The following is a 70,486-nucleotide window of genomic DNA, read 5'->3' on the forward strand; positions in this document are numbered from 1 at the left end:
CACCAAGCACCCCCATGGTCTGGTTGCAGCAGTGCAGCCTCATCTCCTTTTGGTCTCTGGCTTGTAACTGGGTGAGCAGAGCTTCAGGGAAGCAGAAGGGGCAGGGAGGAACCTCCTTGCTGCCCTCACTCCCTTTGCACCGCCCAAACTGCTCTAGCCGAGGCAGCAGGGAGGAGCAGCCTGGCTCAGACCTGCTCACCCGGAGGGACACTGCTCTGCAAGAGCCTCCCTGCCATTTACCCGTCCCTCCAACAGTCCCAATGGGATGTTCCCCAGCTTAGCCTGGCATTGTGACACTGCAAAAATCTCCTGCCAAAGTGGAGATGCAGGGTTAAAAATAACCCTGGATCCGCAGGACCCAGCCTGGGAGCTGCTCATGGGCGAAACATGGCTGTGCTCCCCATGCCCCCCCCTGCACCAGGGGCACAGCGAGGCTTTGGAAGGGGTTTTTGAGTTTGTCATCATTGGTCCTGGGGTTGAGATTTCATCCCATGGCCTGGGGCTGTTCGACTCTGTTCCTGCCACGGGACCTGGGTGCTGGTCTGGCAGATGGAGCAGGCAGCCCCTTCCCGGCTTCCCGGGCAGCACGTTGGAACAGACCCAGCATGAGAGTCGAGGGGAAGCCACCGCTTCTGTTCCTCCTAGTGCAGCGTCTGTTTTAATTTAGGTTAGTTTTAGTTTTTAACTAACTATCCCAACCTATTTTAATTGGCAGCCAGCCTAGGTCATCCCACCACGGCCGGTTCCCAGTGAGAGCTGCCGTGCCTGGGGAACATCTGGTCCCCACGAGCTGCCGGGGGGATGCAGGTGTACTGCCGGACAAGGCAATGGGACCAACGGAGGAAAGGGCAGCTGTTAGCAGAGCTCAGTGTCGGCAGGGCAAAAGACGCTGCACTTCCACCCTGTTGCTGGAAATTTAAATATTTCATTATGCATTTATTATAATTTAGTCTCAAGCCAGCCAAGTGCGTAATGAGTTGTATCAGCACCAGCATAGGGAAATGCAGGTCCTGCCTGTCACTGGCTGCGCACCCAGCCCACGTGTCCTCGAGTGATGAGGCTGCCCTTGACGGGGACACCTTGCTGCCCCGTGACCTCTTTTAGGATAGGGCCTTCGGCTATCAGGCCTGGGACTAGCAGGATTACCACTGGGATGTATGAGAACCACTGACCGTCCCCATGGGAAAATGAGAAAAGGCAGAGACAGGACCTCTCAGGGGGATATAGGATTTAGACAACAACCCTTTCAGGCAGGAGGCAAGTGGTGGGACCAGCAGAGCCATGGAGAAGCCGCCAGGATGCCTGAGAGCCATGCTGCAGTGCTCGAGGGATGTGCCCTGGGTGGTTCACTGCCCTCCTCTTCAAACTCCAAACCACCAACAGAGCCCTCAGGGTGGTGAGATGGCCCTTTGGGGCTGTCCTGTGCCCTCTCAAATGCTGGAGGTTGCTGAAAGCCTCCAGACAGGGTCTTGTGGGCATCCCGAGGGCAGGGTCAGCCTTTCGGAGCAGGCTGCCACTGTTCCAAGGCAATGGCATGCTCCAGAAGTGTCTTCACAGCCCAGTCCTGGGAAGCAGGCAAACACACTGGGAGAGGGAGGTGAGAGCCTTGGCGCTTTGCTGCGAGGCCAGCGCTCTCCCTGTGTCCGTGCATCGCTCCCTGTGGCCGGTGCCACTCCGAATGTTATCCGGGAGATATCAACTTCTCCGCCTTCCTTGCTGCAGGAGAAAAGCATTGGAAGCCGGGGTGGTATCTCATGCAGGGAGGCTGCTCTTCAGCTTGGGCTGCTCCAGAGCATGGCTTCTGCGCTTGCCCCTCTGCTGTGGGGGCTGGCAGGTCTCTCCTACCATCGTTTCATGGAGCAGCAAACCCAGAGCTGCTGCCTGGCAAGTGCTGGCATGCAGGAGGGGTGAGACCCTCCCCACAACACTACGCTGCCCCTTGGATTTGGAGCATCCCCCGCAAATACGGTTTGGGGGGCCACCCTGCTCTCTTGCTTGGCCCAGAGGCTTGGATTTTTTTAATCCAGGCTTGATAATGTGATTAATTCTCATCGCCGATGCATGATGTCTGCTTTCTGAACCATAAGTGCTTTAATATTTCATTTTATGTCGCTTTCAGGGTTACATAGTTTATTCCACAAACAAGGGGTTGGGACAGTCATTAGCGTGTGAAATCAGAAACGCATGCATCAGTAACTATGGCAACTCCAGGGAGAACACCAGCTTCTAGTAAAAACAAGAATTAAGCTTACATGAAAATGCTGAAGCAGGAGAGATCCTATCCGCTGAGGGCTTAGTGTACATTTAAAAAAGAAAATAAAGGTCTGAAATATTCAAGTAAACAGCCCACCCAAACCCCAGAGTGCAGGTGGTCCTGCAAGCCGGCCAGGCTGGTGCATCCCCACATGAGGGCAAGCCTGCTCGCATCTGAAAAATAAATTCATGGAACGGCCGAGCCCAGCAGCCTCATCCAAAGAGCTCTCGGGCTGCCCCGGCACCCCTCTGCCTGCTCACGGGGGCTTGTGTTTCCCAGGCACAAGATGCTGTAGCGCAGCTCGCGGAGCAGTGAGGCTCCGAGCAGAGGGTACCTGCCAGGGGATGCTCGGACCAGCATCCATAATTGATGCTGTAAAAACAATGCTGCCGGTTTGGGCCCTCCCGCGATGTTCGGTGTCAGATGTCTGCGCAGCTGCTTTCCATACAGCTTGTAGATAACGGCGGTTTGCTGCACTCTGTGAAGGCATCACAGATTTCCCCCTAAATAATTCAGGCTGTCTTTCTGACAACGTTAGCACATAAGGACTTTTCCTCACTGCGATGAAGGAAGTCCTCGCTTTGTGCTCCTTGAAAGCTTATCGCCTCCTCAGTATTTCCCTTATGCATCATATAATTGAGAAAACATAAACGAAATAACAGCACTGGGGGAGAAGTTCTTAAGACGCTGTCCTCTCCGTGGAGCGATTACATCTCCATGGCTGGGGAGATTAGACGTGTGACGGGTTGGTATTAATCTGCGAGCAATCAGGCGCCAAGCCCGGGTGCTGCTTCACAGGCAGCATCTGCTTCCACCGAGCTGGGATTTTAATGCTGCGCTGAAGAAGACACTATAAATACCTCAGCAGTCCAGAAAAATGCCATAATTAATAGAAATGAAGTTTTTTAGAAGAGTGCTGCTTTTCCAGAGCCGGATTTAGTGATGCTAAAACTGCTCCCTGTGCTTGTGTTTGCCCTATTCCCAGTTGCTTTTCCAGTGTGATCAGCCTCGAAGCGTTCAGAGGGAAATCTTTCCCGCTGCTTTCCGCTTCACACTGATTTGGGAGGGGGAAGAGGGAAGGAAACAGCCGCTGGCTGGTGCCGGCCATTGGGAAATCAGGGATGGTTTCAGGGATGGAAACTCATGGGAGCTGAGCGGTGGAGGACACAAGGCAAGCAGCATGTGTCCATGGCAGGACTCCCTCCTTGCCTGAGCTCGCCCTGGGTACTGGATTTACACAGCAGTTCTGGTGTCAGGACATTGTATGAACTCCTGCTTATGTTCTCCTTAAACCCACCTGCAAATGAAACAGAGAGCAGCTAAGAATCACAGAATGGTTTGGGCTGGAAGGGACCTTAAAGATCACCCAGTTCCACCCCCCTGCCCTGGGCAGGGACACCTCCCACCAGACCAGGCTGCTCAAAGCCCCATCCAGCCTGGCCTTGAACACCTCCAGGGATGGGGCAGCCACAGCTTCTCTGGGCAACCTGTTCCAGTGCCTCACCACCCTTGCAGGAAAGAATTTCTTCCTGATATCCAATCTAAATCTCCCCTCTTTCAGTTTAAAACCATTACCCCTCGTCCTATCACTACACTCCCTGATCCAGAGTCCCTCCCCATCCTTCCTGTAGGCCCCTTTAGATACTTTAGGAAAGGGCTCTAAGGTCTCCCCGGAGCCTTCTCTTCTCCAGGCTGAACAACCCCAACTCTCTCAGAAGTGACCCTGCATGTTGTAAGTGCATTACAGCAGACATAACGCGGGTTGTTTGTGGCTGCAGTGGTGGACATGTCCATCGGCTCGTCTCTCTCATCCAGAAGACACCAGCTCTGCAGCCAAGGGACAGCAAGAGCTTTTTGAGGAGCGCAGGTTTCACACACAGGGCAATTAGGCTGGGACTGCCCAGGCTGGCCCAGCAAGCTCCTAGCACACAGACCAGCTTCCAGCAGTTTTTCCACCAAGATGGACATGATCAGACTGCACGTTCTCCATCTTTTAAGCTTGTGAGCTGCCTTCTCGGTAAAGCCACCACCAATTATCATCCTCAGCTGTGTTTTCAGGTGTGGGCCCATGGATGCACAGGCGTAATTTGCATGGTGAGCATTCAGAAAGAATACGCAGGGCTTATCAGTATGGCCTTGCGCTCCAAGAGATCAAGCTTTTACAAGGAATCCGTGCATTTCAGCTGAAAAATCATCAGGAAATTTTTTTAATGTTGGAAGCTATAAATGCCTTTGAACCCTCGAGATACAGACGTTCACGGCCCATTCATTGTGCTCATCAGAAAGACGGTACCGTGTGCATGGAGTGCAATTTGCAAAGGCACTTAGCATGAGCTTGAAACCCTGACCCAAATCCAAATTAAATACTTTTCTGGCAAAAGAGGTTTATTTTAGATGAGTTTCTGCCCATGCCGAGAGTACCTTGTCCTCCGCAAATTATCTGCAGGCTGGAAGTCTGTACATCTATTACACAGATAATAAAAGGAGCTTTTCCAAATGGCAGGGAAATTCCTTCCCTATTTTCTGCTCTTAGGCAGACTTGATGCATTTCCTTTCTACCAACATTTTGTGAGCGTAAGCTGATATTCTTAAACATCCACAAATAAAAAGCATCATAAATACTGAAAGGCAAAGCAGACAGGTTCATTTGCAATAATATTGCTGATACATTCATTTTATTCACCCCATTTGATGAGGGTGAAGGCTCCTTGGGGCAGGTCGGTTCAAAAGCATCTTGACTGCTGTCTTGGGTGTCTTCGGTCTCACATCTGAGTTTTGACCTGAGAGGGTTTTTTGAAGGAATTAAATATCTATGGCAGAGGGAGACGACGTCTTAGAAGCAGCCCATAAAGTCCAAGCACTGGATGGGTGCAGACCGCAGGCGCTGGAGCCAGGGAGGCAGGACTGGGAGCAGAAGCAGGACGTTAGCAGCAAAAGCAATGAACCTGGCTGTCGGGGATAAACCCCAGGGGAAAACTCCACGGTCTGAAACCCCTCCTGATGGGATGGGTGGAAATCCGCCTCCACTTCAGAAGGGCAGGGTGATGCACTGGGCATCTGCTGCAGGGAGCATCCCACCGTGGGCAGGAGCCCTTGTCCTGGGTACAGCTAAAATGGGCAGGAGCAGCCCGGCTGCCTAACGCCTGTGCTCTCCGGCATGGGGGAAGCTCAGAGGTCCCTTATTTTAATGGGTTTGAACCCCTCCTCAGTGTCCTTGGCCCTGGGAGACATCTCTTGCTCTCCTGCTTTGCTTGCTCTGGTCATGGCAGAGGTTGCCCTGACTTGCTTTGTGCCTTGGGCAGGGAGAGCCCAGTGCGGTAGGCAGGATTTTCTCCCTTTCAGGAGAAAATGATAAAAGATAAATTCTCCTTGGCCCCGTGCTCAGCTGCCTTCGAAGGCTCCTTTCTCCTCCGCCATTGTCTCCTTTAACGCGGTTGCTTTGATTTGCATTGCAGGGGCTGTATCAGAGCCCTAAGGCTGGAGGGACACGGGGTTTAGGGTAAGAGCAGTGTCCCGTGGCACAGCCCAACCTGCTCCCCGTCCTGCTGCGGCGTCCTGTGAAGCTGTGGATGCTGCTGGCAGCGGCTCACCCGGAATGAGCCTGGAGTTTCTTAGAGCAGCTCCCAGCCCTGGGGATGAACATGGATGGGGCAGTTTTGCCTCCTGCCTTCAGTGGGATTGCCCTGCTGCCCATTTATTATTTAAAATTGTGTTCCTGCTCATTTCAAACCATCGCAATAAGAAAATAATACAACAGAAGACTGGTACCTGTGGGGTGCCACCAGAATTACCACTGTCAGGTGATGCCTTTCCATTTCCAGGTACTTTGAGATCTATCTGTGAGCCAATTTTCAGCCTCTGAACTGCACACATCTGTACCTCGCGTGTGTATTAATCAGGCTGATGGGTGATACCGTGGCAGGTGCCTACGTGTAATGCCAACACATTTACTTTTATCAATCAAGCTTGTAACTACATGGGGGAAAAAACCCCCAACGCGCAGGGTTTGACAGGATTCATTTTCCATTAAAGTGTACAGACTGGAATTAATTTGCCATTGAAGTGTAGAGACCACCAGCCAGGGCAGTCTCATGTGCCTTGCAAGCTGCTCTGCTCATCGCTGGCATTCGTCCTGCCACGGCTACTTGCTCCTTGCCAGCCTCTCGTCCCCAGCTCCTGGGGACATTGCTCTGAAAGCTGCTTTTACAGAGAAATGATCTGATTCTTCAGGCCTGTCAGGTGGAGAGGCTGTCACACAGCAGCTCTGCGTGACGGCAGCAGAAGGCACCTTTATCCCAGACGTCTCCCTTCATCATCCCCAGCTAGGGAAAATAATTTGAAAAGTGACTGACACCTCTTAGGCAACGCTGGAAAGAAAACCCATTTGGAGCTAATTCGGCTTCTGCTTCAGGAGTTTGCTTAATTTTCCCTCATCCTGGCAGGGTGTGTTAACACGGAGACCGAGTCTTAGCTCTAAACAACTCGTCACCTCCCATTATTGACCGCGCTCCTCATGTCAGTGCCCGATGGGAGGAGGCGGCAGTGGAGAACAGCATCCTACCTGCTAATTGCAGCCTGTCCGAGGTGTGACTCACGGAGGGTTCAGCCAGCCCCGTGGAGACAGCTTTCTTTGGAGGAGATGGGGCTCCGCTCAGGTTTTTGCTTCCTGATGCTAAAAGCCCAGGAAGGGGGGTGTTTTATCGAGGGAATAAATGGCTGAATTTGGTAGCTGTGAGATGAAGTCTGGCTATGGCTTCAATGGAAAATGGCCCTGGAGCTCAATATATACGTGGATTAGATGGAATGTTAAATTAAAAAATTTAACGCAACGTAGAGGCTATGCGTTTACGGGGAGAAGCGCCAGCCCAGGTAGGGGGGAAGGTTCCCACGCCAGCACCCCTGTGCCGAGGGATGTGCTGCCAGCTGGTCCCCGAGTTCCCTGGCGGAGGACAAGCCAGGGGCTGCTGGTAACATCTTTCTGACAGGGAGACACACATCAGGCCGTAAATTTCAGGTGGATGTAAAGCATGCGAGATTAAGACCTAGCACCCAAAAAAATGGGTGCTGGGGAGATAGTTTTTGTGAAGCCTGGAGGCTGAGCACCGTGGGCTTGCAGCCCAGGACCCTGCATCCGTCTGGGAGGTGCTGGCACTCGTGCGAGAGGTGAGAGCCGGTGGTGACCGCATCTAATGTGGTGTGAGAACAGACAACTTGGCAACCTCCCTGAAAACAGCAGCGTGCTGGAGGCTGCCTGCAGAATAAAGCTGCTGAAATTTCACAGCTCTATTATCACGCTCTGAAAGGCAAGCAGGTCTCCGCTCAGCAAATGAGGACTGCTGGCCAGCCCTGCGTGCTTTGATGGCCCAGAAAATCTCACCTGTATGTGTAGGTGCAGCAGGAGCAGCCGGGTGACGATGCCATGAGATGCTGGGAATCAACCTGAAGGAAAGCAGGATGGTGCGCTTCATAATTCACCAGAAATCAGAGAAAAACCCTTCCCCAGGAGGCAGCCTGGAGGTGGCGGAGGAAGGGCTTGCGCGCAGTCTGCGGTGGCCGTGATCTGCATGGGTCCCCTGACCATTAGATGAGGGCTTTTGCTGTCTCCCCCTGCTGTGAACACCCCTCTCCTGTGCACCCCTGAGCCCCAGCCCTGCGAAAGCTGCCCCTCTCCCCACGCTCCACGCTCTGCATCCTGCGCAGCTCTCTCCTTGGAGAGTGCTCCAGTTAACAAGTCTTTAAGGAAAGCAACAGCTCGTATCCCCTCGATCTTGAAGAGCTGTGATTAGTGCTGCTAGGGCCTTCGCAAACCCTGCGGGGCAGGTCGGGAAAGCAGCCTGTGCTGGAAATGCTGGCGGCTGTAGCAGGGCCTGGGTGATTTTCTGGTCGGCTGGCAGGTGGGAGCAGGGAGAGGAGCTCCTCCCTGGTGCTGCAGCATCAGGAGATCCCCGGGGGTGAAGTGCTGCTGCAGCAGCTCCGGGATCCTTCCAGGCTGGTCGTACTTTTGGTGCCTTTGCTCAGGGACAGAGGACACATCTTTCAAAAGCACTTGAATAGCTCTGGAGCCTGCACGCCCTTGGCAGTCCTCGTGATGCCCACGGTTGTACAAACATCCCAGAGTGCTGGTGATGAGCCCGGGGACCCAAGCAGGCTCCAGAGCCATTTCTTCTTCCCCTCGCGAGGAAGACGAGGCAGCAGCCGCAGCAGCTGCTGCGGCTCCATGGGGCCATGAGATGCCAGGGACCTGCCTGTCTGCATTTTCTTCATCAGCATGACCTCCAAACGCTTTCCAGCACCTCTCTGACTCTGGCAATTAGTTGCCTGTGAAAGAAGCAACTCCCCTGCCCAGGATGACTTTCTTCGTGGGGAAGACGGATTGCTCCAGGCCGGCAAAGCTTTGCAGAGCCCTGCTGTGAAATGCCAGAGACCATCATCTGCCCAGGTGGAGCTCCTTGCCAGCTCCAGCAGGACACAAGAGGAGACCCACGGCGGCCTGGGGGAATGGGAGGCTATTTACCAGCCCACGGGCTGGTGTACCCACCGGTATCTGAGTCCATTGGCCTGCACCTGCATGGCTCAGGGAGCAAATGCAGCATCCAGATGGCTCCAGCGGCTGAGAGCAGCCTCGGGAACGCAGCCGCCCAGGCAGAAAATAGGATCTGGTCAGCTCTCACCCCTTTGTGCGCAAAACTGCTCCCTTTCCTCTCCTGATTCGGGGGAATTCTGACATTTTGGCTGTAAGCGAAAACACATCGTTTTGTTTTCCACAAAAATCGAGAGTTTGCCAAGAAGATGTTTATCTCTGAGGAACCCCTGCCCTCTCCTGTACCTCCAGCCCGAACCCTTTTAACCAGTGCTCTCAAGCCATCTCGGCACCATCCCCGCTTCCCTCTGCTTTCCTCCTTGCAATGAGGAAGAGGAGGAGGATTTGGGCTGGATTCTGCGTTTCCGCTGCCGGCTTTCCCCTGGCTTTGCAGAAACATGATCCCTTGAAACACCCAGGAGACAGAACCATGTAATTAAGGGAAAAGCGGAGCTCCAGATGACACTGACTCTGGGGAGCGGTGCTTTCCCCGCCGTCTCGGTCCTTTCGCATCGCATCGGTCTCTCGCTGGGGGCATGAGTCACATTGGTTCTGGTGATGGATGAAATTAGCTCCAATGGGAAATGGGAAATAAAAAGTCATTCACCGACAAGACAGCTGCGCAGGCACGGGGCTCAGGGCAACGAGCTGCCCTGCCTTTTTCTGCTCTTGCGCTTTTCACAAGCAGCTCCCTTTTAATTAGATGGGACGCGGTTCTAAGTCAACTATAAATGATATTATCAAACTAATAGAGTGTGATCATATCCTGGCTTTTATTGGTCTGGGAGCTGCTGCTGGCTGCCATGGGAACTGCATATTTCACATCGCTCCTCAGCATCAGAAGAAGGGAAGGGAAGAGGTGATGACCCCCCAAAATTTCCATGCTCTGCAAGGATCTGATGACTTGTCATCCCCAGAGACTCATCCATTGGGACTTTTTCACCCCCTGATTCTTGTCCGAGGCTGCTCTTCAGCATTACACTTCATCTCTTGTCAGGCTGCTGCCCCCCAGCTTGCTGACTCCCTTGCTGCGGCTGGGCCGGGTGAAACAAAGAGGGATGGAGAAGGGAAGCAGAGAGAAAAGGGAGTGTGTGTGAGCACTGACTGGAGCGGTGTTTGCCCCGTGCTGAGGCTATCCCCAGGAACAAACCCGCTCTGTCCCCAGCCGCACCCCCCACAGGGACCACCCCACTGCAGCACACCTCTGTGGGATGTGAAAAGGGGAGGCTTCCTGAAAGTCTTCTGAGGGGAGGGAGAGAAGTAGGACAGGAGAGGCCATTCCCCGGGTCCCACAAGGTTCCTGAAACGCTGAGTGGTGAGGTGGGATGGGAGAGGAGAGGGAGCCTGCCTGTGTGCAGCAGAGAGGGTGCAGAGCAGGGTGTATTCACAAATAGCATCAAATGCAAAGGGAGGAGAGATGGGAAGAGAGAAAGACAACTTGGTCCTGGCTGCCAGTGGCACTTCCCTGGGCTGGAGCACATCTCAGCTAGATCCAGCCAGCCAGCTGGCTCCAGCTGGGAAAGCTGGCCATTAAACTGGGCCCAGGTGAGCTGACCCTCTGTGCCACAGGGAGCAGCAATTAGCCTCCTCTGTGCCATAATTAGCCTCCCCTGTGCCTCATTGTCCACTCCCCAGCTCATCAGCACTTATAAAGGTCAGAAACTGGCATGGTGGCTATGCATCTGCTTGGTGGCTGCAGGGACCTGGATTCCTGGAGGGATCAGATGGGGTGAAAGGAAAGTTTCTCTGCCGGGTGAGTTACTGTCTTTCTGCAGCAAGAGACCTGGCCCAGCCTCAGAATGGGGGTTGTGACGGTGCATGGTTGTGGGGGACAAGGGGCAGTGTTGCCTGCATCCTGCTGGCTGCTTGGCTGGTCCTGCCTGCATCCCTGCTCCTGCTGCTCCATAAAACCCTGCAGCTCTGGCTGCTGGCATGGCTTCGCCTTGCCTGGCTAGCTGCTCTCTTCTTCTTCTACGATTTGGGTTCCTCTGAAGAAAAAAAAAAATACCCTAAGAAGGAGAGGTTCATTGTAACTATTAGGCTGAAAAGCTTCTTCCCTGCCTGACCCTGCTCTGTGGTGTCCCTTTGAAATGATCTATCTATGCTCCATGAGCAAAGGCATCGAGCATGAAATCCCATGCCCCGGTTGAGACCACCTCAAGCCGCCCCCTGCTGTGCTGATTTTTATTTTCTTTTTTTGCATGGGACTAATTGTCTTTTAATCAGAGTGATGTAGGACATGATCAGAAGCAATTAAAGGCTGGCAGACTAATTAATGTCAATCAGCATGGTTCATGGGCATTGGCCTTGTCAATCAAACTTGATATTGTGTGTTGGCAAAATTGCTTTTGGTTCTCAACGCTAATGCTCTACAGAGAGCTCTTCTTTCCTGAGATGCTCATTAAAAGAGTACAAGTCCTTCAGCAACCAGTTAAAGGACGTATTTAAAAGTTCTTTAGGCACTGTCAATTACAGATAGATCCTTTGCTAAATCCCACCTGCTGCTGCGGCAGATTAAATGCGACGCTTGCTACCGTGCTCCTGAGAACCGTGCTAGGTGCATCTCACCCCTCCTGGGGCTGGCATGCCACTGGGAACGTGCCCTGGAAGGGTCTGGGTTGGAGGAGATGGGTATGGCGAGCTGCTTGGACCAGTAAAGGAGTGCTAGAATGGGCATCGTGGCTTAAACAGGCTGGGGGCAGGATTTCTTCCAGGGACAGACTGGAAATCTGAAATGGGTCATTGGATGGTTTTGCAGAGGGTTGTTTGGGGAAAAAGAGAATGAAGGCGAAACCTGTTGTAAGCTTGATCCCGACAGAAGCAAATGCCCAGGTTGCTTTGGAAAGGTTGGGTTTGTAGGCAAGGAGACCTGCTGCAGCCAAGGTATTCCCAGCACCACTACTGTGGGCATTGGTAACCTTTCCAGCATCCCACAGGAACCTGGGGAAGCAGAACAGAGATGGCTGTTAAAGGACATCACTTCCCTTGCAAGTCCATGTGCCCTGAACATGACACTGCTCTTGCTAAAATGAAAATCAAAGAGCATTTACGGTGCCTGTGTTAGGATGGTACACGCACAGTTGCTATGAGCGCTTGCCGCCTTTTAAATCCTGAAGCCCGCAGCACTCATCTTCTTTGCACATAATAGTATGGATGTAATTTCCTACTTTTAAGGAAAATGATTAAAGGAAGAACTCCATCAGGCAGAGCCCCGGAAAAGTGCCTGGTAGAGGTGTGGGGAGGCAGAGAGAGGATCTCACAGGGCACAGCCAGCAACGGGAAGCGATGCTCAGAAGTCCCAACAGCCCAAAGCGTGGGTGGCAGGGATTGCAGGGTACCACTGAGCTGGTGGCATCGTGTTCCCAGCAGAAAATGCCTGGCCTGTTGACAGCGTTGCGTGTGTGGTGTAAGATGTCATCCATGTTTCATGGGCAGTATAGAATCATAGAATGGTTTGGATTGGAAGGGACCTTAAAGATCATCTAGTTCCAACCCCCCTGCCCTAGACCTCCAACCCCACCTCCCACCAGACCAGGCTGCTCAAAGCCCCATCCAGCCTGGCCTTGAACACCTCCAGGGATGGGGCAGCCACAGCTTCTCTGGGCAACCTGTTCCAGTGCCTCACCACCCTCACAGGAAAGAATTTCATCCTAATATCTAATCTAAATCTCCCCTCTTTCAGTTTTTGGGTTTTTTCTTTTTTTTTTTTTTTTTAGCATAGTGCCATCTCCTTCCTACTCAGAGCTGGAGAGGGCTGAAACGCCGGTCTCCATCCTGATGGTTTTACAGGCCTCCCTGGGTGTGAGAAAGACTGGCACATTATTCAGCAGCCTCATCAAATATTACAGTTCAACCAGCAGGTCTCTAAGTGGCCACAGTTAAATTTATCTGTGTGATTGCTGGGGCTCGTATTACTAAAATTCGGAGCTATATAATTTTATCCTTTCTGAATGACTTACAGTCCTTTGCCACAGCCTGTCAGCCCGAGATGTCTGAAGGACCACGGCAGGCAGAGCTTGGCTCTGGTTACCAGCGAGCTGGGAAGTGGAGCCACGCAATGTTTCGTAGCCCTGGCACACAGCGAGCTGCTGCCGACGTGGTGGAACAGGGAGACGGCAGCCTTTATGCTGGAGCAGAGCGGTTTTTATTTCCATGGTACAAAACCCTATATTGACATATGGTGGAAGATCTTTTACCCAGTTATGGCTTGAAGACATACATTTTATCTAAGCAAATGCTTAATTGCTCCTCGTTGGACACTGGTCATGGGACATTAGGCATCAATAAAAGACCATTCTTAAAATATGGGCCGAGTACTTTTTCCAGTGCAGTGTGGTGGTTATGGTCGCAGAAGAGATCTGCTTCACTGCCTTTTTATTTTTTCATTTGTTTCTATTTTGAGCAAAGTGGCCAATACCTCTGCCATCACCATGTCCCTGCTTCTCAGCCCCGGCCTCTGCCCTCCAGCTTTCCTGATGCAAGATGCCCCATCCCCGAGGGAGCCACTGCCAACAGAGCCTGACATTTTAATTCCTAGCTGACGTGGGAAGAGTACAGCACTGAGACAGGAGATGAGGCTTCATGATGCTCGGCGAGAGCATGGAGATGCCAATTGCTCTGAGGACACGGATGCAGGAGGGAAGCATTAATATTCTGGGCCACCATGTCTCACAGCCATCTGTTGCACCAAAGCAAAGGACACCGAAATAAACTTCAAAATCCCCTGCGAGGGAGAAAACTCTGGATGCTACTTCTATGGCGAGCTGTTCAAGGCTTGCTGGAGTCATCTTTCTCCTTTCCAAACGTAGCGTTTTTCAGAGGTGTCCTGCCTCGGGGAGGTGGGTTTGGTAGCTGTGAGGCTTGTAGGAGTGTGATTGTACGCGACGGAGGTGCACGGTGTGCTCCAGCGCAGCCAGCCCAGCTTATTGTGCAGAAACCACACGGTCTCCAAAACAGATGGTCTTTGAGCTGGCAGTACTCGTGGAGCAGTTTGTTCCTGAGCAAGCAGCACCATTTGGACAACTTTTGGACATGTCCTGAAATGTCTGATGGAAAGGAGGTGGAGGTTTCCCCCAGAACGCCTGCAGATTGCTGGAGGCTCTTGTGCTACCCTATCCCACTGGAAGTCCTTCCACCAAGGATCCATCTCCTCCAGGTGCTGATGTCTTCTTCCCAGGAGGAAAATTTTATGAGGATTTATGCTTTATTTGGTGTCTGGGACTCTCCCAGTATAACACGCTTACTGCCTATGGCCCATTCCCCTGTCTCCTAGTATCTGCAGGTAAAGATTTATGCTATTCCAGGTGCCAGCCTCACCAGAGAGATTAATGAGAGATAATTTCTTACAAAGAGGTTTATTGAGTTCTCTGAGTTCATTCACCAGCTGTGAAGTGAAACATCTCAAAACAGTTTTTGAATACTAAGTTCTCCCTGGCAGTAGCGCAAAAAAAAAAGGGGGAAACAGTGCCTTTTTCTGCTGGAGGTATTTATTCTGCTGGGCAGAGCAGGCTTTGTGCGCAAAGCCCTGGGAGCTGGGATGCCGGGTTGTTAGAAGCCTGCTGGCATGGGCCACCCGGGGTGTGGGAGGATGTGCCTGGCATGCTCAAGGCCCCATGTTCTGCTTCTCGGCATCCTCAGCCCCGTCAGCCACAGGTTATTATTTCACGGCAGATCTGGAGAAGCGAGGGAGCCCTGGAGACCAAGGCAAGGGTGATCACTCAGCTAAGGCAATGTAACGGCACTAGGAAATGGGTTTGTGGCTACAGTGCCCTGCAGACCTCATGTCTGCTGACTCATGGCCCGAAACGTCGGTCTGGTTTCACGGTAACATCTCTTTTGCCATGTTATGCTTTAAGGGTGAAGGATGGAGGTTCAGCTCAGCCAGTCCCCTCATTGCATATGTCTTGTTGCCCAGCTTTTTGGGACAACCCCCTACCCAAAACCCAGGCAGGAGCCCATGACTGACTCCTGCACACTCAGGCTGGGAAGAGCCCGCGCCAGCGCAGCCTGACAAAATAAAGCATGGCTGTACCATTAGAGAGGATGCTGTTTTGCTGCAGACCATTTTCTTCCTTGGTGCATGGCTCCTCTGAACAGAAGTCACCATTGATGGTGACTGGGTTGGAGGAAAATTAGTTGGAGGTGGCAATTAGTAAATTGTCTTTTCAAAAAATCCTTCCATTAGCAATTGGGCAGCTGGCTGCAGAGGGGTCTCTGTATGCAAATACTGGCCATGAGGTGCTAATTATGCTCCTCTCCCATCTCAAGCACCCATGCCCATGGACCATTCTACTAATTTTTCTCTCTGTTGCACTCTGTACTGTGCCCATAATGGCTTTGGCATTTAACACAGATGTTGAAGGTACATTAGCTGGGAAGAGTGGATGGGGAAGCCTGCAGCTGTAAGGACAGATTTCAGAAGACTTACCATTTCCCTCGGCATGGTACAGGGAGTCCCCCATAAGCCATGGGCAGCCTGAGGCCTTTTCCACTGGGATACACCAGTGAGAAGGATCTGGGCATCTTCTTCACTTATTTATTCCTTGGAGGTGACTTTTCTGCTACCTGCAGTGTTGCTCCTTCAAAATCCCCCTCTTTACAGCATCCCAGCAAAAGGATCGCCGCTTCTTCACATCCTGACGAAGAACTTGCAGAGGTATGTTTGCAAATGTCTTTAGCACACGTGAAATGCTGTAACATCAGGGAAGCTCACATAAAAATGAACTGCAGGACTCACTCTTCCCTTTGACTGGTCTTTGTCTTCAAGCAACTGTAAAAGAGGGCAATCAATACACCTTGCCAGGGTCTTTTTAATGCTTTCCTGAGCCATTATGGTCATAATGTTTCTTCAGGCTGTCGTGTCAATACATTTGAGACACTGAACATGTCAAAACCACATAAAATCTTTATTAGGGTGAAATTAAACGAGGAAGCCTGATATTATCCCTCAAACAGATATTATCCCTCAAGGATGCCAGACCTAAAAGACAGACACAGCTGAAAAATCCAGGGCACTCAAAGTTAGGATTAAATTAATAAGAAACTCGGACTTTTGCCACAGAGCCTGGGCAGGAGGAATTTAGGTGGAGGGGAATTGCTGTTACGGTGCTCTGGACATCTCTCCATCGTTGTAATTATCGCAGCGTTGGCCTGAGCTAAAGAAATGCTGTGAATCTGGGGCAGGCGAGAGGAAAATAGTTATTGGCATGACGATCCAGTCTCCTTCTGCTCAACGAATCAACCCAGGTTGAACAAAAGAAAACAAACAAACAAAAAAATTTATGTGTTTGCATACGGCATTGTGATGGCACGGGGCTGTGCTGGGTGGCACCGGGATGCACGGCACCCCGTGGGGAGGGTGTACAGGTTTTGCAAAGGAGGGAACAGAGAGTCATTTTACCCTGCTTGGTTAAATAGGACCTGACAGCCTCGATCCCTCACCGCCATACGGGGAGGACACTGTCTGCGGGACAGCATCTCCCTGCAGCCCACCGTGGCATCTGCCCCCGGCGCCTTCCTGGAGTTACTTTAGGATGTGATGCTCTTGGGTACCCAGGAAAAAGAGGCAGATGCTGGGTTGGGAGAGCAACCCGTCCCCTGCTCTTGGTTTGCAAAGTCTCCCACCACAGGGACACCCAGGTGGGTGTCTGTCTTCTCCCAAACTCGCCCAAACACTTTCGGACCCTGAAAGGCATCATCGTGCGGAGAATCTGGCTGCAGGACTGCAAGATGCTTTCGGGTCGATGCCTGATACCAGCTGCCCTCCTCCCAGCCGTGCACAGCCGCTGCAGCATCAGACATTTTCACCTGCCAAAAGGAGACCATTAGAGGACAAGCAGGACACGTAAGAGCTGCCAGGACTCTGGGGGGGAAAAAAAAAAAGCTACAGCTCGCACCCCACTCGCCTTCCTGACGCCCTTGGTGGCAGAGCATGCCGGAGCCCGGGTTACCATGCTGCTGCTCGCTGGATGCGAGCTCCTAGGAGGGTAAAATTCAGCTTGAGGTGGCGAGAAGGGTGGAGGTACCTCAGGTACCATGAGGCTGTTGGGATGCAAGAGCTGGGGCCCAGGCTCTTCTTGCAGTGTCAGGTGGGCAGCAGCTCCAGCCCATCGCTGCCTCTCCATCCAAATGTTTGGCAGGGGGACAGGACCCAGATGGATTTGTCTGGGCTTGATGCTTCGCCACAGCCTGGCATGGCTTGCTTTGCTTCGCTTACTTGTGAGCTCTTGTTTTGCTGGTCCGCAACGCTTGGGAAGTAGATAGGTTCGGTCAGCCCACCCCCGCTGCCCTGGGGGGTGATCACAGATCGTCTGTGGATGTCCAGAGCTGGGACAACTTGCTGCCCTTCAGGACCAGCCTGAGAGGAAGGCTCAAGAGAGGTTTGGGTTTTGCATCTCCAGAAGGTGCCATTGCTCTGGTGTCCCCTGCAAGCTACAGGGTGGACCTGGCTCCTCCAGAGGCTGTCGCTTGGTTTGGGAGGAGGTGTTCACCTCAGTGCTGCCCAGCGAGTCGGTAACTGGTAGGACAGCACCAGTTGGGCTCACAAAGCACCACCAGCCTCTCCCTGCCGAAGGCTCCCTTGTGCCCGTGGCCCTCTTTCGAATGGCAGCGAGTGGGTTTTCCACTGGAGGGCTGGGAATTTGCATCCCTTCTTCTGCATTATTTTCGTGCTGCTGTCGCTTCAGCAGGTAGGAGTCTATAGCTTGCCAGGACAACTTCATGTTGCACAGAGCAGCCTTTTGCCCACACACCTTCTCAGCGGAGAGCTGAAAAATGGCTCTGTTCCAGCCTATTTAGTTTTAATTGTTTCCTTTAGTTCTCATTGCCCGCAGCTAAATATCACCTTCCCCTAACAAACAGCCGGGCTGGGAGCTGGTCACCCTGCCCAGCCACTGCCACCACGACCACTGTGCTGTCCCTCCTGCTGGTCCCATGGCTTCCAGGGGTCTTGTCTCTGCTGGGCAGGGCTGGGTTTTGGGGAGGATGCGGCAGCTTGCGCTGCCCTCAGCGAGCACGGGGTGAGGAACAGTTGCAGTGCTCCCATTGCTGTGCTGTCTCTCCCCTCTGCTCAGACACTTGCTGAGCCGCCTTTCCCGGCTATTCCTCCTCTCCCCCTGCTTCCCAGCCTTCCTCCGGCAGCTGCGGTGGAGGGGCCAGCTCCTAACACTTGCTTTCAAGGTGGCTTTGAAAAGAAAGGGTTGTGTTGCCGAGCGAGAAACATGATGCAGACAGAGCCCCTGGGGAATGTTGAGCAGCAGAGGACGAGAAAAGCCTCTCCTCCCTCCCTTTGCCACAAAACAGGCTTTGAGCAGCAGCGAGCTCAGGTGCCGTGCAGGAGCGACGCAGTGCACCGCATGCCAGGTGAGCATCACCTCCGGGACCTCCCCTCCATCCAGGGAGCACAGCCAGACCTCCGGGACCTCCCCTCCATCCAGGGAGCACAGCCATCCCCCCAGGCGACCTTAGCAGCAGATAAGGCTCAAGAGAATATTAACTCATTCCAATATAAGGCATGGCTGGAGAGCTGGGCAGCAGGCTGAGAGAGAACAAAAAGTACACAAAACAACCCATCAGAGTAAGACCTGGGGAATTTATTTTATCCCCAGGATAAAATACCCCTGTGGAGATGGAGCCTGATGCTGGGGTCTGGCGCATCCCAGCCCCGCACCGCGCTTCCCGCACCTGCAGGTTTCCCTCGGCTCCCTTCTGGGGAAGAGCTGTAAAACAAAGGCTCATAAATTAATTACCTGAAAGAGCGGCAGAACATTATTAGATACTTGGGAGTTAATCGTACTGATGTTAATCGCATGTATTTTAATGGGACCAGTAGAGATGTAATATGTAATTCCATAGGTATTCCAGAACAATTTAGCAATTTAATTATAATTTCTGCTAATACCTTCTAAATCACCTGCCCTCTTCCTCTCCCGTTCTCTGAGGGGAAAGGAGGAAGAAACTTTTCCAGTTGGCAAAATCTAGTGCAAACTCACTTTTGTTGGCAAAGATACTGTGTTTCTCAGCGGATTTATTCCTGGTAGAGAACCATCCCCCTACCCGGCCCCCCCTCCCACCCCCACCCAAAGTCATCCCTGGGTGACAGCGGGGGCAAGGAGAGTTTGGCAGGGCTGTGACAATGGGCCGCTCCTAAATTTGGAAGGCTGGCTCGGCACTGAGTGGAATGCTTTGGACAGATCATGATGGGCTGAAAAGATGGGAGACTAAAATGATTTGCGGATTTAGGTCAAATTTGGTAAGCGGAGCCAGGAGGAAAAGGTGGAAGAGAAATGTAAGCGGCATCAGGCATTTTATTCTATCTCCTCAAAATGAAATGTTTGGTTTAGAAAATGCAAAAGATGCCCTATTTCAGGATGTTTGAGATGCAGCTTTTCTGCTTTTCTCCCTTGTGCCTCCTGCCAGGTGAAGGCAGCTGAGAGGTGCCCAACCCCTGGGGCAGCATTTCAGCTGGAAAAATGATGTATTTGCTTTCTGCGCCCACCGCTCGATGAGTAAAGGGCACAGCGCCTCGGGACGGACTTCTAGGGAGGTGGACATAGGAGGAGACAAATGATTCGGACCATACAGGAGCTGCTCCCCAAGCTGCCCCCCTCCAGAAAACAGACCACCAGAAGCCATTGCTCTCATGGGGCTTTTATTGTCCAGCTGGCCCTCGTCTCCCACCCTGCTGCCCACGGCCAGCCAAGCCCCTCGCCACCACCTACATTGGCGGAGGAGACCCATGCCCAGCCCTGAGCCCGCCCCCCCTGCCCGGGGCAGCACATCCTTCCTGGCTCTTTATTTTTTGGGTTGGGATTTTTTATATATATTTATTTTTTTCCGAAATCTTTTATTTTAAAAATATAGTAGCTGTGGAAAGCAGCCCTCTTTATAAACGCTCGATGCCGGAGTGAAATGCATCGTCGCCATCCTTATTACTTAAGCCCTCCTGGGGGCCTGTGCCTGCCTGCAGCAGTGCCGGGGGGGCCGCTGCAGGCAGGGAGGCTTGCAACGGTGGGGAGACAGACAGGGAGAGACCCTCCTAAAAATAGAAATATTGTGCTGAGTTGTTTGGAGCGAATGAAATGCGTAAAACACCGGCATCGGGTTAGTTTTAGCTCATCAAATATTGCTCCCAGCAGAGTTGGCATAGTGCGCTGGTCGAGGCACAGTCCTCCTCCTCCTGGGGTGGGGGGACCATGCCGGCCCCGCTCCCCGCCACAGGGCTTGCTGCTCTCACCCACCGCTGACCGCAAGGACACCGGCCTCCGGTGCAGCCCGGGAGCCGTTATAAATAGGAAACTGTAAACACAACCACTGGAGATAAGAGACATCTACGATCACAGGGTTTACTGCTTCAAACATCCCACCCTCCCCCCGCCCCCCCCCAACCCCTACACCTATGCCCCTGTCCCCACTCCATAAAAAGGTCTCCGGTAACAAAATCTTCGTTCCAGGCTTGGAGTAAAGGTGCGGTGCTCGAGGAGTTAAAAGGGACATTGCAACCTCAGTGGTCTTTGCTGGGGAGGGGAGTAGTTGGCGGCGGGGGGGGGTGTTAGCTGGTTCAGGTCCTTCGCAAGTTCATTTGGTTTGTCTGGAGGACTCCTAGGGTTATACCTGAGATGAAGATATCTAGGGGACACTCCATAGCTCAATTAAAACATGGTTGGTGTTTTGTGCCTAGAAGAGCCCTCGCTGCTGGGATTTGTCCGTTGCGCTCGCCCCACGCAGCAAGAGCGCAGCATCCCTCCTCTGCTCGGCACGGGACTGTCTGAACCAACGCTCGGCTGGGGGTGAACCCTCATGTGTCGAGGATCTCGCTGGTGGGCGATGGCTCGTGGGGGATGCCCTGTACGCTGTGGATGGTCTGATTGTGGGAGAGGGAGTTCTGCTGGAGCTCCAGGGCAATGGCGTTCTGGGGGAACTCCTTCACCTGCCGCTTGTACTCAAGGAAGGTGCACGCCTTGGTAGCTATCGCGATGATGTTCTTGCCAATAAAGATGGTGGAGACCCTGCTGTCCTGGAACAAGACCATGTTGATGGCCCGGATGAAGATGGTGACGATGTTAATGGTGACCAGGCTGAGGACAGGGTAGAGCATCATTTTCTGTGGGGCAATGTGCTCCCCTTGCATGCTGATCTCACTGAGGGACACGCAAGGCAGGATCAGGAGGAGTATGTAGCAGTAGAAGAACATGAGCCCCTCTGCCCAGATGGGCAGGCCAGTCCTGTGTGGCTCCCACAGGTTGGCCTGGATGTCCAAGATATCCAGCAGGTCGAGGGCCACCCAGAAGAGGCGTCCCCGCAAGTCCTCTTTCTTACGAAAGGTCCGTATGTACTCCATGCTGTCCAAGGCCACCAGCACCAGGTAGAGCCCCGGCACGCAGATGGAGAGGAGCAGGGTCAGGGCTTTCCTGGCCACTGTCTCCAGGTTCTTTTTGTCCGCTTTGTAATTCTGAAAGATGAAATACAGCTTGATTTCCAGCACAAAGATGTAGAGGAACCACAGGATCATGGCGTAGCCCCTCTTGGCTGTCTTCACCTCCGCACCCACCCACACCGCCACGTAGCGCAGCACAATGAGGAAGCAGATGTCCCCCACCAGGACGATGATGCAGACACCGATCTTGCGGGGCCCCTGGTTCTGCTCCACCAGGTAGGCATCCATGAAGGCCATGCTGGTCATGATGACGATGGTGGTCAGACAGACATGGCGCTTGTCAGGCGGCGGCAGCACCATGGTGAGATGAGCAGTCCTCCTTCTGCGCTGGCGCTAGGGCAGCCGTCCCACCGGTGGGGCACAGGGTGGCATCCGCAGTGAGCCCAGGGACCAAGGGCTGCTCTGTCCCCCAGCCCCAGGAAGAGGTCCCTGGAGGAGCAGCGGCTCAGCTGGCAGCCCCACTCTCCCGGGGCTCCAGGCTGTCCCTGCAGACCCTGTCCCCAGGTCTTCGCCGTTCAGTGGCCGTGCCCTGCAAGGACTGCAGCTCTGTCCCCAGCCCCAGCCACCCTCCGCCACCAGCAGCCAGGGCTCACAGAGGTGCAGGGCCTCCTGGAGGGACGTCCCTCCTCCGTGGTGGGTTCCCCATCATTGACAGGCTTTTCCAGCGATCCTACAGCACTAATGCACCTCCGGGTTCCAAGCCCCAAATCCTGGTACAGATCTCTGGAAACGCAGAGGCAGGCCTGGCCGGCAGGGTAGGAAGGGGAGCTCTGCTCTTCCTAGTGAGACCCCACGCTCCTCCGGGGTCTGGAGGGGTCCCGCTGTGTCCTCACAAGGAACCACCTTCACACCTATCCCTGTGGGGCTGTGCCATGCTCCTGCCGCTCCCAGCTGTACCCGCATCCCTCCATCCCTGTAAAGAAAGCAGAGGATGAGCGTTAGGGTCCCTCCACACGCCAGCCATGGGATGGCAAGAACGACAGCCCCCCTCAGCTCCCACCACACTGCAGCAAGAGCTGGGCTCCCGCCAGGTACTGTCCCACTGCCAGGGCACCCACCACCCTGCTGCGGTGGAAAAGACCACCCTGTAGATATTATCTGTATGTTATCCACAAAATCACAGAACAGTGGGGGTTGGAAGGGACCTCTGGAGATCATCTCATCCAAGCCCCTGCCAGAGCAGGGTCACCCAGAGCAGGTGGCACAGGAACGCGTCCAGGCGGGTTTGGAATGTCTCCAGAGGCGGAGACTCCACCACCTCTCTGGGCAGCCTGTGCCAGGGCTCTGCCACCCTCAAAGGAAAGAAGTTCCTCCTCATGTTGAGATGGAACTTCCTATGGTCAAGTTTGTGCCCGTTACCCCTTGTCCTGTCCCTGGGCACCACTGAGAAGAGCCTGGCCCCATCCTCCTGACACCCACCCTTTCAGTATTGATAAGCGTTGATAAGATCCCCCCTCAGTCGTCTTTTCTCCAGACTGAAGAGACCCAAATCCCTCAGCCTTTCTTCATAAGAGAGATGTTCCAGTTCCCTCGTCATCTTGGTAGCCCTTTGCTGTCCCCTCTCCAGCAGTTCCCTGTCCTTCTTGAACCGGGGAGCCCAGAACTGGACACAGTACTCCAGATGCGGCCTCACCAGAGCAGAGTAGAGCAGAAGAATGACCTCCAACATCCACCCTGGATGCTATCTCCAGGGTGATGCAGCCAGGCTGCTGGGGTCGGGGAACACTCCTTCCCCATCCCGCCGGGCTTAGGCTGAGCCTAGACCTGGATGTGGAGGGCTGAGCTGAACCCCTGCAGTGCATGCAGCCTGGCTGCCCGTCCCTTGGGGCTGGGGCACACCCCTGCTTGCAGAAGGGGGACCAGGACCCGATGAGAGCCCTGGGAGCTGTCAGAGGGACTCAGCGCCAGGACTTGCTGGCACCGCTTCTGTTCCCCATCAGCTGGCTCAACAAGGACGCGCGCAAACCTGGGCTCCCTCATCTTTCAGGGAGTGAGGCGGGGGTGGAGGCTGAAGGGAAGAAGCCAAGCCTAAGGAATTAGGAAAGGAAACCATTAAACACCTGCCCTACTTCGCACGGGGAAGAACACTGCAGCTGCTTATGTTTATGGGGCCTCATTTAAATAAAAGCTGGATTTTCTCCTGCTTCAGGGAGAGAAGAACAAAGAAAAAGTGGGAAGCCAGATGAGTCAGAGCCAGCCCTGCCGTGTGCCCGAGTAGACAGACACCAGGGACGCGTGTACCTGTGCCCTGCTTCCCAAAGGACATGGCAGGCGAGGACGTGACACTCAGCAAATGTTAGCAGGGGACTTAAAACCTGCTGCTCCCGCCGGGACCCGCACGTGCAAAGTTGAGAAAACTGGCACATTAAAATCATTTCTCAGGCGGGAATTGCTCAGAAAGAAGCCAAAGAGCCCGGGGGGATTCGTGAGTGTCCCTAAATGGTGCTCCCCAGGCAAGGCACTCACCGCAGCCCCGCTCTCAGCTCTCCGTGACGCCTTGTAGCTGCCGTTTAGCGCTTCAATTTGTTCTTTCTTGAGGTTTCGGATGAAAATATACAGTCATTGCTGTAACTGCTTTTAAAATCGTGCCAAGTTTTACAGGGGATTTACAGCCGAGGATGGATAATTCCAGATAAATTAGGTCTTTCAGGAGAGAATGGTGGGCTTTCTTCTTTCCCCCTTGAGTATTTACGCCTTCAAAAGACAGCGGTTATTTAAAGGGCGGTGGGTGCATCCCAGCACGTTAAGGTTAGGAAGCAGCTCGCTGGTAAATCATGTCCCTTTGTGGTCTGGGAAGCTGGGGGAAGGCTCCCAGCCCAAGCTACCCTCATCCCTACACGAAAACACCCAGAAAAACCCTCCCCTGCCTCCTGGCGAATACCCAGGGCACCGGGCAATATTAATTCACGGCATTTACAACAGCAGCAAACAAGCCTTTCGCCACCGGTGCCCAGCAGGTTGTTTTCAGAAAAAAAAAATAAATATGCTCGAACAGTGGATTCTTCCCTCCCATCTGCCCCTGAACAATTTGCAGCAGCTCGGGATGGGATTGATAAACATGTTCATTCGTTACGGTGACCTTTCAGAGCGGAGAAAGGGGATTGCGGGGCCGAGCTGAATCACGGGGTTCGAGCGCTGCTTTCTTTCGAGTTAAATCTGATATTACCCAGGGTGAGCCCTTCTCTTGCCTTTTGCAAATAGTTTCCAAGCGTTTGCTGCAGTGGAAGCTCTTCTTCTTATTTTCCAGCTGTGCAATAGCTGGTATTTTCCCCACCTCTTGCAGCCCCGGTGTTACATGGAAACCGGGAGGTCTCTGCCGATGCGTGGAGCAGAGCCTGGCAGCTGGAGTGATGTGTGACCATCCTACCAAGGAGGGGGGGGATGTAAAACTCTCCTCAGAGGACTATTAAAAAAAAAGCAGGTAGTTTTTAAACACCCATTACTCTGGGAAATCCTGATTCATAATTTTTAAATGACTGCATTTGACAGTGCTTTCAGCAATCGCTTGAGAAATGCGCTGGATAAACAAGAAAATGAGCGCATCAGATAGCCACGAGAGCATATCTGAGGCAAATATTTGTTTTGGCGAGTATTCACAAAATTCCTCGTCCTGCAGGGATTCTTGTAAATAAAAGGCAGCTCACCTGAACATAATGAGCTCACGGTGTTAGGGATGCCAGCGAGCTGGGCTGGCGGCTTCCTACGGGAAGGGATCTAGCAGCCTTCGCATCCCGCTCAGTGCCAGGGCTCCCACAGCAGAAATTGCAGCGATGCCTCGGTCTTGGCAACTACGGGGCTCCTTACTGGGATAAAATTCAATCCATAATCGCATATTCTCTTCCACCCCCTATCCTACGCAAACAGCTCCCTGGCTTGCACCGGGGCGGGCGAGCGCGCTCGACGACACCCACAGCAGCAGCTGGTGGTCACCTGGCGAGACACCAGTGAAGGCTGGCAGCACGGCCCGGGGACACGCAGCAGCACCCTGTCCCCTCTCCATCACCGGGGCTTCCCTGGGGACACCCCGTTTCCCAGTTGCCTTTCCCAGTGTTCCTGCAGGGTGGGAGAGGCCGCAGTGGGAATGGGGGGGGCGGGGGGCTGTGATTTCCTGGAGAGGCTCAGTGGTCCTGCAGGTGGGTCCAGACCCAACTGAAGTGCAGGGTTCGCACTCTCATCTCTGTCCTAATTCCCCCGGCACCAAGGGAAAACAAGCGGCAGAGATGCAGCCAGCCCCTGCCCTTATTGCCCTGGTGCCTCTGTGCTGGCTGTGGAGTTATTTCGCGGTCTTGTACCTGTTTTTCCCAGCTCTGCCGGCTGCTATAAAGCACCTGTGGTTACCCGAGGACGTGCGGTCACAGCCTTGCTACACCAGGCAGTTTGGAAGAAAATTAAACTGTGCTTTCCACCGTGACGCTGGCGGCTCATTGCAGTGTGATTAATTACCGCCTGCTCTGCCATTACCAGCATCTGCAACCCGCGGCCACCCATCAGCAGTGCCCTCCTGCATCCTCTCCCGCCTCCGCTTGCTGCTTGAGCCCAGCATCACCTGGGATAGCACCAGGCACCGCATCCAAGCGCCATGTGGGTGCAGGGAGCTGCCAGCACCCTGCGCACCCACGCAAACCCCATCTCCCAGGTGGACAACAGGATGCCCATGAGCCAGCAATGTGCCCTTGTGGCCAAGAAGGGCAATGGTCTCCTGGGGTGCATCAAGAAGAATATGGCCAGCAGGTGGAGGGAGGTCATCCTCCCCCTCTACTCTGCCCTGTGAGGCCACATCTGGAGTGCTGGGTCCAGTTCTGGGCTCCCCAGTTCAAGAAGGACAGGGAACTGATGGAGAGGGGACAGCAAAGGGCTACCAAGATGATGAGGGGACTGGAACAACTCTCTCATGAAGAAAGACTGAGGGATTTGGGTCTTTTCAGTCTGGAAAAAAGACGACTGAGGGGGGATCTTATCAATGCTTATCAATACTGAAAGGGTGGGTGTCAGGAGGATGGGGCCAGGCTCTTCTCAGTGGTGCCCAGCGACAGGACAAGGGGTAACGGGCACAAACTTGACCACAGGGAGCTCCATCTCAATGTGAGGAGGAACTTCTTTCCTCTGAGGGTGGCAGAGCCCTGGCACAGGCTGCCCAGAGAGGTGCTGGAGTCTCCGTCTCTGGAGGCATTCCAAACCCGCCTGGACGCGTTCCTGTGCCACCTGCTCTGGGTGACCCTGCTCTGGCAGGGGGTTGGACTGGGTGATCTCCAGAGGTCCCTTCCAACCCCCGCCATTCTGTGAGTCTGTGAGAGAGCAAGCGGGCACAGGCAAGCCTAGAGGGCTTGTGGAGCCACTGTCAAAACACAGCCTCATTAATGCCAGCGGGTGTTTCCCAAACCCCGGCTCTACCTGGCAAATTAGTTTAAATTATTTAAGCGATTTGAACTCTGTCTATAAATAAAAGAGGGAGCGAGCGAGGCGAAAGCATACACAACGTGCTTCCCAGGTAGTTAGGATGCCGCATTGCTTAAAGCTTCATTTGCACTTTAATTGCTTTGATTTATTCCAGCTTTTCCGGGTGCAAATCCAAAGCTCCCCTTCACTTAGTCCTTCAGCCCTCCGAAGAGCTGCTGCCCCACAAAGCCCTCTCCCCGGCTGGCAGTGACAATGCCCCGTGTCACCGCACTGAAAATCGGTGCTGGTGGGGGTCTCATTCAGCCTCACCGAGCTGCAGGCTGGGATTTCACCTGCCCCCCTGCCCTCGCCAGGGCAATCCCTGGGGATTGACAGAGGTGGGGATACTCGTACCCCGGGGAATGGGGAAAATCGCTCCCGGGCAGCGCTGCGCCCTGCCTCCTCCCAGGCAGTACTGGCATCTCAAGTGCATCCTGTGAAGGAAATGAGACTGAGGAAGATTTTTTCCGGACCCTGCCCACTAATTGTGTCTGAAGGAGGAAACAGCCCACTTGCTAATGATTACAGATAATTTACCACGTAGGCACATCGAGAAATAGGGAAAGAGCTGCAAACTGTTCCCAGAACCTGCCCAAAATAAACAGTGCAGCAGGGCTGGCAGAGCAAACCAGCTCCTGCTTACACCAGTGAGGGCAGCCACTGCGCTCCCCCGCTGCAAACCCCTCGATTCAGAGAGTCATCGAGTGTCTTGGGTTGGAAGGGACATCTAAAGGCCATCTAGTCCAACCCCCCTGCAGTAAGGAGGGACATCTTTAACTAGATCCGATTGCTCAGAGCCTCATCAAGCCTGGCCTTGAACACTTCTAGGGACAGAGCATCTACAACTTCTCTTGGCAACCTGGGCGAGTGTCTCACCACCCTCAGTGTAAAGAACTTCTTCCTAACGTCTCATCTAAACCTGCCCTGCTCTAGTTTCAAACCATTGCCCCTCATCCCATCGCTACCTGCCCTTGCAAACAGCCCCTCCCCATCCTTCCTGTAGCCCCCTTTAGGGACTGGAAGGGGCTCTAAGGTCTCCCCGGAGCCTTCTCTTCTCCCGGCTGAACAACCCCAACTCTCCCAGCCTGTCCTCACAGCAGAGGGGCTCCAGCCCTCGGATCATCTTCGTGGCCTCCTCTGGACCCACTCCAACAGGTCCATGTCCTTCTTGTGCTGAGGACTGCAGAGCTGCACGCAGTACTGCAGGTGGGGGTCTCACCAGATCAGAGTAGAGGGGCAGAACCACCTTCCTCGACCTGCTGGCCACACTGCTTTTGATTCCCTCAGGGGGGGTTTCATTTCTCCCCCCTTTCCCAAAAAGACACCCAAGGGGAAAGCATCAGACCTGCTGCCTGAGTAGGAAAAAAATAAAACCACCCTCTTGGATCCCATCATCTTTGCGATGGGGTGGGGAACAGAGCCCTGTGCGGGACGGATGGCCTTTTGTGTCGGCAGCCCTGTCCCCCTGTGGCCGTCCTGGCCGGGGCTCTCCCGTCGATGTGGGTGGCCGGAGCTGCTGGGAACACCTCCCCATTCACAAACATGCTGGGTTTGATGAGATTTGACAGTCGTGTCAAAAAAAAAAAAAAAAAAGAAGAAAAGGCTTTTCAGATATTTTTGGGTGTTTAAACATAGTGTTTAGAGAAGGTAAGTGATTCATTTTGACTTGTACATAAAACGTTAAATTATAATGCTATGTTTTGACACTACCAAAACAATTTACCGTTTTCCCAGAAAAACATGCCGTTTCTGTAGAGGAATTGCTTGGTGTTTCCAAGGCGGGTGGATCATCAAGGTTTCATTCCGATCTGGACCAAACCCCAGACTTGAGTGTCAAAACCCCCCATGGTTTGTTGCTTTGGGCACGCAAACCAGGGCGGGCGTCAGGCAAACCTCTGGCTGCGCGTGCGTTTGCCGCTGTGGGAGATGCACGTGGGGCTCGGTGCCCGCGGCGTGCCGGTCCTGCTCATGGAGGTGTCCCCATCCTCTTCTCCCTCCTGCAGGCTCCCTGCATCCTCTGCTCGCTCCTTAGCAGAGCTTTCCCCACTGCTCCTGGGGCTTTTCCTCTCTCCGCTACCGCAGGGGTCCCTCGGAGCCTGCCTCACCCTCACTCTGCTCCCATCAGCATCTTCCCTGTCCCCCTGTCCTGCCAGCTTCCCTCCTGCCCTGGAGATGCTGCAAACACCGCGCCCGGCATTGGCTCTCCCAGCCGGGACACAACCTGCCCCTGCCGGGGGAATATGACCCAACTATACCCCTGCCTCTCTTTTTTTTTGTTTGTTTTCCAGGCTGTTTCTCCACTTTTTCGAGATGCTGTTGGCTTTTAAGCGTTTTTCTCCAGCACAATCCCAGCCCATCCCACAGTGTGCCGCCAGTTAGATGTAACCACCACCTTTGCTGGTCCCCTCAGCCAGGTCACGGGTGACAGCACCAGTTCCCCAAGCAGGACCCCTCCCCTGCCTGGGAAAATCTTTTGCTTTCGGCTGAAGGAGCCATGCCATCTTTGTGCTGGTGATCTCAAAACCTCTATAAGTGTAACTCATTTGGGTAAACGATTCTTGACAAGACGATGGGATAGAAGGAACAACCGGACCTAAAACCAGGTAGCGGAAACTTTAGTGGGCTGATTGCCCAAGAAACTGGGCTATACCTGCAGGAAATGTGCCCTTCAGGTGAACATGACTAATTATAATATGAAAACCCCTCCTCTAGAAGTTAGGATGCGCATCTCCACTTGAAGACCCTCACCCGCTGAGCCTGCACAGTAAAATTGAGAGACGCTGTACCTTTAATTGGAGACGAGGACATTTTACAGCACTCACCTTCAAGATAAGGAATTATGAGCACCAGTAAAATGCTGATAAACAATGAATATGTTAATTACGTTAAGTTACGATGTACAAATGAACGGCTGTTTCAATGCTGTGTGTGCTAGCTTTGCAGAGATACCCCCTAGCACCCATTTCTGTGCACAACCGCTAATAAATAGCTAACACCTCGACTGCGTGGTATTGGCTTGCATGCTTGGGTAAACAATCCCACGAGTTTTGGTGCAACACTGGGGGATGAAGCACGTCACACAGGTGCCACAGGGTCAACAGTGCCCCAGCAACTTGCATTTGCACAAGTCACCTAACTAAAATACAGCGATACGCCACCAATTTTGGCCTCTGCTGGTACTTTCCTGGATAGATGGACCTACCCCAACTGGTCACCACGTTCCACCTGCAAGCAAAGCCCGGAGCTTTGATTTTCTCTGTGCTACAACTAGGCATAAATGCAAACACCGGGGACCAAGCTAGCCCAGGAGCGTAAAACTTGGATCCGATTTCAGTAGCTTGAGGCTGTACTTTGCTGTGTGAATCACTGCCAAGTCCTCAAATAACCTCACATTGTCAGTATTAGGGGAAAGGAAAATACAGAGCCAGCACGCAGCCCTCACACAGAGGCTTTCCTCACTACCTGCTATAAACCTCCATTGATGGAGGATGGTAAAGCTCCCTGCTCTTAGCTCAGCCTTGTCCTCACTCTCCTGGGCGCTGGCAGGGAGGCACAGATTTTCCTGGGATGCTCCCAGCATGCTCACCCAACACACCAGGATGCTCCCAGCACTGCTCTCGGCAGCGTCAGGTACCCGAAAGCCAAGCGGCCCTGGCCGCCCCTCATCTCATCTAGGCATGATTGAGAGGGAGTGAGCTAATTAACAGCAAATGGAAGGTGGTGTGTGAAGCTATAAATAGGAGCGCGCGGGGAGTTTCCGGCTGCTGGAAGTGTGCTTGTGGGGGGGGGCGGCTGCTGGGAGCTCTGGGCTTGGGGGCAGAACTCCAGAAAGCTCCCAGGGAAGATGAATCTGAGCTCAACAGGCATCTCCTGCCTACACGAGACAGCGTTTAGGTGAGGATGGTTTTGCAGAAGATGGCTGAAGGTGTGAGGGGCTGGCTTGCAGTCTCTCCCCTTCTAGAGACACAGGCAGGGAGGCACCCGACGGTTTCTCTGACCTGAAGCCAGATGAAGCAGGGGGTTATCCTCTTACCTTGTCCCTTGCCCACACAACGCAAGGGAAGGTTGCGGGCAGCGAGTGCCTGATGCATTTAAGCCAGGGCAAGCTCAAAAGGGACGAGCTAGGAGAGCAGAAGGGTCTGAGTCTCAAACTGCAGTCCTGGAGACCCCTGCTATTTCATGCTGAAGGTACTGAGCACCTTCTGGACTGCCAGCTCCCATAGAAAGCTCTGTGCTAGAGTGCAAGGACAGCAAGAATGACAGTGTGTGTCGTGCTGCCAGGAGAAAGCTTCCCCCTTGTCTCCCCAAGTGAGCAGAGGGCCTGGGTGCTCAAGGAGAGGAGTTCGCTTCAGTGTCGTGTAGGTGGGGAGGCACCTCTGGAGGCCAACCAGCCCACCCACTAGCCTCCTGGACAAAGCAAGGGGGCATCTCTGCCCTCCCTGGGACCTGCCTTGGGATCATCCCTGCTGTGGTGGCACGTTGCAGCCGGGCAGCAATCGGAGAGAAAGAATTATGCCGCTGTTATTCCCTCTCTGCCCGGAGCACGGGGTTAGTGGAGGTGGGATGAGCAGTATGCAGAGCATGAGCCGGGCAGTCTGCTGCTGCCGCCATCAGTCTGGCCTTTGATTAAGAGTGATTGTGCTCCTGTTAATTAACACGAGGCAGCTGCTGGCCACTCTGGTGGGATGGAGAAGCGGAGCCCAGTGATGGGGATAAAAGGCGAGCGTGTCTGCTGGCTCCTGCTGAGCCTGGCAAAGCTGCCCTCTCCTCTGCCGCACATGCGGGCTGCGTGCGATGCCCTCTCTGAACCTCGCCAGGGACCTCTCCCTCTCCTGCGATGCTGGGATTCAGCCGCTGTGTGAACTGCTGGCAGAGATGGGGGCTTCAGTTAATCCTCGGGGTGATTTTGCCACTGTCTGCTCTCCCAAACCCCCCTGAGATGGTGTTGCTGACAATGCCTGGCTGGCTTCCACAGGGTTTATTCTCCATCTGCTCCTCAGAGGAGGCCCTCCCGAGACAGAGCCTCTCCTGTGACAACAGGTCTTGTCCTCCGGTGACACCTGGCATGCTGCTGCTCACCCAGGTCTATGGCAGCCACCTGCCCTGCGCAGGGGGACAGGCTCTCCTGAGGAACAGGCGTGAAGCTGCTCAGCCTCTTGCATTTGCAGCTGAGCCTGTTAACCACAAGACAAGAAGGCACCTCAGCTACTTTCGCTCACCAGTGACTTGGGAGCAAGGAGCGTGGCATGGGTGCACCCCAGTAAAAAGCTTCACCAAGAACATCATGTCTTTGCTGAGTTCAAGTACAGCAAAGCTCACCTCAGGCCTCAGCGACGCAGGGACCGCAAGCAAGAGACAACGGGTGGGTGGCTTACAAAATCAAGGGACCTTTGCCTTGCCACACACTTGGTGGATTTATTTTGGCAAGGCTGGTCCAACATTAATTATTGATGGCAATAGCTCACCACTGGTTGTCGTGAAATCTTAGCAGGACGAGAATTCCCAGTGGCACATCCTCTGGCAGACAGCTATTAACTTGTCTGCTCTTAAATCACGGTTGAGTCATGGTAGGGGGCTGGTGGTGCCACAGAGCTGGAGATGGGCCTCAGTGGATTCTGCTCTATGCTTGTACTCCATCATTTAGCTCCGTGCCACTGCCAGATCACCCTGGAACAGGCGCTCTGCAGGACAGCGTGCTGGTGGGTTGTGATGCTTGTCAGGCTCGGGAGGACAGCAAGGCAGATACTGTTGGCCCCCCACATAGACACCAAGCCTCAGGGTCACCCTCCCTGTGCTTGCATGCCCCAGCCTCTGGGGTTGGGGCAATGCTGGCGTCTGCTGCTCTGACATCACCTGGGAGATAAACATTGCACCCATCTCCGGGCACTGCAAGAAAAATAATGCCAGCCCAGAGGTCGCCAGGGAGACATTTCTCTTCCTCTGGTTTCCAGCCTTCCTTCTACCAGCCATCTAATAAAATCCGTCTTGCTGGTGTCTAATTCAATTCCAGCATCCAGAGACCAGACTTCTTATATCACTCACAGACATAACCGGCTACATCCTTGGCATATGAGCCAGGCCAAGGGGCTGCTACAGGCTTCTCCAGAAGAGAGCAATTACCTGGGATCAGAGCTCGCTCTCCCAATCAATAACATGTTTATAGGTTTTCCTTGGGTCACACCTAATTGAATTATTTAGATGCTTGAACACAATGGCCAGAAGCAGCTGGAGACTTCTAGACTGAAGCCTGGGCACTAAGTGAGGAGCCTTGCCTTTCACCTCGAGGACAACTCTCCACAGCACCTCCTGTTGATACCCTCACGCAGCACTCGGCAATCTGCAGTGTGTTCAGCCTAATGCCACCTCCAGCGAGCAGCTGGGCTTTGACTCCTGCTCTAAAGGCAAAGGGCTTCCAAGGTCACATGGAGAGCCACGAACAAGCCTAGTTCCCCAGACTTGCTCCAGCATCTGGAAGCATGGGGGCAGGAAGGTGGCTCTGCTCCATGGAGCATCTTCTGGTCCATGGCCCCGGTGGCCACAGGCTCACATTCCAGGAGAACTTGGGAGGTTCACAGAGCCAGAGCTGCAAATGCCCTGACCTGATCTTTGGAGGCTTTGCCTCCTCTGAGAGAGGCACTTTCTGCTCCTGGGACAATGAGCACAGAGGCAGCCAATGCTCAGACAGACCCATCTGCACTCTCCTGAGCTCCCAGGAACGTGACCCACAAAGGCTTTTCGTCTCATCATCTTCACAAGGAGGATCACCTGTGCTGGGTCACATACTGCTAATGACCTACTGCACAGCTCCCAGTGGGAAGGATTTGTGTTTCCGCAGTGCTGCCCCGCCAAAGGTCCTCCACCTGCCTCACAGGCAGCAACACAGCGATGCTCCATCGCTCCAAGCCACCCGGGAGCCAGACCCGCGATGTGCTGGGAACTGCTGCAGCCCCGTGCACGGACATCAGCCGGGAAGGGGTCGGGGTGGCCAGGACAGACAGGTACCGGGGGAACTGAAGTAATAACCTGTATCTCTTGGTCAGGGTCTCCGGTACCCTCGCCTTTGCATCCCTCCTGCGACCTCAGCCATCTGGGGACACTTCCATATGCCTTGTCCACCTCAGACCACCAGTGTCCCAGCCAAAACACCCGCGTGGTGCCCCTGCGGGGGTCCAAGCTGCAGGTCAGGCAGCACCCCATCATGCAGGAGGTCCATGCTGCTTGTTTGGCCGGGGGCCTGTTTGGATTGAGCAGTTCGTTTGCACAAGCCATTGGTTTTTCAGGCTTTCTTCACTAATGAAATTCTTCCACCCCTGAAAAAAAAAAATTCATGAAAAAAAAAGAAAGAAGAAAAAATAGCCGAGTCGTTGATCCTTGTTGAGGATCCATGCTCGGAAAGACACGTGTGTCACACTGGCCCATGGAGCAGTGTGAGCGGGGAAGGGGCAGGAGCCCCATCCCTGGCGGTGGGAAGCTCCCGGCTGCCGGGTTCCAGGTGAGGAGGGTGCACGGCGCGGAGGCTGCAGGGAAATCAGGAGAGGCTGTGGCTTCCCCGTCTGGGGGAGCGAGCGAGCAGGCGCCCTCTCCCCCAGGAGGATGTGGCAATTTGCTGTGCTGGAGCTCATTGCCAAGGAGATAAAATATTTATGGCTGCTCTCTCTTGCTTCCCGTTTCAAGCCACGGTGACTTCTTTGTTACAAATTCACATGCATGTTTAAAGACATCTTTACATTCCTTCTAACTACAAAAGGTTTATTTCTCCATGTAACGTTTTGCCAGTCGGAATCAGCCACCCCATCTACTGTGTGCCTGCATTTGTCCCCAGCTTCAGCGCTCATTTTCCTCTTGGTAATGATTATCATTATACTAAGAAAAATGGGTCATTTAGAGCAGTTTGTCCCCAAATGAAAGGCTGTGGGATACAGGATATCATTAAAATTCTAAACCTGACTTCCAACCTCAAAAGCAGCCTCTTGGTATTCGGGCATCTCCGCGGAGGGAGGGAAGGAGGGGAGAGGGTACACGATGAATGTGCTTTGGCCACAGAAATGACTTGCTGGGTCCGCGTGGCCTGTGTGGCCGACATCTGCGCTGGCATTAAAGGCCCCCAGGCTGAGGCCGTGGCTTGCCCAGCGGTGGAGGGTGCCATCCATGGGGCTGGCATTCCCAGCCACGCCACGCATGGGACAGGGCAACCAGAGGAGGCGACTGGAGTTAATCGCTATCGTAAAACGAGCAATTTAGCTCCTGCCAGGAGGAACACGGCCGGGTTGGGTCCCCTGCAGAAGTGGGGTCGGGGGGGGGGCTGGTAGGCTTAAAAGCCTGTGCTTGGACATGGGAAGAAAGCAGGCTGAAGCACTCGGACGCAGCATCCCTGGAAGCAGCCCCTGCATTGCCCTTACACCTTGCTAGGGCTTAAGTAACCCCCACCTGAGAGTGTCAGTGCTGTCCCACGGGCCAGCTGGCCGTGGGCTAGGGCTTGCCAGCAGTCGTTTCTTTCTAACTGTGCTCAGACCCGACTAATTTTTCATTCTCTTTTCTCACACTTTAAATCACAATGCGTACGGAGGGCTCTCTGGCTGCTGGTCGCGGCCAAGCGAACATGCGGCGGCTAACGCCACATCTCGTCCGTGGGCCACAGGGACAACCACATCCGCCCATGGCAGGGACTCCGTCGAGCAGCTCCACGTCACAACATTGACCTCAGAGGGTCACAGCCGTGAGTTACCATCACGCAATCACTGCCAGGCTTGCCGTGCTCGGGAGCGTGGCTCTCCCCATCCCACGCAGTCCCAAAGCACCCAAAAACTGTGGCAGCTGCAGATGGTGGTGTCCCACCGGGGAAGATGGAGGCAGGGGAGCGTGGGTGGGATGCGGGGCATCCCCAGGGCAGGGAGAGCAGCTCTCCTCCTCGGGGCCACATCTCCGTTAAGGGTGTCTGAATGACAAGTCGGTTTTGGTGCAGCGGACAGGCTGAAAACCCAATATAAATTATTTCTGTCTGACCGCCATTTAATTATTTTTCACTTGGGTTTTTGAGAAAAATAAGAAAAAGTGCAAAGAATGGTTAGGAGCCAACGTGAGATGCTTTGTTCAGCCCCAGAAAGATGTCCTTTCTCTCTGGGGTTATTTTACCCTTCTCTTCCTCCTCCCCTCCTCTAACTTTAGATTGACTTTAAAGTAGCAAACTCTCTGGATTTTTCAGGCAGATAAACACCACGTTGTGTGGTTTGCTTGAAAACACAGTTCCAGGGGAAGAGGATTCAAACCCCATTCGCAAGTTTGTCAAAGGAAGAGCAATAAAACCTCTTTCTATCCGCTAATGGCCACAGAGCCATCACTGACGCATCTTTGCCTCCCTCTTCCACCCGGCGGGAGGGAAGCTCATCCCTGGGGAAGCGGTAATAAAGTGTGAAATGGATCAGATGTTTCCCAGTTTTTCAGAGAAAGTACGTAAAATGTAGTAAATGTCTTTCTGGCAGGTATTTCTCACTGAATTTTCAACTGTAAGAGGCATGGGGAAATTGGTGTTCGCAGAGCAACAGGCATCCTTCTGGTACAAAAGAGGCGACGATGAAGACCTGAGACTGGGGGGGGTTGCTGTGGCTGTACTTGGCATCAGCTTTTGTTTTAATTTGCATTCTGAAACCTGCTTCTGGAGGCCCTCCCTGCCTCCCTAAGCCCTGCGTGAACACTTCGCACTGATTTTTGCACCACCATTTTCCCTCTCCCACCTTTGCTCAGCTTTACCCTTGGCCACCCTCCAGCTGGGCACACCACCACCCTCCCACAGGGTCCCCTGAGGACCCCTCCTGCCTGATTTGCCTCGTTAGGCAGCCATTTCTCATTAAGATTCCTGGCAGCCCAGTGCAGGGGGACTGAGGGGACCCTCTGCCACTGCAACCCAAGGCAGGGTGGAAGGGATCAGAGCACCAGGCAAAGACTTAGCTCAGCACAAAACCAGTGGCAAAGCCTTCCCACCCTGAAAATGTGTCCAGCTCTGAAGCCCTCAGCACAAGAAGGACATGGACCTGTTGGAACAGGTCCAGAGGAGGCCATGAAGATGCTCAGAGGGCTGGAGCATCTCTCCTATGAGGACAGGCTGAGAGAGCTGGGGCTGTAAACAGCCTGGAGAAGAGAAGGCTCCAGGGAGACCTTAGAGCCCCTTCCAGTCCCTAAAGGGGGCTACAGGAAAGATGGGAGAGACTCTTTATCAGGAAGTGAAGCGATAGGACAAGGGGTAACAGTTTTAAACTGAAAGAGGGGAGATTTAGACATTAGGAAGAAGCTCTTTACAGTGAGGGTGGTGAGACACTGGCCCAGGTTGCCCAGAGAGGTGGTGGAGGCCCCATCCCTGGAGACATTCAAGGCCAGGCTGGATGAGGTTCTGAGGGACCTGATCTAGTTGAAGATGTCCCTGCTCACTGCAGGGGGGTTGGACTAGATGGCCTTTAGAGGTCCCTTCCAACCCAACACATTCTATGATCCTATGAAAATATAAGGCACTAAGGACCCGAGTCTGTGCAGCTGGGGATGGCTTTCAGACATAAAAGCCACTGCAGCTGAGCTTTTCCAGGGGAAACAGCAGCAGCTTCCCACTCTCTCTAGGCATGGAGCACCTCTAGCACTCTGGGGGCTGATTTCAATCCCATTTCTGCTATTTCAGGCTTTGGTGAACGAAGTGAGTGCAAGACGCTGGGCTGCGTTTGCTCCTGCAGCGCACTGGGAGGGCATGCTGGTCTGGGGGTGACGGTGCTCCCTTCTGGGGTGCTGGGGGGAGCCACCTTCCCCGCCACGGCTGGGGCTTGGGTGCTCTGCCAAGGGGAGCTGTGCTTTTGGGATGGAGCCGCCCAGACAAGCAGCACCCACCACCAGCACGTTGTTGTAGGACACAGGAGATGGTGGGACCCTCCGTTCACCTTGTGCTGTGTCCTACAGAGCCTCGACCCACAGCGGGTAAGAGCATGGCTTGAGCTGTTCATCACTTAGCTCAGCTTTCTGCTTACTCAGCTGTGGGCTCCTGCCAAAGGAGGGACTGGCTGCTCTTGGCTGACACCACAGCACTCGTGCTTCCTTCCCTGGGGACAGCCATTAGCGCCATTAGCTCCGTCCCGCTCTGCTGCTCTCCCTGATGAGTGCTGGCCCAGGGAGGGGACATCACATCACTCACAGGAGCTCTTGGCCAGCAGGGATGTATCCCTGCTTCTGTGAGATGCTCTTTGGGCTGTTTCCCCCAGCATCTTACTTTAGGTCAATTTTGGGGGGGGCGGGTTCTTCCCACCTTGGGAGCCCCACAGCCCTTCTGTGACCTCCCTTCTCTGCAAACCCCTCTTCCCAGACCCCTTTGGTGTGTCACAGCCATCACCCTAATCCTGTGTGACATGCTGGGGCTGGCCACCTCGCCTTTAGTGACAGTCAGGTGTTTCTAACCACGCAGCTAAACCCTGATGTCCTGTTGCAGGAATGGAGCGAGTTGGCCCGGGCAGGACATGCTCCTCAACTCCTGTACTTCTTTGCCCCCTCCCCCCCACCATCCCCCCGAAATAAGGGCATCTCCAGGCGGCAGTGTGAGCTGGGGGGTTGCAACACCTCCTGTGTGCTCAGCCCTGCCTCCCGGCTGGGGTGGCAGGTCCTCTCACCCTCCAAACCTCCCCTGGTCCTGGGACAGAGCTGGATGAGGAGCACACCAATCTGAGCGTCTGCTGAGCCATCTGTGGCTTTTCGGGTGCGTCTTTGTGTTCCCTTCCCATGGAAAGCTGATTTCTTTGCGCCGTACTCCAAAATAGCTCGAGTGTACTTGTGGGAGAGACTGTGGAGAGCTGGCTTTTCTTTCCCCTGAGCTGGAATACGAGTGCCATTCTGCACCATGGTTGTGTGAGCTACAGCCTCCAGCACACCCTATGAGCCGCTGGCCCTGAGCAGGGGCAGGACTGGGAGAGCCCAGCTGGATTCAGGCTCGCACTAATTTGACCTCAGGTCAGCTTGAAACGAATTAGGGCACACCCAGTGCAAATCCTGAATTGGTACGATTTATGACTAAATAATAACTACACACTGCTTTCCAGTGAATGAGTTACATGTACATATGTACATGTACATACACACCCCTTTTGGAAATTTAAACAAGGTCTTGAAACACAATTAACAATTCGTCGCCATACAAATCTGCCGCTGATGCTGGCGTCCCCTTCTCCGTTGAGCAAGGAGCCATCCCTCCGGTTCACGCGCAGTTTGGCCTACAGTGCTCGGCTGAGCATCTTCGGTAAGAAAACAACGCGGGTAAGGAGGAAGGAAAAGAACGAACCTCTTCAAACAAACACAGGGCACATCTGTCCCCTCTCTGCTAGCGGACAGACACGCTACACCGAACAGCAGCTCCTAGGAAGTCATCACTTATCCCCCTGTCTTGCCAGACAGCATCCACTGCAGGCGAGATTATAGATGGACTGTTGGAAGTGATAGTAGATGCTAAGATCCCATTACAGGCGTCATTTCTTCTGTCAACACATGGGGAGTTTATAACTGCAACTTCTGGTCGGTGATGGTGAGCTCCCAGAGACGAGGAGGCTCCTCGGTGTCAGGTGATACACGTTTCCATGGGCTGGAGACAAGCCATCGCGGCAGTAAGTGTTTTGGGTTAGCACTGTTTGGTTTGGGCAGTGCTCACCAGGGAAAATCCCTGGGAAAATCTACATTTTTGGGGTGCAAATACGACATATCAGGAACATGGAAAAGATTTGTGAAGCCTAAGCTGAGCGAGGCCATTCCACCTTCCCTTCCCCTACTGCACTGAACGTAGTAGAAAGCAGGTATTTTTTTTTTTTTTTTCGTTATCCACTTAGAAATTCATCTAGTTGGGGAAAAAAAAAAACCAACAAAAAACCCGAAACTGAATTATCCATGCTAGGCTCATGCTTGAACGCCAGCCCTGATCCTGAGCCTCGTGCTCCATCCCCAATTTAACCAGGAATCAGCTCATCGCCTGAGCGCGCCCAGCAGCCAGCGGGGTTTTGCTGGCAGCTGCTGCCTTTGGCTCACTTCACCCCTGCAGACTAACAGGAAGGAAAACGGGATGGGTAATTTAATCCCATCCCGCTAGAAGCAAAGCAACGCACCAGCCCGCTCGTCCTCTTCTCTACGTTTAGCCCAACAGCGTATTAAAGAGCTGCTGCTGGATTCTCGCCAGCCCCTACTTAGCTAAACTACCTGACTCTGCAAAATAGCACAAAATTCTCCGTTCTGTGCCATTTCTGATCCTTGGGAGAATGACCCACATTCATCAGGGAACTTGACCCTTTGGGCTCACAGGAAGCCAGTGTAATTTGGCAAAGTGGATGGAGAGATGAAGGCCTTCGTGTGACATTGGGCATGTTTCCTGCGGACATAGTGCAGTCCAGAGCCTCGGCTCGCCGCTCCCTTCGTCCCTCCGCTCTAAGCCCATGAACAGTAACGAATAAATCTGTCCCTGCTCACTTATAAATAGTTTATAAAAGGTTCATAAGTGATTTCTAGATGTTTTCATGAAGAGTTAATCAATTGTTGCAGGGCCCAACAGGTCAGCAGACTGCTTATAGCCATCAATTACAACGTCTGCTGATGAGCTTATAAGCAGCGGTAGGACTCCACTGATGTCTGCAACGGGCTGGTCGCATCTATAAAGAGTTAATAAATAATTAATAAATGATGCGAGTGCTCTTAATTAAGAGCCGTAGAAGGCCACTGGAAAAACGCATTCTTGGAAAGCTACGGGCGACACAGTGAGCAAACATCCGTACTTGGGTTTGAATCCCTGCCTCCGAGCAGCAAAGCTGGCGGAGAGCTGTCAGCCCAGCCGGGTGGGCAACCCAGCTCCCCAAAAAGCAGCAAATCTCCTTCGTTCAAGGCAATCCAGCTGACTCAAGAGAAACTCTGTGCCCGCCATGGGCTGGAGCAAGGCAGACCAGCCCTGATCCCCTCTTTGAGCTGGGCAGCGGGATGCCACCTCGTCCCCAGCAGCTGCAGGAGCATCCTCCACACGCTGGCAGCCACGAGGCAGGCACCAGGAAGCCAGGAAACACGGATGCTAGGAAAACCAAGGAGAAAATTCCCAATTTTATGATGCCTCTGGACGTCAAAATGTTCTTCCCTGCCGGCCAAAGGGTGATTTGGGGTGAGCTGCTGCTCCCCTGGCCTCAGCATCCCCCTCCTCCAAGGGGGCAGGATGCCACACAGAAATGCTGTCCCCAGGAGCTGCGCACTATAGCGCCATGAAGCAATAATGCATACGGTGTTTGGCCTCCTTAGCAGAAGTGCTTTATTATCATTAAATGCGGAATACTTCTTGGATGATAAAAGCAATTAAGTGTAAAAAAAAAAGGTAATGATCCATTCCATATTGCGTCCAAAAGATATGAAAATCCCTCATAAAATTATCACCCTAGCCCAGAATTGGACCTAAATATCTTTATAATGTAAGACAGAGAACTTTGCTTACAGTCGGAACATTTATAAGGCATTCAATTAGCCACAGGAGGGTTTCTTAGTATTCCCCAATTCTCCACGAGCACAGAGGCAATTACAGGAGATTCAAACTTTTTAAATTAAACACAAAAGACAGGAGAATTTGGATAGAACCTGTTTCCAGGTTCACCCTGCAACGTACGTGCAGGGGAAACTTCATGCCGATCAGGCTTAATTTACTGCAAAATTTAGTTCAGAACCAGAACAAGGCTCTTCCTGCGCCTTTGCTGGAGGATCCTTCTGCGAGGGAAGGGGACAGGGACGTGATATACTACCCCATGAGCGGGTCCCAAGGATGCTCCCGTGGGGGGCTGGGGCAGGGTACCACTCCCCGTCCCCCTCCTCCCCTGCAACACCCCTGAGCCCTTCGGCAGGCTCCCATCCCCCTCGAAGAGCCACTCTGGGGGTGCCTGTCACGGGGGTGGGACTCCTGTCCCCCCTGCTGCTGGCCCGCGTGTGCTGGCAGTGGCCGTGCACGGGTGGCAGTGGGTGTCCGTGGCGCTCTCAGCCCCTCCACGCTCCTCCATGCATCATCGTGCGGCGCTGCCATGCCCAGGGACTAATCTCAGCTCAAAATAAGGTGTATTATTTGCAATGGGCCATTAATGGTGAGGGTAATTAATCACAGCAGCAGATGAGCGAGGGACATGATGGATTCCCTCGTTCTGACATCTTTAAATCACAATCAGTTTCTCCTTCCAGACCTGCCCGGGCTGAGCCAGGAGGGACGGGCTCAGCGATGCATCGCCCAGCCAAACCTCCCCACAAACTGATGCCGTGGTGGGAGCCCCTGTCCTCACCCACCCCAACGCGGGGCACCGGGGCTCTCCCACCCTGGGGGAGGGCAGCGGGAGGGAGGAGAACTTCTCCCAGTGCCCGGAGGCTCCGATCACTGCCTCCTGATTGATATCTTGAGGGCGTTTCAATGGATCACGATGGCAGGTCTGTAGTGCTGCCAGGAAACACCATTTTCTTTTAAGGAGCAGAGAGCGGCAGGTCATTTAATCTCCTGTACCTGCTCTGCTCCTCCAGCGGAGACATAGGACGGCACCTTCCCCCGTCCTTCCTGTAGCCCCCCTGGAAGGGGCTCTAAGGTCTCCCCGGAGCCTTCTCTTCTCCAGGCTGAACACCCCCAACTCTCTCAGCCTGTCCTCACGGCAGAGGGGCTCCAGCCCTCAGAGCATCTTCATGGCCTCCTCTGGCCCCGCTCCAACAGGTCCATGTCCTTCTTGTGCTGAGGGCTCCAGAGCTGGATGCAGTACTCCAGGTGGGGTCTCACCAGAACGGAAACATCCAAACCTTTCCTATAAACCCAGCCCTGTTGGAGGTGGCTGGGCTGTGCGTAGGGAAAAAGCGCACAGGGGAAGGAAAGATGACTGAAAGGTGAAGTGAAAGTTAATATAGCTGCATAAATGAACTCAGACACTCGGCACAGGGAGGAGGCAGGAAAGCATAATGCTGAAAAGTGCTTTTTTTTTTTTTTTTTCTGAAAAGCAAAGCTCTCTGCTTTTTCCAGAGCACTTGAAAACCTGAGCACATCCTGACTCCCTCGGGGCATTCCCTGGAAACCTCTGGCATTCCCTCAACGCCCTCCATGGCTATCAGGCAAAGGGCATGCAAACCATTTAATCCCACACTACAGCGCGTTTTGACACCGCTGTTTTGCCGGCGCTGAAACCACCACGGCGGAGGCCAGCTGCGGCAGGCAAGGGAGGCAGGGCCGCAGGCAGCATCCCCTGCCAGCATCCCCAGGGCCTGACACCCCCCCTTGCCGTCAGCGTTTCCTTTTCCCCAGGGTGATGTGTTGAGCCCAGCGATGCTGGAAGTCAGCGTTCAAGCCACGCTTTGGCATTCCCCAGCTGCTGCTGCCCAAAGAAATCACGCTGACTGCGTGTTAACACAGCAGGGCTGGGAGCCCGCGCTGCCTTCCCCGTGCCCAGGCCAGGACCAGAAGGATTGCCAGCGTGCAAGAGATTCCCCACCGGGAGAGCAAGTGCCAGCTCTTGGGGCACGTACATTCATCACAAAAATAGGGGAAAAAAAGAGCGCATTTACATATATATATATTTTTATATATATGCTTATCTATATGTATGTCATTATGCTAAGTCATGGTGAGACAAAGTGGATCGGACGCAGTCTTGCCGTTCTAAAATTAGGTTTTATGTAAAGCAAGTATTTGCCTCATGTAGGGCAGTTAGTGTTAAGATTTATTTTCACCCTGACTTGTATTACTGCTTGATATGATTGGGTAAAGCCCAGGGCACATGCATATCGTTGCCACTCATAACATATACGTGGATTCATGACGGATCTCGCAAGCTGAATTGCCTTGCAATCCTTTCTGCCGCAAAAAGCTTAATAAGCATGTAAGTCTTAGAGCAAAAAAAGCCCCTGTGTATTTGCTCTGCAAGAAGAGCTCTTGAACGGAGCTGCAGGAGCCATAGGAAGCGTTACACCAGCGGCGCAGCATTCATTACCCACGTGGGCTCGTTTCTAAGAGCAGGACCCATCGTGTCCATGGGACTAACAGTGGGTGACAGGGCAGTAAATGTTAGTGGAGCACGCGTATAAACTCTGGGACAGCCCCTGACTTCCCTTTCCCCAGACCAAATTCCCAGTTCATTTATTTACTTCAGTTCTTTAACCAAATGCCTTTGGCAAAGGCGCTTCACTGTTATTAAGAAAGCATAAATTGAACCCTTACGAACATATATGTGTGAACCCCCACGCTCATGCAGGAATGGAAATATGGTTACCATCAACAGGCAGAAATAGTGATTTTAATAACGACTTTTATGTCCCCTGGAGCTTTCCCGACACGGTGAGGAACGTGTCCTCGCTGCGGCTCAGGTGCAGGGCTGGGAGCAGTTACTTGAGTCCAGGGGTGGCTGTCATGGGAATATGGCATTTATTTCATGGAAACAAAAGGCCTGTCATCAACAGGAGCCAAGGAACTAAGACTGCCCGCGGAGAGTGAGGAGAGGAGACACAAACACAAGGGGAAAAAGCACCCACTTATCCCCATGTGAGGGAAAAACAGGCAGGGGTTGATTTCTGCTGCAGAGAAGCAAGGATGACGGGAAAGGCACTGCACGCACCAGGGAAGCTGCTGAGAAACAGCCTTGTTCAAGACACCTCCACCGGTCCTTAGAGAAAAAAACTCCTGACAAGAGATGGAAGAGCCACAGCTAGCTAAGAAGGAAGATTTGGGTTTATGGAAAGGTTTTCTCACAAGGAGAGAGAGAGAGATGCATGAAGGACCTGGGTTTCTAGGGTCAAAACTGAGATGTGACACTCTGAGGGAAAGACACAACCTGACACAAGCAAGAAGATGCAGGTGTATCCACTGAGAGAAAGAACCTGACCGAGCTACATGGAGGAATTAGGATCATTGGCACCTGCTGAGAGGCCAGGTAGTTTTAGAATTAAAAGGAACACGGCGAGGGTTTGCTATACCTCTCCCTGGGAGTCATTTTGGAGTAGTGCTGCTGGGTCTGATACTGTTTTGCAAGAAAATACTTTCCAGGCAGAGACTGAGGTGCAGGTGCTCAAACCAATTCTGTTTGGATGTGGCTGGAGCAGGCCTTTTACCTGCCAATTACAGAACCGACATGAGGAGATGTTGCTTTTGTTGGCTTTGTAAGTAGAAAGAACACTATAAAAGAGCCAGCTAGAGAAAGTAAGCTTGGGGTGAGCAATTGCCACTGGCTTCAGTGTAATTAAAACAGAAAGGTATGAAAAATGGGCTGGTAAATGAGGGCTCCATCCTGAAGAGGAGAAACTGGTTGAAGGGATCTCCAGCCTCCTCCATGTGGGTACTTTTGGGTTGTTTGGCCTCAGCTTCAGCAGGGGCTGTTGGCAGCCCCATCCAGGTCAGGAATGGACCTGGCTGGGCTTGCAGAGCCACTGTCCCATGCCGTGACATGCTGCACGGGGTGCCCACCTGGCACAAACCCTCCCAACCAGCCTGGCAAGGCAGAGGCAGTGCAGATGAATGCAGCGGGGCCGCAAGCACCAGGATGGCTGCTATTTAAGCCAAAGGACTGGGTTGTCGCAGGAACAGAAGAGGATAAACTGGCGATGGACCAACTTGGGCTGGAAGAAGGAAGTATGGAGCTTTGGGCCAGCCCTGGTGCAGAGGACACCGAGAATGGGAGTCGGGGTTTATTCCCAATTTTTCCAAGGAGATGGCAGGACCTGGGGCACCAGGGCTCTGGTCTCTATAGCCTTAGAAGTCCTACAGACCTACTATTGCCTTCCCCATGCATCTTGCTGTTGTGGGGCCAAGGGCTCCCTGCAGGACACTGCACTCTTCCCTCCCAGCTCCACTGGAACCTGTTAACCCCGCTTTATTTCATACATGTGCTGCTTTTTTATTATTTTTTTTAAACACACATGGCATTTCTTTACAACTGTCAGCATTGACCTTCATAGCTTTCATGGTGATGAGCATCACAGAGGAGCCTATAAATAACATGAATGTGCCACACGCTGGCCCTTTCATGGGCCCCACTCTTTTTGATTTACTTATATGCAAGATATTTTACAGGACAACCCAATTAAGCTTGACAGCCGGCTGACGATGAATTCCTGCCCAGCGACGGCTTGCAGACACTTTGCATTAAACCTGACGACGTGATGCAGAAGACCAGTAGAAGCTACCAGTGGGGTTTCGCAATGTGCTTGCTGATACCACTGGAGACAGCAACTAAAGGACCACCATGCTGCAGGAGGCAGGCAGAGCTCACCATGTTCCACGCCGAGAAGCACCAGGCTGTGTTTTTATGAGGGATCCTGAACTCCCAAGTAAGTTTTATGAGGGATCCTGAACTTCCCCGCTGGGTGCGTGGGGCATGCGTTCCGTTACAGGGTCCCAGAGAGTTTCTGGGATGCTACAATAACATCCCACACCGGATTGCAGACGTTTTGGCTACAACTCAAGCTGAGGAGGTCGCTCTGCTGTGAATGTCGTGCAAAAGTGTGGTCAGACACCCCGAGCTTTACAGCGGCTTTGAATTTTGTAGGAGGCCCCTGTGGAACTAAAAACCCTTGATCGGGGGTGCCTCGGTGGCATCGGTACCCACTGCCGATCCAAATTCGGTCCCTTTGCCTGCAGCCGGGCTGCTCACCTGGGCTTCCACCACATCTTCCAAGACGTGCACTCCTCACACAGCACCCACCATAAGTAACATCTCACTTGGCCGTTTTCACCCGATATCTCTGTCATTCCGGCAGTAATCCCTATATTTCAGAGGGGTGAGGCAGAAATAAAACAGCAGACCTGGAGCTTCCGCGACGTGTGTGTCTCAGCCCCCGGTAAATCCTAGCTATTCTGGGAAAGCCTCTTTCACTCCCACTAGACCCACTTCCACTTTTCCTCCCGACAAAATCAACAGCAGTGATGGACAACCCTCATCCTGGAGCTGCTTGAGCCAGCTGTCCTTCCCAGCTCGACAGCATCTTTTCCTGTCCTGCCAAGCCAGGGGAGAGCATCCTTGGCAGGGAGAGCTGAGAAATGATGTTATTCATTGTGGAAATAATCAAAATCGCTTTCTGTGTTGTTCTCCGGGGAAGGCAGTGCCCTGGATCCTGCCCCACCTCTTCGGAGAGGCAGGGAGAAGGAAGCCCCCATAGCACCTGGGGGGGGAAATACAGGTCCCTCACTTATAAATAAATGCAACACCATTTTTTCTGCTTTTTCCAGCTGCAGCTCAGTACTGGATTTCAGGCCCAAATATCCGTTTTCAGATTTTTTGATCTTGAATGATTTAACAGCATCGAGGAAGGCAGGTGCCTCATAAAATCAGTCATTCACCTGAGAACCCGATTTTTCCAGCAATTTTTCAAACGGAGAAAAGTTTTGATCGGCTGCGGGTTTGATGTTGAGCTGACACCTGAACCCGGGTGGCTGGAAAGTTAATGAAAAGCAATGAGTCTCAATAATGCGATCTAAACTACGCGAGCTCTGCGAGTATTTGACTTCAGCTTTATAAATTCCCCCCAAATTCACATTAAGGGTGCTGGTTCTCCCTTCCCCTTCAGCGTTTTCTCCTTTGACGTCTGCTGCGTTTTCCTCTACTCTTTCTTCCCTCTCCCCCGGATGGCTTTATTTTGCCTTTTGCCAAAGAAAATCGAGCGCGGCAACAGCTTCCCAAAGATCTTTCGCAACTATAAATGTCCTATGCTCCCCTTGCTAGGTTTGGGTGGGAAGAGGGGGTTCAAAGCCACGCTCCTTGCTTCCTGTGAATTTGAGGCAAGATCCGTGTGGGACCGTGAGGCTTTGCTGCCAAAGCCTGGTTACACAGGAGGGCAGAGCGGAATTAATTAAGTGGTGATTAAGCCCCACCATGACCTCCACCGGAGGCACAAGCACTGCCCAAAGTCTAAGGGCACGCGATGTGACGCGAGGCGAAAAAATCCTGCTGGCTATGAGGTGGGATGAGCTGCGTAGCCACAGAAAATGCGGGAAGATTGGAAAAGCTACGAAACCGAAGGAGAAACCAAAGAAAACACGAGATTGAGTTCTACCAGGGAAATAAGAACTGAAGAAAGCAGTGAGTGTACTGCTGTAACTGCAGAAGGGATGGGGAAGGGCGGAAGGAAGAGGGTCCCCTTCCCGTGGAGCCGTACGGTCACGCTCACTGGAATTTAAGATCCATCAGGGGAATTCCAACAGCAGCAAACCAGAAGCTGGGTATTTTGCACAGGGATTAAAAGAAAGCTTTAGAATAGGAGCCAATGGCTCCACAGGTAAATTAATTACGTGGAAGCTGCCCAGGAAAAGGATGTGTGGCCGCAATGAAAGCTTCATTAGCCCCACTGGTGTGCGGTACCAGCACATTGGGAAGCCGAAATGCGTGGAGCAAGGGGAGGTGTTGATGGGCAGAACTTCTGTGTAGCAGGTTCTTCTGGAAATGCAGGAGAGCCACCGCCAGCCAGCATCTTGCTCGCAGAGGGAATCGGCAGCAGGAGCTTAAAATCCAGCTCTGGAAGAGAATGGCAAGGTTGCAAACAGCAGCAGCTGCTTGGATGCAGAACCTGCTGAGCCTCTGCGCGAGGAACTCGCTTACGTGCTGCCAGCAGATCGACAGGAATTTCCTGTCCTTTTTAAACACAGGCAATACAAGTCCACAGGGGTCAACCCGGGCTGTCCCGGCTTTAGTAACACAAGAACTTGGGATCTTTAATAATTACATTTCCACCAGACTACGCTTCAACCTCGCAGTGTAAATGGCGGGCGAGGGCAGGGGGTGGCTATAGGAAAGCTCAGCTGAAATACCTGAGTTGGGGAAAAAGCAGCCACACACAGGGATTAACAGCGGTTTTCTTCTTAACCGGAGTCACTAGCAAGTCCCCAGAGATGCGCTTGCCTACACGGGTAGCGCTACGAGCCGTTTAATGGGGCTAGCCCAACAACGACTGCCCAGAGCTGCCAACGTGCTGGGGCAGCGTAGCAGCTTTCTACCACCCACCTGAGCAAGGCCAAAGCGCCCTCAGGCACACACAGCACCCCACGCGTGCCCAGCTACTTCAGGAGACAAGATTTAAATGCCAGGAGTGCAGCAGGGCCTGCAAATGCACATCTCCCCCCCCCCGACAATTGTGCAACAGCTGCTGCAGTGGTAGGAAATGGAGATTCCTTTCATCTGGGGGGGCCGCAGTGTTTCTCAGACCCTCCCAGCCCTGAGAGCATGGGAGGTTTGGAGAGAGCATGTTTCCATGGCGCTCGTCTGTTTGCTCCCTTCAGCCTCACAACCTGAGGAAGAACCGCTTGGCCCCAGGGGAACCGAGGACTCGTCCCCTCTGTGGCTGCAGGGACCTGGATCCGCTTCCTACGGGAGAAGGGAGAGGTGCGATAGGCTCATGGGAAGGGATGAAGATTTCCCTACGTATCCTTGAGCACCAAACCCGCCTTTCAAAGCAGGCTCTCTTGGATGCTCCACACAGCTGGGCTCTCACACGGGTTTATCCGCAGAGCTGTCACAGCCCCAGCCGCTGCTTTGCAGCCAGATTTTTATATTCTCTGCTGATTTCCCAAGGGTCTTCATTTGGGCTCATCATCCCCACAGGGATCAATAGGACTGCAGCTGCCGTCCTAGCATCTGCAGCCAGCTTTGCTGAGCAGCAGTGTGGTCTGCTGGAGAAAGCAGGGGCTGGGAGCCAGGAGCACTGAAAGCCGGCCCAGCTCCTACCGGGAGCCTCCGCCAAGGGCTCGGTTGAGCTGAGCAGTGTCTTTGGAGACATCCAAGGCATGTCCCAGCCGGGCATTAACACCGGTGACCTCGTCTCTGTCTGATGCTCAGGGAAAGCATGGAGAAGCCTGCAGGGGGAGGAGGCCAGGTGGTGGTCTGCACCCTCCGCATCCCACCCCTGGACCTTCCCTTAGCAGATGGCTCGGACTTGTGAAGCTGAACGCCGAAAGGCTACAGTACCTGTGGCCAGGATCGAGTGAGAGGAACCTAATTAAAATAGCCGGCGTAGTCCTACATTGCGGCGCTGGGGAGGTGTCTGGAAAGATCTCCTCAGCTTCAGCTCTGGGCTTTGGGTAACGCTGGGGGAGAAGCCCCTCTCTGGGGAAGTCCAGTGTGTGCCGCTGGCTGCAGAGCCCAGCACCACTCGCTAGCAGAGCCCTCCCCATCTCCACGAGTGCTCCTGGCCCTTGCCAACCTCTTCTTTCTAAAAACCTGGTGGAATTGCAGGTTCAACAGCAGGCTGTAACAGACATACCAGTAGCTGTCTAAGACAATGTGGAAAATATACGTGTAACTGTGGGCGAAAATCTTATCTAGGATCAGCCACATTCCCTTTTGTGGGGATCATAGAATCATGGAACCATAGGATTGGAAGGGACCTCTGGAGATCACCTCGTCCAACCCCCCTGCCAGAGCAGGGTCACCCAGAGCAGGTGGCACAGGAACGCGTCCAGGTGGGTTTGGAATGTCTCCAGAGGCGGAGACTCCACCACCTCTCTGGGCAGCCTGTGCCAAGGCTTTGCCACCCTCAAAGGAAAGAAGTTCCTCCTCACGTTGAGATGGAGCTCCCTATGGTCAAGTTTGTGCCCGTTACCCCTTGTCCTGTCCCTGGGCACCACTGAGAAGAGCCTGGCCCCATCGCTTTGTGTTTCAACACTGCTTCCCAAGTATTTGTATCAATGCCAGGTATAACCTGCCTTCCTTCACTCTTTGCTCCATGGCCACTGTGCTCCATGTGTGATGCAGGCATCGCCCGGCACAAGGAATCAAGCCTGATGAGCAGCAGCAAAACCTCTGCTAAAATAACCTTATAACGATGCCATCCCGGCCCCTCTGATCCGGAGGAGCTACACCCCCAGGGAAACACGTTTATTCCCCTGGTCACTGCACAGAGCCACGTACTCAACAGTTTCACCTTCGGCTGCTGCCGGAGCTGGGCCTGACCCACCAGCACGTTTCCCTGCTACGTGTTCCTTCAGCTCTAATAAAGCTCCAGGGGGAAAATTAAGGCTGCAGTTTGTCAGGTGGTTTTGTATGCGGTGATGGATTCTGCATCTAGTTATTAACCTCTTGCAAAAGCTCACTGTTATCTTGTATGGAAGTAATATTAGGTTAAACAGCTGTTGATAACTTATCTCCCATTATCAGCGACTTCATTCAAGGCCAATATTTACTCACATCCAAGAAGCGTCGCTGTATTCCCAATGGCATCCTTTATGGAGGCAAATGAGAGCAGCTTTTAATCGATTTTGGGTACTTAGGAGGCCTGTATTACCCAAGCGCCTCCTAATCTTGAATGCGTGGCACAAGAAAACTCCTGGGGATGACAAAGCCTGGACTCGGTCCCACAGTCTGGGAAGGAAACCTAATTTGGAGGAGGAAATGTAACCTGGGGGAGGAAACCTAATTTGGGGAGCATCTCCTGCAGGCACAAAAGGTGCTGACCCAAATTCCCCACCGCTCACGCTGCTGCTCCTTCCCATCCTTCCCCCCGCAGACGGCAGGTCCCAACTGCCGCGTGACCCTTTCCATCCCCTTTTTCACCCTCTAATGACAGCCCATTGACCCAGGTCTCAGAAGAGACATCCCCTGCCACTCGGTTCCATCATTCAGACCCAGCGTAGGTAGGTTCCTCTTACATGAAAAAATAAATCTTTGTGCTCCAGCTGTGGAGATTGTCAAGAGCACGTCAGTGGTTTGCTTCATGGTATTTTTCCAGGGAATCCATTCTCCTCTTCATTACTTTTGCTGATGCTGTAATAGTATTGCAAAAAGCCTTAGGCAGAGACCGAGACCCCACTGTGCTGGACGTGGCAGAAGCAGAGATCAGAGAGAAGAATTTGCATTCAAGAAAATGAGATCCCTGCAGCCTAACTTCTCCCACCAGTATTTACCGGGCATGATCTTGCAAGTCAGGCCTGGGATGGGTTTCTGGGTTTAGATCCCAGGCGTTCCCCATCCGCGCCGGCGCTTGATGCCCCCAACCACGCTACCGCGGCACCGCTCAGAGCGCTCAGCGGTGGCACGGGCTGTCCACACATGTGCTCCTGCTTTTCCCTGCCTTTTCCCTGGCGTGAAAGCAGAGCTTCCCAGTGAGCTGCGCAGTCCGGGCTCTGCCCGCAACCCCTGCTCGGCTCCACTCCACCGCCGGTCCACACCGCAATGAGAAATTACACCTCAGCGATCGCTGGGCTGTTTTATGAGGCCATTGCAGTTGGTGGAGTCCGTCGAACCGAACCCAGGATCTGTAAGCAAGCGGCAGCCCCAGGAATGGCCACGGGCTGGTGAGAGCCCATAGTTAATGCTTAGTCTGAGCTGCAAGTGGCAGGTACGTTGTAAGTGTGTCCCCGGACTCAGTACCCAACTGCGGCGAGTTTATAGCCTTCGATATTGTTACATTAATCATAAGGAATCTCCCCATTCCTTGGAAATACAGCAACAAGCTCTCCAGGGCTGGTTTCGGTAGTTTTATTCCTAGGTAATAGCCCTCTCCCTCATTTATAGCTATGTCTAGACACAAAGCGAGGAAGGCGCTATAAACACTTGACGTTAAAACCCTGTCTACCTCCTAATTCCTGCATTTCACATCCCGACCGTGCACCAAGTGCAGGGGTGTAAAGTCTGTGCTCGCAGACTGGTTCCTGTGCCACCAGAACTGCAGCCTGTTGTCCCCGGCATCGGAGCATGGCAGGTCCCCAGGGGCAGCCCAGGGGGTCCCCAGGGGCAGGGGGCCGTTCGCTCAAGTCCTGCAATCTGCCTCAAGAAAACTGCCACGTGGGAAGCAAAGAGCGTGCTGCAAACCTTCTCCAGGAGATGCAGCAGGAGCAGCTCTGCTCCGGGTGGCATTTCTCAGCACTGCCCTGCCAGGCACCCTCTGACCACACAGGGCAGCGTGAAGAGGAAGAAATCAAACTCACCCGTAAACAAGAGGAAAGAGAGGAGCTATTTAATCCTTTTTTCTTTTTGGGGGACGCTAATTTGTTATTGATCAAAACCAACAAAATTAACATAATGGGATGAAATCCTAAAACGTTCAAGGCCTCTACGGACGTCAAAAAAGTTTAAATATTGTGTTCAATGCAGCCATCGCTCCACTGGCACCACCCCAGCTGTACCTCGTACAGCGGGAGCCTCTCTTCCCAATTTAAGTCCCTCCAGGGCACGCGAAATAACTAAGGCCTCTGAGACAGACAGATGATGGTGAGACCGGTCGGGGAGGACATAACGCTGAAGCCTGGGGATGACCCAACGTCACCGCGACTGGGCATACCACAGGGAAGGAGAATTAAATCACAGCCCTACGGGAGATGATGGCGATGCTGCCCAGGACCAAGCACCCGAAGGGGGGAAGGAGCTTGGGAAGGGGCTCATTAGTACCATCACGCCTTGGCCATGCCGGGCCAGCTCGTGACCACGCGTCCTCGTGTAAGCGTCACACAAGTGTGGCACCTAAAACTTTGGCCTGGGCTCTTGCAGAACAGCTTGGCTGGGTGAGCCAGCTCACACCACCGGTGACAAACCCAGCGGGCAGAGAGGCAGTCAGGGACTGATGGCCGGCGAACCTGCCTGTGATGACTCTGCCGCCAGCCAAGGTGGTGACTTCATCTCATGACGCTAGTTGTCACCAATTATCTTCCAGCCCTTGGGTGTATTCATGCGCCGCACAGCACTTTGGAGCCTTAAAGATGAAAGGTACTTTCACCAGCACTTCAGTGGCTTGTTTCCTATTATAGGTCTGGTTTTGACACTCCCCCACCCTCTTATCTAACTTTCTCTACAAAGCTCTTCTCACTTTTTCATCTTTCTTCTGTGGTCCCTAGCCAGAGGGAAAAAAAAAAAAAAAAAACAACAACAAAAACCCATATTTATTTCCTTTTTGGAAAGCTCGAAATTAATCAGACACAGTGGTCTGGGGAAAGGAGACTTTCACAAAGGTGATTCTTTAACAAAGAAGTCTGCATACTTTTCTGTAAACTCCTCTCTTCAAAATGGCTTGGTGCTTAAGGAAAAAAAGGCCTTTGTGTTGGTTTTTTTTTTTTTTCGCTTTTAACGAGCCTAGCGGATGTTTTAATTAAGTTGGATAGGAATTTTCAGAATTACTTGATGTGAAAATGCGAGCCCATAAGAGCCGCCTTTGATGCTCGAGTTATGTTTTAAACACTTGATGAGTCCTGCAGAGCTGTTAATCCTTTTAGCATAGCTAATAGCTGTTGCTAGAGTGCTCAGGAAATCCTGGTTTGTTTGTGTCTCTGCTGAGCTGGAGGCAGCAGTCCAACCTGGAGCTGCCTGCCGCCCCCAGCCCCAGCAGCCCCCACCGGGGGTGGGGGAAGAGGACACCTGGGTCCCCCAGGGTGGTGGTTGTTAGATGGGAGCCACAGGGATCTCCCAGCACATCTAAATGGGGGGGATGCCGGACCGCTCCGAGCACCCGCTCGCAGGAGCACGTCCTGATGGCATCCCGGAGTTGTGCCAGGGTGAGGACAGTGGTATGTGTAACCCACCCTGTCCCCCCCCTACCGCCCAAGATGGGTCACCCGCATGTGGTGCCTGGTGGGAGCTCAGGAACGGTGCAATCCCTTGCCGTGGCTAGAGTTGCTGCCTTAAAAGAAGAGCTTTCCTTCCCAAATATTTTGAGTTCACCTCCCTCTCCAGATCTGGGGAGCCACCCCTCACCTTGTGAAAAGGCTTCCCTCTGCTCTACAGCTCTGGATTTGCTTGAGGGACAGGTAGGGAGGAACTGACTTAGGGGAAATGCAAATGCCTTCCACAAAGGATGCTGCAGGGAGAGATGAAAGCCAACTCCATTTGCATTAGTTCCGTAACTCTGGATGTTTTCCCTCTCCCTTTTAGACTGGAGTTCACACACACACACACATTTTTGCCACAGAGCTATTCCGTTGCCAGCTGCTCCTCCCAGGAGTTTGAAGAAATCCCTATTTATACACAAAGCTACTTCTCACAGCACCAGCAAAGTGAGAGGCAGAGGTAGCCCCCCAGGTAGCCGTGGTCCAGCAGAGCCCAGCTGTGGCTTTCGGGGCCAGCACGAGCGAGCTCCGGTCCCCGCTGTGCACAAAGGGGGACACCCCGAGCCTGCGGCAGGACCCACACCTCCCTCCTGCCGCCCTCCCAGTCACCAAATGAAACCCAGCCAGACGATGAGCTCCACCACAGCGCCTGGGCTGTGCTTTTTATGTGGCCCATAGTGAAATACCAGTGGCAACCTATGAATTTGTTAAAGCGGCAAAACAGGCGCAGGAAAACCCTCTCTCTCTGGATCTCTGTGCTAAATACGCAGGGCTGTCTCCTGGGTTGGTGTGTGCCTGTACACGGCACTCCTGGGGGACATCCCACTGATGCCGCCGCCTTTCCACGGCGAGGCGGCAGAGGAGCCAGGGCCCAGATGCTCCACTGGGTTTTCTTTGAAGAGCTGCTCGGAGTGCCTGCAGCACGCAGCAGGGCGCCTGCAGCCAGGTGGGGACACGGGGACGCGGCAGCAGGGACTCCAGCTCCAGACTGGAGCTCCAAACTGCAACGCTGTGCCAAACCATGCTGGCTTCCCCAGCCTGCCACTCTGAAACCCTCCTCCAGCATTTGCACGGTGCTTTGTATTTATTTCCCATATTATTTTTTTAAAGGGAGCCGGGGGATACTGCTCTCTGGCATCAACCCTGGCTCTGCCAGGTCCAGGGGAGTTTAAGAACAGTTATGCTCAGGCAGCCTTTGAAGCCACAGAGGTAAACGGGACGGGGCTGGAGCTCCTAGTACTGCTAGTGTCTTAACCAGAGGCGATTTTCTGTAAAACTGGCTTAAACAGGCAGCCAAGCATCTGTTTTCATTCTGACAGCAAAAGCTTTGCATCGGGAACCAGAGAAAAAAACCATTTTATATTCAGCCTGGGCTACTGTTGGTTGCAGCAAAACCTGTAGAGAGCCCTAAAACTGCAGGATCCGTGCTTATTTCACCTTACATTGGTGATGCTCAGGAGAAGGGGATTTCTGGAGCAGGATTCCGCATGCAGCGATCAGACTCTTTGCACTCACTTCCAGTCCTGCAGGTGAACCTCTGCACCCGACAGGCACCTGGGGGAGAGGGCGAGTGCCACCTGCGATGTGCGGCTGCGGGGGGTGGATATCCCGCAGCCTGAATGGAGCCTGGCACAACGGTGGATCAAGCAGCTACCCAGGACCCTCAGGGCTCAGCAGGCTGGGGAGATGGGGAGGGGATGGTAGTGGGACTGGGCATTAGGGTGGGCTCAGGTGATGGCGGCTCACAGCTAAAGAGGCATCCAGATTCCTAGCAAAAACCACCATGGGACACCTAAACCCTCGTGCCAGCGGCCCTGCTGCCTGACGAGTAGCATGACAGCGGAGTGTCTGGAGTGAGGACTCTGGATCTGACCCCAACTCTGGCTCAGGAGCATCAGATGAGGCTCCCCAGACGACACGCCGGGCTGAGCACAACTTCCGCGGGGATCGATACCCCGCACCCACGGGAAGTCACGGCTCAGCTGCACAGCCCGTCTGCCCGCTGGATGGTGACAGTCTGCCACCGCGCAGGAAAGAGGGGGGAAAGGCTGCAAACGGGGATCTTCCAGGCACGGGAAAGCTTCCCCCCACCCACCCACCAAGTAAAATCCACGCCCCACAGTGCCAGCAAGGCAGGAGCCCCGGCAGCACCCACGTCCTCCCGTGCACATCAGGTCTGCGGGTGGGCAGCACCTCTGCTAGCCGGGTAGGAGAGGGGAAGGTCCCACTCAGAACGCGTTCACCACCCCAGAGGAGGGTTGACCCCCCTCCCCGTGCCCTGGGGTGACATGCCGGGCTGTGCCACCTCTCCCCCGGGCTGTGTCACCTCTCCCACGGACTCTGCCACCTCTCCCACGGACTCTGCCACCTCTCCCACGCTGGCTTTCCGAGGTCTACCACAAAGGGGAAGGGCTAGTGCGGACACCGGGAGCATCCCCTACCCGCAAGGTGAGGCCCCCCCCGGCACTCAGCCCCGCTGCGAGGAGGGCTGGGGGGAGTTCACGTTCCCTGGAGAGGACGGAGATCAACCGCGGCTCTCGCATCCTCCAGCTGAGGCCTAACCGGAGAGCATCCCGGAGAGCATCCCTGAGACCGGGATGGCCACCCGCCGAGGCGAGGCACCCGGCGCCCCCAGCCCTGCGAGGACCCCCCCCCGTCCCGCGGGTCCCACCCCGGGGCTCCCGGGCTGAGCCTTCGTTTTCCCGCAGCCAACTTTGGTTCAAAAGCAACAGAGGCTTCTCCCGCGTCAGCCCAAGCAGCCGGCTCCGCTCTCCCCCCGCCGACCCTCCTTCTGGGGGGGGGGGGGGGACGCGCGTTGGCCGCAGCCCCCCGGCACCCCCCCGCTGCGGACGGACGCTGCGCGGCGCTGCCCGAGGGGACCCCGGCCCATGCCTTTCCCCCGCCGGGGAGGGGGCTCGGGGGAGCCGGCGGCACAGCGGGGAGCGGAGGGCGAGCGGCTGGGCGAAGGGGGGGTGAGGGGGGGCAGCCCCATCCCTGCAGCATCCGATGGCGGAGCGGCGTGGCGGGGGAGGGGGGAGGGAGGGGAAGACGGTGCCCGGTGGGATCGCAACGGGGTAAACTTGTGCCGCGTCCGGAGCCCGGCAGGAGGCGGGGGGGGGGGGGAGGGGGGGATGCTCGGAGAGGCGCCGCCGGGGCGGCGAGGGACTCCCGGTGCTGCCGGCGATGCCTTACCTGCGGGGGGCTCTCCGGGGGCTGCAGTCCGCGCCGTAAATCCGTGTGCCGGGAGCGGCGCCGGGCGGGCGGGCAGGCGGGCGGGTGCCCCCCACCCCCCCCACCCCCGCACCCCCCCGCCCCGCCGCCGCCGCCCCGGGGCCGCGGAGCCCCGTCCGCCCCCGCCGCTCAGCCCCGCGGCGCCCGGCGCCCCCGCCGCCCCTCCTGCCCGCCCGCCGCCCCGCCTGTCCGCATCGCCGCCGCTGCCGTCGGGGGCTGCGGGCCGCCCCGCCACCGCCGCCGCTCGCCGCTCGCCGCCGCCGCCGCTCGCCGCCGGCCCCGCGGCCCCGCGCCGCGCTCCGCCGTCCGCGGGAGGCGCGCTGGGGGCGGGCGGCGGGGCGGCGCGACGGTGCGGCGGGGAGAGGAGGGGGGGCCGTGCCCACCGCCCCCTCCGCCCCGCGCCGCCGGGAGGGGGACATCTGCGACCCCCCCCCTCCCCCGAGCCCGCCACCCTCTCTGCAGGAGCCGGGCGCAGTCCCGTCCCCCGGGACCCCCCTTCTCCGGGGCTGGGGTTTCCTCCACCGCCATCCTGCGGTGCGGGACCCCCATCTCCGTTCCTGGCAGCCGAGAGCGACCCGTCATCCGGGATCCCGTCCCTATATGCCGCGGGGGGCTGGGACTGCTCGCAGAGCTCGGGACGCCTGTCCCCGGCCCTGGGACCTAAGAGCAACACCAGAGTCCACCAGAACCTCTGCCTCCATCGCCCCCCCGCCCCATCTCCATCCCCATCCCTGGGGGTTGTGGTCCCCAGCCTAGGAGGTCCTGGAGCCTGGGGTCCTAGGAGTCCTCAGCCCCAGCCCTTGGATCTGGTCTCAGTGCCAGAGCCCAGGACTCCCTGTGACCATCCTGGGGAGCTGTGACGAGTCCCAGAGTCCAGAACACTGTCCTCAAGCCCTTCTTCTGGCTGTGAGCCCAAGGTGGCTCACCTGCTCCCCTGGAAAATGGGGAGGGGGCTGTCCAGTCTTTTCCCCCACCCTATGGCCTGTCCCCCATAGCAGAGGTCCTACACCATGCCATGGGGAGCCCAGCCCAGGCGTGTGCCCTCAGTATCACTTTCCCAGTCCCACTCCTGCCCCTGCCATGCCTTCCTACCTCTCCAGCCCTGCCCAGCCACGGACACGATGCTTCAGCGGGGGCATTGCTGTGGCAGTTCTGACCCCAACGGCACCCTGCCATAGGTGGGCTTTGTGTTCGTGGGTGGGTGACAGGGATGGGAACCGATGACACAAGAAATCTCTCTCACTCCACAGACTTTTAACAGCAGCGGCTTAGGTGCGCTGAGCCCTTTCCTAGAAATCCAGCCTCAGTTTGCGTGTTTCCTGGGCTGCAGAACCAGTGGCCCAGGAGAAGCGGCTCCTCGGTGAGTTTGTCACTGAGGATGTTCAGCACCGAAAGGTGAAGGGCAGAGGGAGGCCAGCCTGCAGCCCTGCTCACACCCCTCCTACCCACAGGCTCGCAGCGCTTTGCCAAGAGGGAACCATCGCACTCTTTGCAAAGGAAATTGCTGTCCCTTTGTGGCATGAATGGGGGACCCTTGTGAGATGCCCAGTTGGCTTGCCCAGAGTCTCCCGCTGCCTCCCAAGCAGCAGTTATCCCTGACAGGGCTGACTGGCTCAGCTCCCTGATGTGGCTACCATTCCTCCACACTGGGATGCTAACTACTGGAAAATTATCGAACCCGTGGCCAACAGCTTCTCAAGGAAAAGGCTGGAGGCTGCTCTGGAACGCCGGGCTGGGCATGCATCCCCGGGGGGGGCTGTGAGTGCCAGCAGAGGCGGGGTGTCTTCACAGCCCCTTGCCTTTAGCCAAAGCCGCTCCAAATGAACGAACACTCCGCAATTACGGATGGGACTGCGTGAGAGGGGGGCCCTCTCTGGCAGCTGAATGGAAGCAGATTAAGGCAGTGAGTGTGTTTATATGAATATGAGCTTAATCCACTCACCAGATCAATCAAAGCTGCAAGTGATGCTTTTCCCCTGGAGTGCCTTGCTGCTCCTGTGCCTGTTCTACATGGCTGCAGGAAGAGAAGCTCAGCAGCTGCCCTCCTGCATCTGGACCTGCTTTATCTATGCAGGCCAGCCATGACCCTAATTTCCAACTATATTAACGAGCAATACCGTAGATTGCTATGAGGGACCTGTGGCCGTGCCAGGTACGGCAGGATGGCCTCGCTTGGAGTCGGACCACCAATAACATAGTTGGGATGTGAAGCCTTGAAAAGCAGGGCGATTTAGAGATCTCTCTGTGTACTCCTGGTCACTTATCACATTTATGCTGAATTATGCTTCACTTACACAACCTCTAAGGTTGCTACTCCAGTGAGGCAAAGCCAGCTCTTATGCTAATGTGACTATTTGTTAGTTTAATAACTGTTCCTTGCATTTACTGTGCAGCTTAATATCGTCAACACTCCTTAATTTCGGTGTGAGAGTGCTTTTACAGTGAATTATAACAGTAGAGGTTAATTTGCAGAAACGCAACTCTCCAACAGGCCCGTATCCATGGAGTTTATCGCTGCAGAGATTTGTACGCCATCACACCTGGCCTCACGCACACCGCAGGCTGCTTACCCAGCTACTTTGGCACCAGACCTCATATTTGCCTTGGCTGTATCTACCCCTTTCTCCAGCGTTGGAGCACGTCTGTGTTTCCAGATCACTCGTGAGCCCTCCTGAACCTCCTGAAACAGTGTCTCCCCATGTCCTGTGCCTGCAGGTCCACGCTGCCTTACCTCCCAGGTGTGCTGGGGGGCAGGAGACATTACGGAGCGGGCAGCATACAGGACACGAGCTGGGAGAGGTTAACTGTGAGTCGAAGCACTGGGTCATTTGAGCCAGTTCAGAACAAGGTTTAAGGATTTTAAGGGTCCCTGTTTGGAAATACATGTTAGTTGGTTGTCTGTGTCATAAATCTCCCCATTTATCCTGCCGGAGCTGGATGAATAATTGAAGAGGGGTTTGTGGCTAATTGATTTGCTGATCAGTGGAAAGAAATCATGAATAATTTATCTGACGAATATTACTCAACCATCCATAAAGCTGGTCAGTTACTGAAAATAATTAGTTGCAAACACTCCATTTTTCATCCGGTGGCTTTGTCCGTTTGCAAATGTGCCTCATGCTTCTCGCCTCCCAGCGTGGCTCCCCACGGATTTCTCCTGGTCCCGGCGCAGGGGCCTGAGCCCTTCACCATGGCTCTTCTGCACCATCCATGGCTCCATGTGCCGCTGGCAGGAGCTCTTTTCTCCTTCATCCTCGCATCGCAAAGCTTCCCCTTCCTCCCCATGTCCTTGCAGCCCTCTGGGTTGCACCGAACTTTCCAAGTAGGATTCCGCACAGATCCTCCATGAGGCACCAAGGTGTTTAGCGGTTTGCTGGTGGAAGGGCAAAATGCAAGCGCGTATGTGCGGGACACCATCTGCTCCTGACTATTTTCAGGTGACAGCTTTGCTATGTTTGTTTAGTCCCATAAAGGCACCTGTGCATCCAGCCTTCAGGGTGGAGATGCTGCCCCTTTCTGCATGGCGGGGCTGGTGAAGGGACGGAGCAGAGCACAGCGGAGGAGGAATATCCCACGCCAGCTTCCAGACATGCCAAGAACCAGGCTCCGATTCTGTTTTTAAGTTTAAACCTTTAAGCAGGCTGCATAAGCCTGTCTGTTTTTTCGTGCATCTGTACGACTCCTGGTCCTCCCTTCGCAGGCATCCCTTGCAGCACCTCATGCAGAAAGCACAGCCACCTCCTCTGGGTTCCCAAAAAAAAAAAAAAAAAGAAAAGGAAAAAAGATACCTTGGGGTTTCTATAGGACTGCTATTTATTTTCCAGTTCTTGCATGTTAAGATTTCTGAGAAAACAAACAATCTCTGGAGGCTGGTTGATGTTTGCCTTCTAGCAGAAATCCTGTCAGATTCTCCTGTGGTTCCCCGATCTGACAGGGGCAGCTCCCCTCCCTCCTCCTTTTCCACCCCCAAGCAACACACAGGCACCCTCCCCCCCTTGAATTAACAACATCTTTGCCCTGCAGCATCCTCTGAGTGACTTCCCGGGCTCACAGGCAGTTGCAAATTTGTTCTCTTTGTGGCTGGGGACACGGAGCAGCAGGATCCAGGAGCTGCCTGGCACGTGTCAGGCTGCTCTCATTTGGGAATGAGAATATCCTCTTCCAGTTGAACCTGAGGTGATTCAGAAACCCCTATGGAAGTCCTACTGTGTTTAAGTTTAATGGAAATAGGACACTTGTCTGAGCGCATGAGCCTGATGTCCCTGTTCGAGTGCAGAGAACTCCCTCCCTGTGGGAACCCCACGAGTTTGTGCCGGCATCCGCAAGCCTCGAGTGATTTTGCGGAGATCTCAGAGGGTGCCCAGCCTTGTGTGGAGCCAGTGAATGCCCCCGAATGTGAGCTGGCGCTGCTGCTGTAGCCTGGGAGAGCTGCCGCCGCCGCTTTCTGCGCTCCCCGGCTCTGCAGGAAGTTCGCAGCCTGGGACCAGAGGGCTAATTTCATTATGCAATGTTCGTTGCCAGAGTCAGGAGTTTAATTATGTCTTTCCTCTTCTAGCTGGCTCTCAGCGAAAGCCACCTCTGCTCCGCTCTGCTCTGCTCTGCTCTGCTCTGCGTGATGCTCACGCCTGCGAGAAAGGGGGCTTGTCGCACAGCGGGGAGGTGGGGGACGGGAGGCTGCAGATCCAAGGGTTTGCAGTGGCATTCCCCGCTTTGGGTGCTTACCTCTGGCTGCCGGTCACTGACGCCAGGCTGGGAATTTGCACGGGGTCCTTACGGCCCAGAGTGAGGGAATATGAGCGGTCCTCTGGGTCTGGGACCCCCCGGTGCCTCGGAGCATCCCCCCGCCCCGGGCTGCGGCATCGCTGTTGGTGCGTGCGGCCCATGAGGGTCAGGATGCAGCCCGGGATGGCAGCTCTTCCAGGCCACTCACAGCTGGTGCCGGGCGGCCATCCGACACCCCTTCTTCTTCCTTCTGTCCCTCTCTCCAGGACTCTGCACGCCGCCAGGGAGGGCTAACCCTGGCTGCTGGGGAGCTGGGGCTGCCAGCACTGCTCCGCCACCTGAATTTACGGTGCTTTAATGTATTCCTCCCTTCTCCTTGTAGCAGATGCTCCGTTTAAATCAGCGCCGCAGATGAGCCGTGCTGCTCTACACCAGCTGGGGCTTTTGGCCCTGGAAGGCTCCATCATGGCCTATGTCCTGGGCTGAGTGACACAGGACTAATTTCCCTTCTAATGCTGGGGAAAACTCCACTTTTGTGAGACTCTAGTGTCTGAATTTGTGAAAATATTTACTTTATAGCCAGCTGGGCTGTGTGGGATTCAAGGTCTCAGTGTTTCCGAGCCTTGCCAGGTGCAGGGATGAGGAGGAGCGAGGCCTGGGCATTTGACCCAGGCTGGCCAACAGGATTATTTCATATCGTGAACGTCACATTCGATATAAATGGGGAAGTTTGCTGCGTAGTCTCTCTCTCCGTTGATGGTGGCGGTCCAGAGAACTCCTTGCCCCGGTGCCGGACCCCTGAGCCCTCCCCTTCCTCCCGAAGCCGCAGGGCTCGCAGTGTCCCACATTTGCTGTCCCCTGCTGGGAGTGCACGGCTTCCTACTGATATAATCGGCTGAGTATAGTTCTTGTATATCTTATATTAGTAATCGGGATTAATACTGGTTCTTTAGTATTTTTGTTAATTAGTCTTATCCTACTAAATCTATTTATATTTCAACCCTCGTGTTTCCCTGCTTTCCCTGATTCCCCTTTCCAGGTGGGGAGGGGGTCATGGGGTGACAGAATAATTGTCTAAATGACAATAAACGGTTACAGGTTTTCTCAAACCATAACAGCCTCCAATAAATACCATGCGGCGCTAGCCCAGGGCGGCATGGCGCTAGCCCAGGGCGGCATGGCGTTAGCCCAGGCAGAGCTGCCTGCCAGCCCACGGGGCTCCTGCAGCCTGTGCCTGGCTTGGGTGAGCCAGGATGGTCCTCGGAGCAACGGAGAGGAGATGTCTCATGTGCGCACATCCCTTCATGGGGAAAAACGGGCAGTGAGAGGGACATCCCAGATACCCACCTTACCTCCGTGCCATTATCTTTGCAACCAGCTTTGGAGACAGCCTGCCTGGAAGCAGTGGTGGTGATGCACAGCCGCGATGCACGGGTATTTTTTCACCTTCAGGTTTGCTGTTGAGCTTGTTTAGGTGGAGGATGGGCTTAATGGTCCAGGCTTAGAAGAAAGAAGGGGGAAAGTTTGCTCAAGACAACCTAATTGATCTTAATGAGACAGGAAGGGCTTTGTGCTGCAAACACCAGTGTTTGTTTTGTGGGTTTAATGCGATTTCTGGCTGGGTTTGATTACCCTGGGGAAGTCCTCTGGCCTAATAAACAGAGCCATAGGGAATTAGCGCTGATCATTTCAGATGCTGCTCTCAACCCGAAGCAGCACAGCCTTCCAGGGTGGAAGCAGAAGCAGGGAAAAGGTAATTGCGAACGGATTCAATTAGCTCCCAATTACCAAACGTTTTGGGCTGCTCTTGGTGGGTGGGCGGTGGCCAGGGCTGGGTGCCCAGGGAGAGGGCACACCGGGCAGTGTCCTCGAGTGGGGTGACACCGAGCACCTTTGGGCAGCCAACGGGGGCTGATGCTCCCAAAGAGCCAGGAAATTGCCTGTGGAAAGCCTTGTGGGTTTTTTTCCCCAGTTGATAAAGACGAAAGTGGTTGTTTTCAGGGCAAAAATTCTTTTTCAAAGCCTGGGCATTTGGATTGTGACTTTCCTAGAAAATGGTGTAATTCCCTCCTTCCTATAAACTGAAAAATGGGACCACAGTGTGGTTTTGTGCCTGTGTTTTATTGGTATCTCCTTAAATGGAAGGGGAAAAAAATGACTCTGAAGCTCACAGCTGCTGCCGAAAAAAGTGGTTCTCCAGAGGGCAATGTTTCCACTGAGAGGTTTCTTCATGCCTGCGAGCAGCTGCCTGTCCCTGCGGGCTTCCTGGGGTGCATCCCTGCCCAAATCTGCCCCAGGCGAGGGCTGGGGCGAGGAGGTGGCCGAGCTCATGATGGTGACACACCTTCCTCCTGGCCATGGCCGAGAAATGCCCCCGAGATGCCAAGACCTGGCATGCCTTGGGAAAAGGAGTGCAGGGATGGTGCCCAGCTCCTGCTGCCAGGAGGCACCGCTTGCTGCCCCCCTCGCCGGGCACCTTCCTCTGCTCGCCCCCCCGGACACCCCCCACCACGGTGTCTCCTGCTGCTGCTGGTGACAGGGGAGGGCAGGCACTGCCCTCAGAGGGACACTAGCTATTTGAGTCAAGTGGCGTCTTCTTACGGGAAAGGGAGCGGGGGCAGAGGGAAGCATTTGGTGAAAACACAGCAGTTCCTTAGCTCTTGCCTTCCAGACAAGCAAAACGTGGAGACAAATCACCGCCAGCCCTCCTGGCTTCCATCAGTAGGAGGGAAAAGAAAATGCTCATTGGTCTTCTTTTTCTCCTTTATTTCTTTCTTTTCTTCCCTTTGCAAACAAAACTCAGTTAAAAAAAAGAGCCTCCCTCCCCCTGAAATTCCTTCCCCCTCCTCCAAATGCATCCCTGCAGATGTGGCGTGTGGCCCATACACAGCTCTGCACAGCTGCAGAGACAGGGTAAAGCCACCTCCCTGTCGTCCCCAGCCTGTCCTGGCCACTCGGCCACCTGCCAGAGACGTGCCAGCACCCCAGGGACAGGCAGAGTCCCGGTGGCAGGGGCTAAGCATCGCCGAGGGGCTGAGTCACAGGGAAGCGATGCCTCTGCATCCCAGGGAACGTCACGGGAAGAGCGGAGAGGGAGATAAAGATTATTTATAGCTGCAAGAGCAATTATAGGGAGCTGGTGTAGAGGAGCTGGCAGGCTGCTGGCTGCGCAGGAATGGTCACCCGTGGGAAGTGGTGGGATGGGGGTCTGGGAGCTCATGGGGGGCTGGGGGGGCAAGGCTGCTCCTGCCGGGGCCAGGGCATGCCTGAGTGCCTGGCTGGCTAGGCTCCATAGGAAAACCAGGAATCTGCCTTTTCCGCATCAGCATGGCTCTGTGTTGCGGTCCCCAGCTCCCCATCACTCCGCTTCCCACAGAGCTTGAAAAATCCCCTGTGCTGTTTTCTTGCCCCCTTGGACCAGGGATTTGTTCTGCTCATCGCTTTTGCTTCCCAGATCAATTTGCCGCGTTTCACATTGATTGCTGTCTGTTTTCCCACTCTGGCTGTTGGTCGGTTTTGCTTTTTATTGCCAATTACTCTTCTTGCTCCTCCGTGGGGCGGGGCAGGGGGGGAGAAATACTTCCCAGTTCATTTTTAACTGATGTTAAGGATGTTAAACAATATTTACTAGGGATAAATATTTTTAAATGAGGGGGCCTGGACAGGCTTCTGGTGAGTGCTTTGGCTTGCCAGAGGCTGGTGATACCCTGAAATACTCCCTCAGACCCGAAGCTGAGACGAGGCCATGGTCTCACTGTGCAATTTATGGTTGGGGACGGAATGGCTGTACAGGGAATGCCCAGCTGGAGGCCACGCGGGTGAGATAACAGCTCCCGCAGAAGCCCAGGCAGCTGCAAAGTTGGCTTATATTTAATTTCAAATGCTTTGAAGGTTCCTGTTTGATTTCTGGGAGGATTTCAGACCGAGAGCTAACAAGGGTACAGTTGAGGTAGAATCACAGAATCATAGACTGTGTTGGGTTGGAAGGGACCTCTAAAGGCCATCCAGTCCAACCCCCCTGCAGTGAGCAGGGACGTCTTCAACTAGATCAGGTTGCTCAGAGCCTCATCAAGCCTGGCCTTGAATGTCTCCAGGGATGGGGCCTCCACCACCTCTCTGGGCAACCTGGGCCAGTGTCTCACCACCCTCAGTGTAAAGAACTTCTTCCTAATGTCTCATTTAAACCAACCCTGCTCTAGTTTCAATCCATTGCCCCTTGTCCCATCGCTACAAGCCTTTGCAAACAGCCCCTCCCCATCTCTCCTGTAGCCCCTTCAGGTACTGGAAGGGGCTCTAAGGTCTCCCCGGAGCTTTCTCTTCTCCAGGCTGAACAACCCCAACTGAACAAAGGCTGAACAAAGGGTACATCTAGGGCTCTTTGCAGGGCTCTTGTTGGGCCTTTCAGGAGAAGTTGGGGTCATGCTGGTTGCTTTGCTCAGTGAAGAGGAGAGGTCCCAAGGTGGGAGGAAGGGCAGGGCAAGGGGGACTTGCACAGCCCGTAAAGATTCCAGTACTCCTTCGGAGGCAGGGCAGTGGGCAGGCAGCAGCACGGCCCCAGGAGGATGAACCGCCCAGAAACGGCTTTGGAGGCAACAGATGGCCTTTCAATGCGTTTTAGAAAGAGACAAATAATTCGGGCCCAGAGCTGCAGAGGAGCAATTTGGATAACAAGAACTTGTGTCTGATGAGGTAGATCTATCAACTGAGGTTTATTAATCCAAAACCCCAGCTGAAAACTGTCAAGTCCATCAAGGACCAGAGCTGCTGGCCTTGCTTCTCGCCCCGCCAGTCAGCCAGCTTGGCGAGGTGAAGGCACAGGAAGGCTCTGCACATCATTCCCTGGGGGTTTTATTTTAGCCATTGGAAAATCTTAAAAAAAAAAAACAAACCAAAAAGAAAAAGCCAAAGTCTCCGTTAAAAGGCTGCAAGCCCCAGCTTCAGAAATTAGGCAAGGCTAGCTTTATGGTAGGTGGTTTGACCTTCCTTCTGCCCCCATTTACATTACGATGCAGTGTTTAGTTAAACGATCACTTACTCCTTCCTCCTGGGGCTTTTCTCTCATTCCAGTGCACATGGAGCAAAATTAAAGTTGCGCAGGAGCCACAAATCTGGCCTTTCCCGACATTTGAGTACTTAACTTGCCGCCTGAGCAATGTTTTTTTTTTTTTTTTTAACAGGGCTTTTTGTCCGTAGTATCTTAAATAATTCGGTATCAGTTCCATTCCCACAGAATTCTTTGGATAATTAGCTCTTGGTTATAAGTGAGAAGCATATAGCATCATTACCTTGCCTCCCCTAACGCAAGGCTTTGCCTGTCGCCGTGGTTCGGTTTTTCTATTAAGAGCGGGTTGGTTGGTAAATGCCCCAAGAGGATTCTCTCGATTCACATGCCGCAGACCAGGCTTCTATATTAAAAACCCATTTAAAGCTCCCCAGCAAAACGCCTGAATTAGAAAAGTTAGATTGTATTAATCCTTTCGCGAATGTCCCAAGGATGAGCAAGCCCAGGATGCTGCTCTCTGTTCCCACACACCGCTCCGTGCTAATGTGTGCTAATTTTCCCGGGGAGCTGGAGATATCGCTGTCGAGCGGTGCTCTTACAAATAGGTTGCTGGAGCTTTGTGCAGGGAAAACGGGTTTATTTTCGGCGGAGAGGATGGTGAATTTGCATCTCCGTGAATGCTTTTCCCTCGCAGGAATTTTTCCACTGTAGGAGTAATAAAGTCTTCCCCTGGGTAAACTGCTCCAACTGTCTCACCGGCGGGATGTGCGTCCCCGACCCTCACGGCCTCATCGCGAAGGGGCTGGCAGGGAAACTCTGGCCTGGCCGAAGGGATGCTATTAAAAGGTGAGGAATGAAAACAAGCTGTCCATGCTCTGCGGGATGGCTGCATCGCACAAATAGCCGGGCTGGAGACAACCTGTAGGACGGGAAAAGCTGCCCAGCATCCACCTGAGACTGAAAATGCCACAGCAGCTGGAGAATTTTGTATTCCTCCCCAAATCCCCCAGCAGCTGGAGCCAAAGGAGGGGAGGGTCGTGAATTGTAGCTGCAACGGAAGACAGTGCTCTGGAAAGGAGCAGATAATCGCGGTGGTGATGAACTGCATGAATCATTCAGAGGGATGTAATCTTGCGCCATATGTTATGTGTCAGTACGTGGAGAACATGTCGCATCCATTAGGATAATAATTGCGTAGTTCATCTTCTCTTTTGGCAAAAAAATAAAAAAAAACCCACCCTGTTCTCTAGACTCAGCAGCACTTGCAGGGCAGAGGCAGGCTGTCCGTAGCACTGCGTCCCTGTGGCAGAGGGACTGTGTACTGAGGGCAGGGGCTGGGGGAAGCGCCAGGCTGTGTGGAGGGATGGGAAAGAGCCAGGTGGGAAGGGAGCTGGGGATGGGGGGAGGATGTACTGCTTCAGCCAGCCAAGAAGGCTAAACAAAACATGAGCTTTTCTGTGGGCATCTGCAAGGAGGTCAGGATGGATGCCAGGCCCTGGGTGTAGGAAAGCCAAAGGCTTTTTCACCCACACATCTTCCTCATTTCCAGACAGAAATATCACAGAATCACTGAATGGTGGGGGTTGGAAGGGACCTCTGGAGATCACCCAGTCCAAGCCCCTGCCAGAGCAGGGTCACCCAGAGCAGGTGGCACAGGAACGCGTCCAGGCGGGTTTGGAATGTCCCCAGAGACGGAGACTCCACCACCTCTCTGGGCAGCCTGTGCCAGGGCTCTGCCACCCTCACAGGAACAACGTTCCTCCTCACGTTGAGATGGAACTTCCTATGGTCAAGTTTGTGCCCATTAGCCCTTGTCCTGTCCCTGGGCACCACTGAGAAGAGCCTGGCCCCATCCCCCTGACACCCACCCTTTCAGTATTGATAAGCATTGATAAGATCCCCCCTCAGTCGTCTTTTTTCCAGACTGAAGAGACCCAAATCCCTCAGCCTTTCCTCATGAGAGAGGTGTTCCAGTCCCCTCATCATCTTGGTAGCCCTTTGCTGTCCCCTCTCCAGCAGTTCCCTGTCCTTGAACTGGGGAGCCCAGAACTGGATGCAGCACTCCAGTACTGAGTCCAGCTAACGTCCTGGCCTCTGGATTTTGTTAAGCCTTTTCTGTGAGATTAAGAGACCCACACACCACACCCCGCTGCTAGAAATGCCCTCCTTGCCAGGGTTCTGCAGCAGTAACGGGTGCTCCTGCTCTTCTGCGGCTCCCTGGAGGGCTGCGCTGGAGAGCCTTGAGGAGCAGGACAGGTGGAGTGGGAAGGGGGATGTCCCCAAAGGACCCCATGTTCCCCGGGCAGCAGAAGGGGTGACGGCACCCCCAGCCAAACCACCCTCCCAAGGTGCGCCGGGTGCCACGGTTCCAGGCAGGAATTAGTTTTCATTAGCACTTTTCCAGGCTTTTAGGCAGCCAAGCAGCCATGCCTGAAAGGCTCTGGGGTGAGCTGTCATTATCGCACAAAAGTAGCTAAGCTCCCAAATCCTATTAGTGGAAAGGGAAGGGACTGCTGCGAATGGCCTGAGGCAAGACAGCATCCAGCTGTGACAGCCAGGGAAGGGCAGCATCACCTTCCCGCACACCTCGGCACACCAGCAAGCCTGATGGTCTCTTCTCCCCCCGGCCAGCTGACCCGATGCAGCCTGCATCCTTCCAAAACTGCGCAGCATCAGTGGTACCCACTGTCCCAGCCGGGGACTGCCCGTACTGGCCACCTCCTGCCAAACTGCCCCCTGGTTTCTCCGGCCGCTCCCAGCTCTGTGAATGCCTTTATACATCAAGGAGCCAAAAATCCATCTTGCCTGTCAAGCGAAGTTGTGGCTGTGGCTCTCCTGCCGGCTTACGTTGCCTTGGCGGGTGAAGGTTACTGTGCAAATCAACTGTATTTAGCCTTTCAAGTTTTTGTAAGGCACTTGATTTGAGCATTACGTGACATTTCGATTTTAAAAAAAGTAGCACTGCCTAACATCAATAAAGCGTAAGTTAAAAGGCAGAAAAATTGGCTGGGCTGGGAATTGCCATCACCCACGGCTGCCGCCATCGACCGGGGAGGCCTCCGGGCTGTCCCACGGCGTGGGCAGGCAGCGATGCCGGGCGGCCAGGAGCAGTCCTGCAGGCACGCACGGGCCCTGGCACACACACGCAGGGATGCTCGAGTGGACGGGGCCACGTCTTCGCTCCAGGGCACTGAAGGAGAGTTCTCGTGCTCTCCTGTTCCTTGCTGCCCGTCCCACCACCCGTCCCTCCTGCCCGTCTTTGTGCAAGTCCTGCTAACGAAGCTCTCCCAGGTGCTTCCAATTTCACGGCTCTAATTTATCCTCCCCGCTCC

General features: G+C 54.1%; 1 protein-coding gene across 1 annotated transcript; it reads right to left on the reverse strand.

Moving 5' to 3' along the window:
- Positions 1-18,924: 18,924 nt before the first annotated feature.
- Positions 18,925-57,517, reverse strand: LOC134520084 (transmembrane protein 121). Its single transcript, XM_063345056.1, has 2 exons — positions 57,392-57,517; positions 18,925-22,180 (listed from the first exon to the last, which is right to left on the reverse strand). The coding sequence occupies exon 2, from the start codon at positions 21,565-21,567 to the stop codon at positions 20,629-20,631; it is 939 nt and encodes a 312-aa protein (XP_063201126.1). The 5' UTR covers positions 21,568-22,180; positions 57,392-57,517; the 3' UTR covers positions 18,925-20,628.
- Positions 57,518-70,486: the final 12,969 nt, after the last annotated feature.

Source organism: Chroicocephalus ridibundus, chromosome 8, assembly GCF_963924245.1.
Source record: "Chroicocephalus ridibundus chromosome 8, bChrRid1.1, whole genome shotgun sequence".
Classification (NCBI taxonomy): Eukaryota; Metazoa; Chordata; class Aves; order Charadriiformes; family Laridae; genus Chroicocephalus; species Chroicocephalus ridibundus.

Coding starts and splice junctions, on each gene's coding strand:
- LOC134520084 (XM_063345056.1), bottom strand. CDS start 21,567: ATGGTGCTGCCGCCGCCTGACAAGCGCCATGTCTGTCTGACCACCATC.